Source organism: Bufo gargarizans, chromosome 3, assembly GCF_014858855.1.
Source record: "Bufo gargarizans isolate SCDJY-AF-19 chromosome 3, ASM1485885v1, whole genome shotgun sequence".
Lineage (NCBI taxonomy): Eukaryota > Metazoa > Chordata > Amphibia > Anura > Bufonidae > Bufo > Bufo gargarizans.
In genome coordinates this window covers 546,122,469-546,194,557 of record NC_058082.1, presented here as the reverse complement: position 1 = coordinate 546,194,557, position 72,089 = coordinate 546,122,469, and the positions used below count along the sequence as shown (strand labels likewise).

Here is a 72,089-nt window from a genome sequence, read left to right as displayed (position 1 = left end):
AGTGACTACAACTCCCGTCATTCAGATTGCGATTTTCTTCTGCATGAGAACAGCGCAGGAGTGTTGGGAAAATAACGCAAAAGCCAAATTTACAAATCATCTCACCTGAGGCCAATTTCTAATGATCTTCTTTGGTCCAGATGACACGCTCCATGTGATGGCTGGATTTTCTGCCTTCTTTAATGTCTTCTACATATTTTCTTCACCATTTTCTTAATTCCATTTCTGTGTCTTTTCAGCTAATTGAACTGAAAAGCTCCATGTTTTTTTATGTGACCTTGTGAACACCCATACCTACAACTGAATCTAACAGACTGTTTATATGAAATATTCCACCTGTCCAGTGACAGTGATCCATGAAGCACCCAAAAAGGGAACAGGTGTTTAATAGTCCTTTTCATTTAGATACATTAGGTGCCATGGAGCTTTGGCATCAGTCTAACGGTCTGCTATGTCCTTACACCCTCCCCCATTATCTTAAACAAACATCAATTTTCCTCATATTCGTTCACATTTTCAGAGATTAGATCTGATTAGATGTGGGTGAATAAATGTTCTATACACATAATTCCTTTAACAACCTAGCACAACCATCACCCATCTCCTCTCCTTGTCCCTAGACAGTGGCTTCATGTGTATGAGAACCACTCCAGTCTGTTCTTCCCTTTGATGAGGAACCATATACTTTTCCTATCCACAGTCTTTTTATTTCAGTCTTTTACCGCCATATTTCAGGATTACTGGGTTTCCTGCTATAAGAACATGCCAGCCTGTATATATTTTAAACTGTCATATTTTCTCCTTTTGTTGGAGAGGATTTCCTGGTAACATTTCAAGACACAACTGAAAGATCAGCCATATTCCTTTGCATAATTGTCTTTTCTATGATCACGATATGTCACCCTCCCCTTGGGATATTCGGCCCCCCTTGTCCCCATCTTACCCCCTCTTCCTTGCGTCTGAACTTCCCCCAAACTTTTATGGCAGAACCATGTGGTTGATTTTAGAGATGAGCAAATCAGTTTGTAACAAACCGGATTCATTAGGAACTTCTCCAAATTTTGCCTGTCAACTTTTCAGATTTGCTTCTGATTAATTCAGTAAAACAGCGCCCAGCACCATTTTATAGCAAATATCAGCATGAAGGAGGAAGAAGAAGGGTGCTGACATGACCTTGAGAGGAAGTAGGAAGAGGGGCTTGCCCTGATATGCTCACAGGCAGACGGCCTGGATGACCTAATCAGTGCTGTAGCAGGCAGGGAGGTGCGCTTCCAGAATGAGGAGAATGTCCTTCTACATTCGGCTATGAATCAGTGTGGATGAATGTAGCAGTGTCTGACAAAGAACAATCTTAAGGACAGTATACAGTCACAATTAATGGAAAGGCTAGAAAGAAGAATTATGAAGAACGGAGAAAGGCAGGGAAAGCTTTTAGCCAGGGTGTGAAGAAGGGAGGAGCTGATGCTGGGTGTATATCCTAGCACAACTGCAGCTGCTACAGAACCTCAAAAGCAGCTACCTGCAAGATAATTTATTTTTTCCCATTTTAACAGAAATAAAAAAAAAATCTTGTTTCTTTTTTTGTGTGGGATGAATAAGTGCAATACAACTCTAATATGCAAAAAGAGGTAATTGAATGGCACCATAATGTGCATAATCAAGCAACCAGTTCCCATAGTTCACTCCTGGACTTGGAGTGTACATGCAGTGGACTGGTGCTCCACCATTTGAAAAATATACAACTCTACAACATGTGTTTTACCATCTAGAGTATAGATACCATTTGAATGTTTTTTTTTTTTTTTTTTGGTGGGGGGATACCAAAATAGTTTCTTGTGCAATGTGTGTTTTACAATACAGAGGTTATCGTTTTAAATCTATGAGTGAAAAGTAAAATACTAAGCTCTGTGAAAGGGCATCTCCACAGTGTTCAGTGTTTTTTTCTGTTTTGTGAAGTGTAGCAATGCTACTGTGCGAGGTACTTCTTATAATATAGAGGATAGCGTTTGAAATCTGAGTGATAATGTGAAATGCTAATCCGAAATCAGTGTCAGTGGATCTCCAGACAGTTCAAGTTTTTTTTCCCTTTATAATAAAGAGGGTAGCATTTGAAATCTCTGAGTAATAATTTGAAATAAAAGTCACTGAAAGAGTGCCTATAATTCCTTAAAAATAGGGAGAAGTAATATCAGGGCTATAGTTAGGAGTCACATATAGTGAATAGGGTTGAGTGAATCGAAGTATCCGAAGTGGACTTCCAAATTTCAGGGAAAATTTTATTCGCTGTAGAGCTGAATTCCCTTGATCTTCAGTGGTAATCGATCAATTTTCCCTGAAATGGCGTAAAAAACAAAACAAAACATAACTCAACTGAACAATAAGAGGCTGAACGATCATCTTGGTTGATAAATCCAGGCAAAATCTTGTGCGTGGTGATGTATGACATCACCGCTCCAGCCAGCATGATGACGTCATCAAGCACAGTGTAAAATTTCACGGAGAATCTTCAATCCAGATGGATGGGGCGGCCTCTTCACGCTCAAATGGATGAGGTGAGTATATATATTTTTTTAAAGAGAAAGATTATATAAAATAAGCCAGTGCATTATAGGCTAAATCTAAAACCATGGATACAATAAATAAGGGATTAGATTTGAGCGGACACCAGGATGTTCTGGTTTGACGGGTTCGGCCGAACTTCACAAGAAAGTTCGAGTTCGTGACCCAAACCCGAACCCCATTAAAGTCAATGGCGACCCGAACTTTTGAGCACTAAAATGGCTGTAAAATGTTATGGAAAGGGCTAAAGGGCTGCAAATGGCATCAAGATGTGGTTAAGAGCATGGCAAGTGCTCTGCAAACAAATGTGAATAGGGAAATTACTTTAAATAACATAAAATACGTAAAAATAAACAATAATAATCTTGATCTAGGAGGACAAGGTCCATATGGAGTAGGAGGTTGAGGAGGCGGTGGATGTAGGGGTGTAGGTGGAAGCTGCGGTGGAGGAGGAGGTAGCCTAAAATGCTTTTTGGTTTTAAATTTATTTTTATTTTTTTAAATTAGGGTACACCCCAAAACATTGGGAAATATAACCTATGATAACCCCCTCCAGTTGTGCTAAACACACGTTCAGAAAATACACTGGCTGCAGGGCAGGCCAGAACCTCCAAGGCGTAAAGGGCAAGCTCAGGACATGTGCCCAATTTGGAGACCCAGAAGTTAAAGGGGGCAGACCCAACATTCAGAACGTGTAGGAGTGCACACATACTGCTCCACCATGTTGGTGAAATGCTGCCTCCTACTAAGACGTTCCTTATCAGCTGGTGGTGCTGGTTGTTGTGGCGTGCTGACAAAGCTTTTCCACATTTCGGCCATGCTAACCCTGCCTCCTGAGGTGCTGGCGGTGCCACAGCTGCGTTGGTGACCTCTTCCTCCTCTTCTGTCTTCACCTTGTGCTTCCACTGTGCCCTCGCTGTCATGCCACCAGCAGCGCGTCTACCAGCATGAGCTTGTACTCGCGCATCTTACGATCACGCTCCAGTAAGGGAATTAAGGGCGGTACGTTGTCCTTGTAACGGGGATCCAGCACCATGGCCACCCAGTAATCAGCACAAGTCAGAATGTAGGCAACTCGGCGGTCGTTGCGGAGACAATGTAGCATGTAATCGCTCATGTGTGCCAGGCTGTCCAGAGGCAACGAAAAGCTGTCCTCTGTGGGAAGTGTATCGTCTGTGTCCTCTGTATCCCCCAGCCACGCACCAATGATGGCTATGAGCTGGTCTGGGTGCCACCCTGCTTTGTACAAGGTTCCTCCACCTCCTCCACCTTGTCGTCATCTTCCAGAACTGTGCCCTGACTGGACAATTGTGTACATGGAGTTTGTGGGTGCAGGAACCCACCCTCGGAGCCACTTGTGAATGACTGGCCGGAAACCGTATGAAATGATCCCTCTTCCTTCTCCTGTGCCACATCCTCTTCCATCATTGCCAGCAGCGTTTTTTCAAGTAGGCATAGAAGTGGGATAGTTACGCTAAGAACAGCGTTATCGGCACTGGCCATGATGCTGGAGTACTCGAAACAGCGCAACAAGGAACACAGGTCTCGCATGGAGGCCCAGTCATTGGTGGTGAAGTGGTGCTTTTCTGCAGAGCGACTTACCTGTGCGTGCTGTAGCTGAAACTCCACTATCGCCTGCTGCTGCTCACACAGTCTGGCCAGCATGTGCAAGGTGGATTTCTACCTTGTGGGCACGTCACATATGAGGCTGTGAGCGGGAAGGCCTAAGTTACGCTGCAGCGTTGACAGGCGAGTAGCAGCAGGGTGAGAACGTCAAAAGTGCGCACAGACGGTCCGCATTTTATGCAGTAGCTCTGACATATCAGGGTAATTTTTAAGGAACCTCTGCACCACAAAATTCAGCACATGCGCCAGGCAAGGGATGTGCCTCAAACCAGCTAGTCCCAGAGCTGCTACGAGATTTTGCCCATTATCGCACACCACCAGGCTGGGCTTGAGGCTCACTGGCACCAACCACTCATCGGTCTGTTGTTCAAGGCCTGTCCACAGCTCCTGCGCGGTGTGGGGTTTGTCCCTAAACAAATAGGTTTTAAAACTGCCTGCTGTCGTTTACCCCTGGCTGTGCTGAAGTTGGTGGTTAAGGTGTTACGCTGACCGGATGAGGAGCCAGTAGAGGATAAGGAAGCAGAGTAGAAGGAGGAAGCAACAGGAGGCAAATTGAAGCGCCCTGCAATCCTCGATGGTGGAAGGACATGCGCCAAACTACTATCCGCCTTAGGCCCAGCCGCCACTGCATTTATCCAGTGTGCTCTTATGGTTATATAACGTCCCTGACCGTGCTTACTGGTCCACGTATCCGTAGTTAGCTGGACCTTGCCACAGATGGCGTTGCGCAGTGCACACCTGATTTTGTCTCCCACTTGGTTGTGCAGGGAAGGGATGGCATGCCTGGAAAAGTAGTAGAGGCTGGGCACGACATACTGTGGGACAGCCGCCACCATAAGGCTTTTAAAACTCTCCGTCTCCACCAGACGGAATTACAGCATTTCAAAGGACAGTAATTTTGAAATGCTGGTATTCAGGGCCAGGGATCGTGGGTGGGTAGGGGGGTATTTCCTCTTCCGCTCCATTGTTTGGAAGATGGAGAGCTGAACGCTTCCGTGGGACATTGTGGAGATGCTTGGTGACCCAGGAGGTGGTGTTGCTGCCAGATCCTCTGTTTGCGCGGTGGCAGGTGGCACTGTCACTCCAGAGGTGGATGAAGAGGCCGAGACTGCAGCAGAAGAGGAAGCAGGAGGAGCCAGAGACCTTTCATGGTTTTTGAGGTGTCTACTCCACTGCAGCTCGTGCTTTGCACTTAGTTGCCTAGTCATGCAGGTTGTGCTCAGGTTGAGAACGTTTATGCCTCGCTTCAGGCTCTGATTGCACAGCGTTCAAACCACTCGTGTCTTGTCATCAGCACACTGTCTGAAGAACTGCCACGCCAGGGAACTCCTTCAAGCTGGCTTTGGTGTGCTCGGTCCCTTGCTGCGGTGGGCAGTAGCAGGTGTACTGTCTAGGGGACGGCCACTCTGCTTTTGCACCCTGCTCATTCTTCTGCTGTGCTGGTGGCTCTGTGCGACCACCGCCTCTTCCTCCGAACTACACAGTTCACTCGCATGACCTTGATTCCATGTGGGGTCCGCCACATCATCTTCCATCCAGTCTTTACCCCTGCCCTCCTTGTCGGTCTGCACACTTTTGAAAGCCACAGTAGTTGGCACCAGTGTTTCGTCATCATCCAAGACATGCTGTGGTGGTCCTCCCATGCACTCATCCTGAAACATAAGTGGTTGGGCATCGGTGCACTCAATCTCTTCAACTTCTGGGGCAGGGCTAGGTGGATGGCCCTGGGAAACCCTGCTAGCAGAGTCATCAAAAAGCAGAAGAGACTGCTGCATGACTTGGGGCTCAGACTGCTTGGCTAATTTGCAAGGGGGTGAGCTGAAAGACTGATGGACATCGGCTGCAGGTGCCAACTCTGATCTTTCAGCAGGAGACCGGTGGGAGACAATGTAAAGGAACTGGAGGCACTGTCAGCAACCCAATCTACTATCACCTGTACTTGTTCTGGCCTCACCATTCGTAGAGCCGCATTAGGCCCAACCAAATACCGCTGAAGGTTCTGTCGCCTACTTGCACCTGAGGAAGGTGTTTCACTTGTGCGTGTAGCTGGCACAGATCAACCACATCCTCTCCCTGCAACAGGAGCTCAACCAGCAGCACCACGACCAGGGCCGCATCCCTTATTTGACGCTCTCCTCATATTTCTCAAATTTAGGATATTGCCCAAAATGGGTGTTTTTTTAATAGCAGAATAGAACAACAGTATCTAAAGGGTGTATCTCACAATGACAGATGCAGCGAAGGCTGCAAAATTGAGTTTTTTGCCCTAAATAGGTGGTTTTTTTAATAGCAGAATAGCACAGCAGTGTCTAAAGCATGTATCTCACACTGACAGATGCAGACAAGGCCGCAAGTTAAGTATTTTGCCCAAAAAGGGTGTTTTTTGAATAACAGAATATGACAGCAGTATATAACGCTTGAATTTCACGCGTACAGATGCAGCAAGGGCTGTAAAATTTAGTATTTTGCCCAAAAAGAGTGTTTTTTAAAACCCAGAAAATTATAGCTGTATTTCTAGCCTAAATTACATAGAAACATAGAATGTGTCGGCAGATAAGAACCATTTAGCCCATCTAGTCTCCCCAATATACTGAATGCTATGAATAGCCCTTGGCCCTATGCTTATCCCATGCATGCTTAAACTCATTCACTGCATTTGCAGCTACCACTTCTGCAGGAAGGCTATTTCATGCATTTTGTCACAAAGGGGTAGGATATAAGATACAATAAACACACAGAAAACCTCAAAACAAGCGTCTAGGCCAGAAGCTGGGCATAAAGGTCACCTCCTGACAATTCCCTACCAGCTCTCCCTGGACTTCTGTGCCCACGTTCAGACCCTAAAGGTGGGAATAAACGTGCCCCCGTGCCTAAGGCTGAAGATTCCCTAAAGTCCCTGAGATGGTGGAAAGGGGGAAAGAGGCAGCCTGCTTCCTCAGGTGCAGGAGGAGGCAGGTGTCTCTCTAACAGCCTAGACAGAACACAAAAAGGAAACCAAAACCAACTTATCTTGTAGCAGAGCAGAAACCGCAAATCCACCTTCCCTCAGAGCAAGATAAAAGCTATAACCCGCACAGGACACTGGGTAGGGGCGTAGTTTAAACTCACACAAATGCCAGTGCACCTGAAGGAAGGCGGATACAGCTCAGCTCCAAACCCAAAACAAACCAAAAAACTATACACGTGCTGCTAACATGGCAGAACTCCGCACATAACCAGAGCAGGGCATGACAGCATCCACTACTCTCTCAGTAAAGTAATACTTCCTGATATTACTTTTAAACCTTTGCCCCTCCAATTTAAAACTATGTTCTCTTGTAGCAGTTTTTCTTCTTTTAAATATTCTCTCCTCTTTTACCTGGTTGATTGCACACAGAGGCCCCAGATGGAGGGTATTGCAAGAAATGGGTGATTTTTAAAACCCAGAAAATTATAGAAGTATTTCAAGCTTGTTTTTAACAATCACAGATGCAGCAAGGGCTGCAATATTAAGTACTTTGCCCAAAAAGAGTGTTTTTTAAAACCCAGAAAATTATTGCTGTATTTCTAACTTAAATTGCACACTGACAAATGCTGCAAAGGCACCAGATGTAGAATATTGATAAAAAAAATTGGTGTTTTTTTAAACCCAGATTATTATTGCAGTATTTCTAGCTTGGATTTGAATGTCACAAAAGGACATATGCTGTGCTTGTGCACTGAGCTTGCATAAAATGGCCACCGCCGCCCACCTAACTAGACGGATAAAAAAATTTTTTCTGTGTCACTGGGCTCAGGGCAGGGTAAATAGATTATGCAACAACAAAATCTATGTAGATCTCTGAGTTAACAATCACTTCAGATTAAAGATTCTTTCCTATTCTCTCCCTACACTAGTAACAGCAGAGTGACGTGCAGCACTACGTGACTCCAGCTTATATAGAGGCTGGGTCACATGCTGCACTGGCCAATCACAGCCATGCCATTAGTAGGCATGGCTGTGATGGCTTCTAAGGGCACACGAGTTAAACGCTTGTTGATTGGCTGCTCTGCGGCTTTTCAAAAAGCGCCATAAAACAGCCGAACACCGAACCCAAACTTTTACTGAAATGTTTTGGTTCGGGGTCTTTACAGTTCGGGTTCGCTCAACCCTAGTTACATACAGAGAAGTATTCGTGCTGGTGAGGTCCTCTTCAGGCATGGGGTTTAGACTGCTCACATTGTACTGTCTATTTCCCATACCCCAGATGGACCTTTTCTGCGTGTTATCTACAGAGAAGTTTTCCTGCTGGTGAGGTCCTCTTCAGACATGGAGTTTAGCCTGCTCACAGTGAACTATTTCCCATACACCAGACGGACCTTTTCTATGTGTTTTCTACTGTGCGGTTTTTCTGCTGGTGAGGTCCTCTTCAGGCATGGGGTTTAGCCTGCTCAGTGTACTGTCTATTTCCCATACCCTAGAGCAGGGGTACTCAACTGGCGGACCGCGGTCCAAATACGGACCGCGGCCGCCAGTTGTCCGGACCCCGGCATCCTTCAGAGTGCTCCTCCTCTCCTGCCCACTGTACCGTGCAGGAGGAGGAGCTTACCGACGCACTTCCGCCTGTCCCAGAGCGCAGTGAGAGACGGCTTCCTTCACATGTAGCGCTCCTCCTCTCCTGCACACTCTGGTACGTGCAGGAGAAGGAGCTTACCGGCGCACTTCCTCCTTCCCAGGGGCGCAGTGAGAGACGGCTCCCTCCACATGCAGGCACCAGCGCTGTCATCCGGCACCTGCAGGTGGAGGGAGCTTTCTCTCTCAGTGCGCTCACAGGTCCCTCCTCCCCTGCAGCAGCGGCAGCACGTAATAGTGATGTCCGGTTCATGAATGAATCGTTCATTTGAATCGATTCAGTTCAGTGAACCGGAGGAGTCGATTCACTTGACTGATCCGATCCGTTTGAAACGGCTCAGCTCAGTCACTCAGACAATGCAGAGCCGCTCACCTCACGCTGGTAGCAGGGAGCCAGAGGGAGGGACGGGGAGGAGCGTAATATGATCTCAGAGTGGAAGCTGCTTCTGCCAGCCCCACCCCTCCCCGCCCACCAACCAATCACCGACCAGAGCTGAGAGGGCAAGGCAAGCACAGCACAGTAGCAGCTCTGAGTCGTCTGAGTCGCACAAGTGCAGGGAGTCTAAGAATAGAAAGGAATCGAATGAGTCACAAGTTAAAACAGGCATCCTCAAACTGCGGCCCTCCAGCTGTTGTAAAACTACAACTCCCACAATGCCCTGCTGTAGGCTGATACCTGTAGGCTGTTCTGGCCTGCTGGGAGTTGTAGTTTTGCAACAGCTGGAGGGCCGCAGTTTGAGGATGCCTGAGTTAAAAGAATCTAAAGATCCGACTTAGTTTGTGACTCATTCAATTCATTGAGTTAAAAGAGCAGCGAGTCAGAGGGTAGAACAGTTTACACTGAGGCTGTCTGGCTGCTTTTGTTGCAGCAGTGATAAGATTAAGGGACTGTGACTAGGCCTCTTTCACACTTGCGTTGTCCGGATCCGACGTGTACTCCATTTGCCACAATTACACGCCGGATCCGGAAAAACGCAAGTGTACTAAAAGCATTTGAAGACGGATCCGTCTTCAAAATGCGTTCAGTGTTACTATGGCAGCCAGGACGCTATTAAAGTCCTGGTTGCCATAGTAGGAGCGGGGAGCGGGGGAGCAGTATAGTTACCATCCGTGCGGCTCCCGGGGCGCTCCAGAATGACGTCAGAGCGCCCCATGTGTATGGATGACATGCCATGCGATCACCTCATCCATGCACGTGGGGCGCCCTGACGTCACTCTGGAGCGCCCCGGGAGCCGCACGGACGGTAAGTATGCTGCTCCCCCGCCCCCCGCTACACTTTACCATGGCTGCCAGGACTTTAGCCTCCCGGCAGCCATGGTAACCATTCACAAAAAGCTAAACGTCAGATCCGGCAATGCGCCGAAACGACGTTTAGCTTAAGGCCGGATCCGGATCAATGCCTTTGAATAAGCATTCATTCCGGATCCGGCCTTGCGGCAAGTGTTCAGGATTTTTGGCCGGAGCAAAAAGCGCAGCATGCTGCGGTATTTTCTCCGGCCCAAAAACGTTCCGGTCCGGAACTGAAGACATCCTGATGCATCCTGAACGGATTTCTCTCCATTCAGAATGCATTAGGATAAAACTGATCAGGATTCTTCTGGCATAGAGCCCCGACGACAGAACTCTATGCCGGAAGACAAGAACGCAGGTGTGAAAGAGCCCTTACTGTAATACTGTGTTATCAATTCAGCACATAGCTTTCCCTGTGCATTCACATTTCACTTCACTTGGTTCATTGTACTACTGTCAGTAAGGGAGCTTCAAGCTCCAAAGGACACTTACGTGCTGCTGGAGAGGGGAGGGACATCACCACTGCCACCAATGAAATAAATGTCCCATTTGGGAAGGAAGGGGGGCAGGGAGAGGGCTACAGAGAGGCGGGAACACGTCACTGACTGCAGGAAAGGACTCCAGTCAGTGTCGTGTTCCCATCTCTCCTGGGCCATCTTCTTTAAAATTAAAGGTAACCTGATGAAATAAAGTGATAAAGCCCCAGCAAACCATGATAGTTTTGTTCCGCATCCAATTCCCATTATTGGGGCATTGGATGCGGACCCCTTAGTTTCAATGGAGTGGAAAAAGACAGACAGTGTGCTGTCTGCATCTCTTGTGGCCCCATTGTAATTAAGGGGCCGCATCCAATCCCCCAATAATGGGAATTGGATGTGGAACAAAACTATCATATGTCTGTTCTGTGGCTTGGGTTGCCACCTGGCCAGTAGTTCACCAGCAAAGCTGGTATTTTAGTTCTCTTACCGGTGCCAGAATTTTCCTGTAAGGACTGTTAAGCTACTTTCACACTTGCGGCAGGACGGATCAGTCAGGCTGTTCACCCTGTCAGATCCGTCCTGCCGCTATTTCGCCGGACTGCCACTCCCCATTGACTATAGCGGGAGTGGAGCTACAGCGCAGCATGGCAGTGCACGGCGTGAGGCCGCCAGATGAAAAAGTCGGACATGTAGTACTTTTAGTCTGGCGGCCTCTCACCGTGCTGCGCCGTAGCTCTGCCCCATCCCCATTATAGTCGATGGGCACAGAGCAGCGGCACGGCGAAGTAGTGGCAAGATGGATCTGACGGGGTGAGCAGCCTGTCGGATCCGTCCTGCTGCAAGTGTGAAAGTACCCTTACTAATGAGCGCTTCCATTATGGAACACCCATTAGTACAGCCTTTACCTCCACTGCTTCTTGTGCTAGTAAAAAATAAAATAAAATATACGGTACCTCCACCTCCATTTGCTGTGGAGAACACTCGCTGCTGACTAAAAGCTCAGGACAGGACCTACAAGACGTCATCACGTTGGAGCACCGGTCCTGAGCTTGCAGTCAGCAGCGAATGTTCACCGCAGCCAGGTGAATGCTAATTATTATTATTATATTTTTTTTTGCAAAAGCAGAGAAGGGGGGCACTAATGGGGGCATTACTCTTACTGGGGGCATTATTCTTACTGGGGCACTAATGTGGCCATTACTAATTCTGGGACTTTCCCGGGGCACTCCACTGTAACGTCAGAGTGCCCCACGCGCATGGATCACATGATCGCATGGCATCTTTACTGTTGTCGTTCGGCTCGGACCTTCACCTGACTGCAGACCCAGGTATGTGGACCTTTAATAAAACTAGTTGAGTACCCCTGCCCTAGAGGGACCTTTTCTATGTGTTATCTGCAGAGAGGTTCTCCTGCTGGTGAGGTCCTCTTCAGGCATGGAGTTTAGCCTGCTCACAGTGAACTGTCTATTTCCCATACCCTAGAGGGACCTTTTCTATGTATTAACCTCTTAAGCACACAGTATTATTTCATCTTAAGGACCAGGCTATTTTTTTGCAATTCTGACCAGTGTCACTTTATGTGTGAATAACTTTAAAACGCTTTGTCTTATCCAGGCCATTCTGACATGTTTTTTTTTCGTCACATATTGTACTTCACGACACTGGTAAAATGGAGTAAAAAAAAAATATCATTTTTATTTATAAAAAAATACCAAATTTACCAAACATTTTGAAAAAATTTGCAAATTTCCAAGATTCAATTTCTCTACATCTATAATACATAGTAATACCTACAAAAATAGTTATTACTTTACATTCCCCATATGCCTACTTTATGTTTGAATCATTTTGGGAATGACATTTTTTTGGGGGGGACGTTACAAGGCTTAGAAGTTTAGAAGCAAATCTTGAAGTGTTTCAGAAATTTTCAAAAACCCACATTTTAAAGGACCAGTTCAGGTCTGAAGTCACTTTGTGAGGCTTACATAATAGAAACCACCCAAAAACGACCCCATTCTAGAAACTACACCCTTCAAGGTATTTTACAAACGTTGTTAACCCTTTGGGTGTTCCACAAGAGTTAATGGCAAATGGAGATAAAATTTCAGAATTTCAATTTGTTAGGCAAATTTTCCATTTTAATCCATTTTTTACAACTACAAAGCAAGGGTTAACAGACAAACAAAACGCTATATTTATTGCCCTGATTCTGTATTTTGTAGAAATACCCCATATGTGGCCGTAAACTACTGTACAGGCACACGGTAGGGCATAGAGGGAAAGGTGCGCCGTGTGGTTTTTGGAAGGCAGATTTTGCTGGACTGGTTTATTTACACCATATCCCATTTAAAGCCCCCCTGATGCACCCCTAGAGTCGAAACTCCATAAAAGTGACCCCATCTAAGAAACTACACCCCTCATGGTTTTCTAAACTGATTTTACAAACTTTGTTAACCCTTTAGGTGTTGCACAAGAGTTATTGGCAAATGGAGATTAAATTTGACAATAAAATTTTTTGGGCAAATGTTCCATATTAATCAATTTTTTCCAGTAACAAAGCAACGGTTAACAGTCAAACAAAACTCTATATTTATTGCCCTGATTCTGTAGTTTGCATAAACACCCCATATGTGGCCGTAAACTACTGTAAGGGCACACGGTAGGGCGTAGAGGGAAAGGTGCGCGATGTGGTATTTGGAAGGCAGATTTTGCTGTACTGGTTTATTTACACCATGTCCCATTTGAAGCCCCCTGATGCACCCCTAGAGTAGAAACTCCCTAAAAGTGACCCCATTTTGGAAACTACTGGATAAAGTGGCAGTTTTGTTGGCACTATTTTTAGGGTACATATGATTTTTGGTTGCTCTATAAACATTTTTGTGAGGCAAGGTTACCAAAAATAGAAATTCTGAAATTTCATCTCCATTTGCCATAAACTGTTGAGGAACACCTAAAGGGTTAATAAAGTTTGTAAAATCAGTTTTGAATACCTTGAGGGGTGTAGTTTCTTAGATGGGGTCATTTTTAGGGAGTTTCTACTCTAGGGGTGCATCAGGGGGGCTTCAAATGGGACATGGTGCCAAAAAAAAGGCCATCAAAATCTGCCTTCCAGAAACCACACGGTGTTCCATTCCTTCTGCGCCCTGCCGTTTAGTCATAGAGCAGTTTATGACCACATATGAGGTGTTTCTGTAAACTGCAGAATCAGGGTAATAAATATTACGTTTTGTTTGGCTGTTAACGCTTGCTTTGCTACTGGAAAAAAACGGATTACAATGGAAAATTTGGCACCTTTTTTATTTTATTTTTTTGACCGTGTTCATCCGAGGGGTTAGGTCATGGGGTATTTATATAGAGCAGAGTCTTACAGACGTGGCAATACCCAATATGTCTACTTTTTTAAAAATGTATTTATGTTTTACACTATATTATCCTTTTATAAACAAAAAAATAAACATTTTAGTATCTCCATAGTCTAAGGCCTATTGCACACGACCGTATGGCTTTTTCAGTGTTTTGCGGTCCGTTTTTCATGGATTCGTTGTTCCGTTTTTTGTTTCCGTTGTGTTTCCGTTTCTGTTCCGTTTTTCCGTTCCGTTCTTCCGTATGGCATATACAGTATACAGTAATTACATAGATAAAATTGGGCTGGGCATAACATTTTCAATAGATGGTTCAGGAAAAAACGGAACGGAAACGGAAGACAGACGGATGCATTTCCGTATGTGTTCAGTTTTGTTTGCGGATCCATTGACTTGAATGGAGCCACGGACTGTGATTTGCGGGCAATAATAGGACATGTTCTATGTTAAAACGGAACGGAAAAATGGAAATCCGGAAACGGAATGCATACGGAGTACATTCCGTTTTTTTTGCGGAACCATTGAAATGAATGGTTCCGTTTACGGACCGTATACGGAACGCAAAAAACGGCCAGTAAACGGGAAAAAAAAACGGCCGTGTGCAATAGGCCTAAGAGTCAGGTTTATTTTTTTCGTTTTCAGCCGATTATCTTAGGTAGGGGCTCATTTTTTGTGGGATGAGAGGACGGTTTTATTGGCACTATTTTGGGGGGCATATGACTTCTTGATCGCTTGCTATTACACTTTTTGTGATGTAACAAGACAAAAAAATACATTTTTTTTGCACCGTTTTTCTTGCACCGTTTTTTTTACCGTGTTTATCTGAGGGGTTAGGTCATGGGGTATTTTTATAGAGCAGATTCTTACAGACGTGGCGATACCTAATATGTCTCCTTTTTTTATTTATTTTAGTTTTACAAAATAATATTTTTGAAAACAAAAAAATTTTGTTTTAGTGTCTCAAGTCTGAGAACCATAGTTTTTTTTCCGATTGTCAGTGGCTAAATGGAATTAAAATTGGGGAAGAGGATTATACATTTAGTACTCCATGGAAGTGTGGTACTCCCTGAAGCAACCGTCAATGCAGAGGCCCGGATGATCGCGGCACGTGTTACACTGAGTGGTGGTGTCCTTCCGTATCCCCCTCCTGTGACACACTCTGCACTTTTTTGGGGGACCGTCCTTTCCTTTCAGTATGGGGGACCACACTTGGAAAGTGTTGGCCAGGGACAATCCGGGCACCTCCAGTTCCCGAGGTACTCCGGCCCGCTCTTTCCCGGTCAGAAAAGATCAGGGCCTTGAGGACTGCCCAATAGAACTGGAGGAATTTCCCTGTGTTGCCAGCGCTCTGGGACAGCACAAAAGAGTTGTACAAGGCAACCTGTACCAAGTAGGCCGCAAATTTTTTGTACCATGCCTGGGTTTTGCGCATGGCGTTATATGGCTTGAGAACTTGATCAGAGAGATCAACTCCTCCCATATACTGATTGTAGTCAACGATACAATCGGGCTTGAGGACCGTTGCCGCGGTACCTTGCACAGGGACAGAGGTGATGTCGTTACCGTGAATTGTGGACAGTACAAGGACATCCCTCTTGTCCTTATATCTGATGAGCAACAGGTTTCCACTGGTAAGGGCACGGGTCTCACCCCTGGGGATAGGTACCTGGAGGGGGGATAGGGAGGCCGCGTTGATTTTTCCGCATGGTCCCACAAGCGGACGTGGATCTGGCGGCTAGGGACTGGAACAAGGGGATACTAGTATAAAAGTTATCCACTTACAGGTGGTAACCTTTATCTAGCAGTGGGTGCATAAGGTCCCACACAAGTTTCCCGCTAACACCCAGAGTGGGGGACATTCTGGGGGTTCAATACGGGAATCTCGCCCCTCATACACACGAAACCTGTAAGTGTACCCTGAGGTACTCTTACAAAGTTTGTACAGCTTCACGCCATACCTCGCCTGCTTAGAGGGAACATTCTGGTGGAAAATGAGTCTCCCCTTAAAAGCAATGAGAGACTCATCAACCGCGACCTCCCTTACAGGTACACAGGCCTCCAAACATTTGGTCCCAAAGTGATCGATGACCGGCCTGATTTTGTACAGGCGGTCATAGGCAGGATCACCTTGGGGGGGGAATGCTGCATTATCTGCATAATGCAAGCATTTCCAGATGGCCTCAAACTGGGTACGTGTCATGGCCGTACTGTAAAAATCAGGAATCGCAGGCTCAAAATGCTCTGGGTAAACCATGCAAGTTCACCGGTAGGGGACTCCGGTGGACTTATCTGGTGGGCCTGAAAACTAGTATGAGCCCCAGAGCTGCTCGTACTAGTGTGGGCCACAGGGTCCCTGGCATGGCGGTCCCCTTGGTCCGCCTGGTGGCGTCTCTGCCACGGATGACAAAAGGAAAGTAGGGTCATCCTCGTCCTCACTGGGACTTTTGGAGTCAGAGGCCAGCTGGGCGTATGCCTCCTCTGCCGAGAACGTCTGGCAGGCCATAGGGGAGTGTGTGCGCGTGAAAATCTTTATTTGGTGTGCGTGTGTGTGGGGGCACGGGTGTTCACGGACTTAGGTGTTCATACCTAAAACTAACAGAAAAAAAAAACTAAATTAAAAAAGGCCCAAAAATGTGATAAAAAATGCTTGCGCCCCAAAAAATGAGTGTGTGTGTGGGGGGGGGGGGCAAGCTGCAGCACCCCTGGGGGGTCTAGGGTCACACTGCAGTGGACCCCAGACACCCGATTAGGGGGATGCAACAGTTGAAACTTTTTTATTTTTTTCCACTAAACTTTCCCTGAATAACCCTGTCTAACCTAACCTTTCCCTAAATACCTTTTAGTGCCAGATGGCACTGTGGAAGGTCAGAAGGGGGTGCTGGGCAGATATGGGGTTGCTGGCTCTGGAGATCAATGCAGGCTCCTCTCTCCTCGCTCCCAGACACAGAAAGGAGGAGGAGACGAGCGCTGCAATAATTTAAACCACCCACCCCTGCAGCCAGTCAGATGCAATCCTGAGAGGTGATGTCAGGAAATACACAGGGCGTACAGGTACGCCCTGTGTCCTTAAGTAGCAGGACATCAGGGCGGTTTAGCCTGCTCACAGTGTACTGTCTATTTCCCATACACCAGACGGACCTTTTCTATGTAAAATGAAGTGGCTTTTATTTTTTTTTAAATGGCCTTTCAAAATGTATTCCTTTATGAGGCGCAGGTCCTAAATGGGTGTTGCCTACATTTCCAATACAGAAGAGATCAGGGAGGACATAACTGGCTGTGTGATGGTGATAGCGGCAGTGGCGAGTTGTCATCAGCGGCAATACAGTTTGGAACATGATGCGGGCAAAGCAGAAGATGTCTCGCTGTGTAGAGGTGGAAGCAGCAGTGGTGCGTCAACATAAATGGCTGCACAGTATGGAACATCATGGACAAGGCTGGATTTGAATATCAAATAATGTCTGGCTGTGTAGTGAGAATAGTAGAGGCACTAGTGCTAGTAGGAACTGGTGGCAGCACAGTATGGAACATGACAGACAAGGTGCAGGAGATGTCTGGCTGTGGTGCTAGTAGTTGGTTGCAGCAGTGACAGTGTGGAACATGACAGACAAGGTGCAGGAGATGTCTGGCTGTGTGGTGGTAGTAGTTAGTGGCAGTACAGTATGGAACATGATGGACAAGGTGCAGGAGATGTCTGGCTGTGTGGTGGTAGTAGTTAGTGGCAGTACAGTATGGAACATGATGGACAAGGTGCAGAAGATGTCTGGCTGTGTGGTGCTTGTACTTAGTGGCAGTACAGTATGGAACATGACAGACAAGGTGCAGGAGATGTTTGGCTGTGTGGTGCTTGTAGTTGGTGGCAGCAGCAGTGGCAGTACAGTATGGACCATGATGGACAAGGTGCAGGAGATGTCTGGCCTTGCAGCTGTAGTAGCACTTGGTTGCAGCAGTGACAGTGTGGAACATGATGGACAAGGTGCAGGAGATGTCTGGCTGTGTGGTGCTTGTAGTTGGTGGCAGCAGCAGTGGCAGTACAGTATGGACCATGATGGACAAGGTGCAGGAGATGTCTGGCTGTGGTGCTAGTAGTTGGTTGCAGCAGTGACAGTATGGAACATGACGGACAAGGTGCAGGAGATGTCTGGCTGTGTGGTGCTTGTAGTTGGTGGCAGCAGCAGTGGCAGTACAGTATGGAACATGACGGACAAGGTGCAGGAGATGTCTGGCTGTGTGGTGCTTGTACTTAGTGGCAGTACAGTATGGAACATGACGGACAAGGTGCAGGAGATGTCTGGCTGTGTGGTGCTTGTACTTAGTGGCAGTACAGTATGGAACATGACGGACAAGGTGCAGGAGATGTCTGGCTGTGTGGTGCTTGTACTTAGTGGCAGTACAGTATGGAACATGACGGACAAGGTGCAGGAGATGTCTGGCTGTGTGGTGCTTGTACTTAGTGGCAGTACAGTATGGAACATGACGGACAAGGTGCAGGAGATGTCTGGCCTTGCAGCTGTAGTAGCAGTTGATTGCAGCAGTGACAGTGTGGAACATGACGGACAAGGTGCAGGAGATGTCTGGCTGTGTGGTGCTAGTAGTTAGTGGCAGTACAGTATGGAACATGACGGACAAGGTGCAGGAGATGTCTGGCCTTGCAGCTGTAGTAGCAGTTGATTGCAGCAGTGACAGTGTGGAACATGATGGACAAGGTGCAGGAGATGATGTCTGGCTATGGTGGGTTTGCAGTGGCAGCAGGAGCGGACATGTTACTAATGGATGAACCTAGAAATGTCATTTTCTTTTGTCAAACATTTGCTAACCAAATCTGTCTATGATGCAAGAAGTGGACCTTTTTTTTTTAAATACACACATAAATGGTGTTTGTTCACAGCCTGAGGCAAGAAATTGAATTACCACTGAAAATACAATTTTGAAATGTAAGTTTTCTAAAAATACTAACCAAAATAGCGTGTGATGATTACCTGCTGTAAAAAATGCACAAATAAATTTGAAAAAGCCAATTTTGTCTGCACTGCAGTAAATACAGGGCGCGCAGTCACTAAACGTGTCAGATTTCTTTTGCGCAGATAGATTGTGTGGGAATTTATAGAATTCTATGGGCTGCAAAACAGATCGGTCCCGTTTCCGTTATGCAGAGGAGTCCTCTCCTGCATAACGGAAACGGGGCAGATACGTTTTGCAGCCCATAGAATTCTATTATGACGGAATGAATAACGGAATGTCTCTAAAGGTATTCCATTAAGCATTCCGTCATAGAATTCCATTATTGTCCGTGGTAACGGAATCCAGAACGCAATTTTGCTTTTACCACCAAACGAAGCGTGAACGTATTTCATAACATGAAATTCACTCATCTCTATTTACAGCTTTCCCTATGAGAAAAAAACTGACCTGTTCCCTTCATTCTCCGGGTCAGTACGGTTACAGCGATACTACACCCCTCAAGGTACTCAAAACTGATTTTACAAACTTTGTTAACCCTTTAGGTGTTCCACAAGAATTAATGGAAAATAGAGATACAATTTCAAAATTTCACTTTTTTGTCAGATTTTCCATTTTAATAATTTTTTCCAGTTACAAAGCAAGGGTTAACAGCCAAACAAAACTCAATATTTATGGCCCTGATTCTGTAGTTTACTGAAACACCCCATATGTGGTCGTAAACTGCTGTACAGGCACGCGGCAGGGCGCAGAAGGAAAGGAATGCCATACAGGTTTTTAAACACCATGTCCCATTTGAAGCCCCCCTGATGCACCCCTAGAGTAGAAACTCCCAAAAAGTGACCCCATTTTAGAAACTACAGGATAAGGTGGCAGTTTTGTTGGTACTATTTTAGGGTACATATGATTTTTGGTTGCTCTATATTACACTTTTTGTGAGGCAAGGTAACAAGAAATTGCTGTTTGGCACCACATTCATCTGACAGGTTAGATCATGTGGTATTTTTATAGAGCAGGTTGTCACGGACGCGGCGATACCTAATATGTATACAATATTTTTATTTATGTAAGTTTTACACAATGATTTCATTTTTGAAACAAAAAAATAAAAATAATAATCATGTTTTAGTGTCTCCATAGTCTGAGGCCTCATGCACACTGCCGTGTTTCACGGCCGTGTGCGGGCCGTGGAACCGCGGCCTGGATCCCTCCTGAGAGCAGGAGCGCACGGCGTCACTGGTTGCTATGACGCCGTGCGCTCCCTGCTGCCGCCGCAATACAGTGATACACTGGTATGATCTATACCAGTGTATTACTGTACTGTGCCGGCAGCAGGGAGCGCACGGCGTCATAGCAACCAGTGACGCCGTGCGCTCCTGCTCTCAGGAGGGATCCAGGCCGCGGTTCCACGGCCCGCATACGGCCGTGAAACACGGCAGTGTGCATGAGGCCTGAGAGCCATAGTTTTTGGGCAATTATCTTGGGTAGGGTATGATTTTTGCGAGATGAGATGACGGTTTGATTGGCACTATTTTGGGGTGTGTATGACTTTTTGATCACTTGCTATTACACTTTTTGTGATGTAAGGTGACAAAAAAATGGCTTTTTTTTTACACAGTTTTTATTTTTTTACGGTATTCGCCTGAGGGATTAGGTCATGTGATATTTTTATATAGAGTAGGCTATTACAGACGCAGCGATACCTAATAAGTAAATAAATAAAAAGTAGACATAAGTTTTACACATTAACAGCTTTTTTAAACAAAAAAAAAAATATATGTTTTAGTGCAGTTGTAGTTTTACAACAGCTGGAGGGCCGCAGTTTGAGGATGCCTGTTTTAGTGTCTGAATATTCTGAGCCATATTTTTTTTTTTTTTTGGGCAATTGTCTTAGTTAGAGGCTCATTTTTTGTGGGATAAGGTGACAGATTGGTACTATTTTGGTGGGCATACGCCTTTTTGATCACTTGCTGTTGTACTTTCAGTGATGTAAGGTGACAAAAATGTTTTTGTTTATTTAGCACAGTTTTTATTTTTTATGATTTTCATCTGAGGGGTTAGGTCATGTGATATATTTATAGAGCCGGTCGATACGGACGCGGCGATACCTAATATGCCTACTTTTATTTATTTTCCTATTTTTTAATCAATTTTTTTAAACTTTTTTCCAAACTTAATTTTTTGGGGAGAGAACTTTTTTTTAAACTTTATTTTTCACTTCATTTTTTGTTTCCCTTTGGGAATTCATCTTTTGGGCGTCTAATCCCCTTTACAATGCATTCCAATACTTCTGCACCTCCGATCACGGCCGCAACCACCCATCAACGCTGCAAACCCGCGCATTGTCCCAGGGTGCCTGCTCAATGATTTGAGCAGGCACCTTGTTCCGATCACCGTACCGGTACGTCATATGTCCCCAAGACGTTAAATACCTACCCACAGAGGTATATTTATGTTGGGTGGTCAGGAAGGGGTTAAGTCCCCTTGTAGCAGTAAATGCGGCTCCTCACAGATCAGCAGGGCGGTGCAATGTGCGCGTCTGTTAGGCCATTGTTGGCGTCGAGGGAAGTGAGCTTTGGATGCTTCATTCAAAACTTTGGAATAATACTGTTATCCGTCTCCGTACAGTATTAGAATGTATGGGCTCCGAGGAGCCGAAGTAAGTTATTCACGAAGTCGCGCGAGACTTCATTGAATAACTTCGGTAGTTGATTTCTAAAGTGGAAAACCACTTTAAAACTTGAAACCGAACCCGGCTTCGGTCCCGTCTAGGACCTCTGAACCGAAGCCGAGTTCAGTTTAAAGTTTTAGGCCCCTTTCACACGGGCGAGTATTCAGTGCGGATGCGATGCGCGAGTTGAACGCATTGCACCCGCACTGAATCCCGACCCATTCATTTCTATGGGGCTGTTCACATGAGCGGTGATTTTCACGCATCTATTGTGCGTTGCGTGAAAATTGCAGCATGTTCTATATTCTGCGTTTTTCACGTGAATGGGGTTGCGTGAAAATCGCAAGCAAGTGCGGATGTGGTGCGATTTTCACACACGGTTGCTAGGAGACCCGATCATTATTATTTTCCCTTATAACATGGTTATAAGTGATAATAATAGCATTCTGAATACAGAACGCATAGTACAATAGCGCTGGAGGGGTTAAAAATAAAAAATAAAAATTTGACTCACCATAGTCCACTTGATCGCGTAGCCGGCATCTCCTTCTGTCTTCATCTGAGCTTTGTGCAGGAACAAGGACCTTTGGGGACGTCACAGTCATCACATGATCTTTTACCATGGTGATGGATCATGTGATGACCAGAGTGACGTCACCACAGGTCCTGTTCCTCCACACAGCTAAGATGAAGACAGAAGGAGATGTCGGCTACGCGAGCAAGTGGACTAAGGGGAGTTAAATTTTATTTTATTTTTTTAACCCCTCCAGCGCTATTTTACTTCAGAATGCTATTATTTTCCCTTATAACCATGTTATAATGGAAAATAATACAATCTACAGAACACCGATCCCAAGCCCGAACTTCTGTGAAGAAGTTCGGGTTTGGGTACCAAACATGCGCGATTTTTCTCACGCGAGTGCAAAACGCATGACAATGTTTTGCGCTCGCGTGGAAAAATTGCATGTGTTCCTGTAACGCACCCGCACATTTTCCTGCAACGCCCGTGTGAAAGAGGCCTAACAGTGTTTTTCCACTTTAAAAATCAACTACCTGAGTTATTCAATGAAGTCTCGCGCGACTTCGTGAATAACTTACTTCGGCTCCTCGGAGCCCATACATTCTAATACTGTACGAGACGGATTGTCGTACAGTATTACTCCGAAGTTTTGAATGAAGTGACTTTGGATGAAGCATCTGAAGCTTCACTCAACACTGACCATTCTAGACGCCTGCGCCCGTCTCTGTGCACAGCTACAAGCGCCGAGAACAAAGAACTGCAATAAACAACAAAATAATACAAAAATACAGAAATGAACAAAAATATATAGAATAATTTTTTTGGGGGTTCAACAATAAGTTTTTATTAAAAACAGTAAAACCTGCGGCTTTCACTTTGACTTTTACAGTAGAAAATATATAAGAATAAATATCGGGTGCAGAGAAGATGGAAACTTTATCTATTCAGTAAAACATGTGACATACAACGTGGCCCCCCAGATAGCAGCCCGCAAACAAAATCACACAGCGCCCCCCCCCCCCCCCCCGAATACATAATTACACAGCGCCCCCCCCCCCCAAATACATAATTACACAGCGCCCCCTCCCGGAATACATAATTACACAGCGCCCCCCCCTGGAATACATAATTACACAGTGCCCCCCCCCCCAAATACATAATTACACAGTGCCCCCCCCCCCCCCCCCCGGAATACATAATTACACAGTGCCCCCCCCCCTGGAATACATAATTACACAGTGCCCCCCCCCCCCTGGACCCTGGAATACATAATTACACAGTGCCCCCCCCCCCTGGAATACATAATTACACAGTGCCCCCCCCCCCCTGGAATACATAATTACACAGTGCCCCCCCCCCCGGAATACATAATTACACACACAATATTACACTGCCCCCCCCCTGCACACAATATTACACTGCCCCCCCCCCACACACACTATTACACTGCCCCCCCTGCCCACAATATTACACTGCCCCCCCTGCACACAATATTACACTGCCCCCCCTGCACACAATATTACACTGCCCCCCCTGCACACAATATTACACTGCCCCCCCTGCACACAATATTACACTGCCCCCCCTGCACACAATATTACACTGCCCCCCCCCTTGCACACAATATTACACTGCCCCCCCCCCTTGCACACAATATTACACTGCCCCCCCTGCACACAATATTACACTGCCCCCCCTGCACACAATATTACACTGCCCCCCCCCTTGCACACAATATTACACTGCCCCCCCCCTTGCACACAATATTACACTGCCCCCCCCCTTGCACACAATATTACACTGCCCCCCCCCTTGCACACAATATTACACTGCCCCCCCCTGCACACAATATTACACTGCCCCCCCTGCACACAATATTACACTGCCCCCCCTGCACACAATATTACACTGCCCCCCCCTTGCACACAATATTACACTGCCCCCCCTGCACACAATATTACACTGCCCCCCCTGCACACAATATTACACTGCCCCCCCTGCACACAATATTACACTGCCCCCCTGCACACAATATTACACTGCCCCCCCTGCACACAATATTACACTGCCCCCCTGCACACAATATTACACTGCCCCCCCTGCACACAATATTACACTGCCCCCCCCTGCACACAATATTACACTGCCCCCCCCCCTGCACACAATATTACACTGCCCCCCCCTGCACACAATATTACACTGCCCCCCCCCTTGCACACAATATTACACTGCCCCCCCCCTGCACACAATATTACACTGCCCCCCCCCCTGCACACAATATTACACTGCCCCCCCCCTGCACACAATATTACACTGCCCCCCCTGCACACAATATTACACTGCCCCCCCCCCCCCCTTGCACACAATATTACACTGCCCCCCCTGCACACAATATTACACTGCCCCCCCTGCACACAATATTACACTGGCCCCCCTGCACACAATATTACACTGCCCCCCCCCCCTGCACACAATATTACACTGCCGCCCCCCCTGCATACAGTCTCACACAGAATCCCCCAGCACACAGTTCTCGCACACACGTACCCTCCGCTCTGACAGACACAGACTCCCCCTCCCCCTCTATCAGTGAGCAGCAGCCATCCGTCACCTGCTCTGTAAACAGCCGGAGCTCTCCAGCTTCCGACCCTTCTTCTCGCGCTGCAGAATCAGAGTCACGTGACCCAGTGACGTCAGGAGGTCAGCTTCCTGAATGGAGTTTAGCAGCCACCCTTCATCATCTATGACTAGCAGGCAGCGTGACTCCAGGACATGCGCAGTAGTACAGCAGGCTCGCGCTGTCCGGCAGATACCACCTGGTGACGCAGGGACCCGATCCCCCCTCAGATTCCTTCCTGTTAGGACTGTTAACTGGATGGCTATGGTTGAGAAGGTGAAGAACTACGAGAAGATCTTGTACAAACAGAGAGGAGCCTACTTAAAATGGAGTGGTCTGTGGGGAGAGTGGGTTACGGTTTAATTCATTAATTTTTTCCTTTTTTTTTTTTTTTTTTTTTTTTTTTTTCCCCTGCAAGGTTGGGAGGGAGGGGGGTGGTTGGGGCGGGTTGGGGATGATTTCAACATTTAAGATATTATAAATGTCGTGTCGATATGTATTTTTGTATCATAAATAAAATATGGAGATTGAAAAAAAAAAAAAAAAAAAAAAAATAAGGACTTTCCTGTAAGTACTGAGGTGATACAGAAGTGTCTCTCATCTGACAGACGGTCGGATTCGCTCATGGTTCATGTTTATTTATGTACCTTAAGACATATCACATGACCTATGGTGTCGGTTAGTGGTGGGTCAAGGCCCATAGGGTGTGCACTCATTGTGGGGGCACTGGTGCCACCTGTCACTCTGCTGGAAAAAGACTCGTTGCGGTCAAAACGTTGCATTCTTGGTGAATAAATTAGGAATGTCATTGAAGACTCGGAGCGCTGCAGGATTTCTCCCAAATCATGTTCTACACTAGGAGTCGGTGACCGCCGCTCTCTGGACACGTCCCTTCAGCCGCTTTTCAATCCAATTACAGACTATCCTTCCAAGCCTATAGCCCAGGGGTGCACAACTGACGGACTGCGGAGGCCAGCTGTCCGGACCCCTGCACAGTGGAGGGCGCTCCGCCCCGGGTGTCAGAGCCTAGAAGCAATGAGCGCTTCCATCAATACAGATGGAAGCGCTTATTGCTGGAGCGCAGGAAGCTGCAGTCCTGTCACTCACCGCTCAGCTCCCCGCGCTCCTCCCCTCCTTCAGGCCAGCCGCGCCCTGAATGGTGAAGCAGGAGGACTTCTCCCCGCTCCACCATTCAGCCTGCAGGCAGGGATCGCGCTGCCGGCCGGTGTGGGTGGAGCCTGCAGCCTGGTAATCTGCTCCGCCCACACAGTACTGCAGAGCGATCTGTGTCTGCAGGGCAGAGAGGACTGTGAGCTTCAGGAACGGGACAAGGTGAGTAGTTACTGTGTGTTTGTTTTGTTTTTTAATACAGAAGGGCCACAATGGGCATTTCTACTCTGGAGAGGGCACAATGGACATTTCTACTCTGAAGGGGGCACAATGGGCATTGCTAAAGTGAAGGGGGCACTGGGCATTTCTACTATGGATAGGGCACAATGGGCATTTATACTTTGGAGAGGGCACAATGGACATTTCTACTCTGAAGGGGGCACAATGGGCATTGCTAAAGTGAAGGGGGCAATGGGCATTTCTACTGTGAAGGGGGAACAATGGGCATTTGTACTATGGCCGGGCACAATGGGCATTGCTAATGTGAAGGGGACACAATGGGCATTTCTACTATGGAGGGGGCACAATGGGCATTTCTACTATGGAGGGGGCACAATGGGCATTTCTACTCTGGAGTGGGCACAGTGCACAGAAATCATTACTACTCTGAAGGGGGCACAGAGGGCATTATTACTGTGAAGGGGGAAAAATGGCCATTACTACTATTAAGGGGGCACAATGGGGATTATTACTGTGAAGGGGGTACAATGAACATTACTACTATTAAGGGGACACAATGGGCATTATTACTGTGAAGGAGGCACAATGGGGAATATTACTATGAAGGAGGCACAATGGGGATTATTACTTCGAACGGGGCACAAAGAGGGCATTACAACTGTGAAAGGGGCACAGATAGGGCATTACTACTATGAGGGGGCACTTAGAGTATTCATACTCTGTGGGGAGGAACTAAGGAGGCATCACAATGTGTGAGAGGCACTAAGGAGCATCTGTCACGGCTGTGTCATTGTCTGGTGTAGTGGACCATGGCACTTTTGCCGTGCATGCAAGTTGCCGGTGGCTGTTTGGACACTTCCCCTTTTAGTTTTGTGTCCCTTCCCATTCTGGTGTGTTCGGGGTTAAGTTGTGTGCTTGGTGGAGCTGGGTGTGGCCTCTTGGCTCTTCTTATACTGTCTTGTGAGCCTGAGGGCAGATGGTTGTCTGCCTTTTATGGCCTCATGCACATGACCGTAGTTATGGTCCGCATCCAAGCCGCAGTTTTTGCGGCTCCGATGCGGACCCATTCACTTCAATGGGGCTGCAAAAGATGCGGACAGCACTCCGTGTTCTGTCCGCATCCGTTGCTCCGTTCCGAGGCCCCGCAAAAAAAAATATAGCAAGTCCTATTCTTGTCCGTTTTGCGGACAAGAAAAGGCATGTCTACAATGGGCAGCCCATTCTGTTCTGCAAATTGCGGAAGGCACACGGGCGGCTTCAGTTTTTCGTGGATCCGCGGTTTGCGGACCGCAAAAAACGTCACGGTCGTGTGCATGAGGCCTATATGTGTAGGAGCTTTGCTCCTCTCTGGATGTGTCATCTTTCCAGTGTATCCAGGGCATCCTAGTTGGACAGGGCTTTTCCAGGGCATCCTAGTTGGACATAGTTTGTCATCCTTTGTCTCCTTTCCCACCTGTTATGTTGTTTGGTGTGGTTTATGTTAGGGTTTTGTTGTTTATGTCTAGTCTGGTGTTCCATGTCTGGTTGGTGTAGTGTTTGTGATCAGCATGGATCATTTACATTTTCCCCTGTGTGTTGTTCCTCCGTGAGGGGGTCCCAGGGGTTCCCCGGAGGGGGAACTTAAAGACTATGAACAGCCCTGCCTGGCACTACCATGCATCTGGTGTCCTCATGGGGTCCGGGTAGTTTTGGAGTTGTGATTCCATCTTTGCTGCGGCAGGTAAGTGTTGGTTGTTCTGGTGTGCCGTTGTTACACTGGGTGCTTACCTGCCGTTCAGTTGCTGCTCTATGTCTTTTTTATCCCTTTTGTTGCTGGGCTGTTGGAGACTCCGGTTCCTCAGTGTTGTGGAGGAATCGGTTGTTTCCACCTTCTGACACTATATTACAGGGACCGATAGGGTCTGTAGGGCCCAAGTTCAAGAGTATGAGCCCCCTCAAGAGGGCGGCTCATCCAGTCAGGAGGTCATGGATAGGTTGAGGGAAGCCTAGGTGGTGACCTGCTCCCTTTTTCCTTGCATCCAGGCTTAGTATCTTTCTTGTTTATCAACAATATACAGTGGGGGTTGGGGTTTCCCCCTCCTCCCACCGTGACAGCATCATAATGTGTGTGGGCACCAAGGGATCACCCTGCTGTGAGGGTGCACTTAGGGGTATCATACTCTGTGGAGTACTAAAAGGATATCATACCGTCAAAGGGGTATTATTATTGTTAGGGGGCACTGAAAGGAAATTCTAACTGTTTGGTCAGCAGAAAGGAGATTAGGTGGGCTTGAAGGTGTGGATTATTGTAAAAAAAATTATAATAATGCAGCGCTACATGCCAATGGTGTCGGACCTTCATCCTACAGCAGACTCGGGTATGTGGACCTTTACAAAAAGTATTTGAATACCCCTGCTATAGACCTTACTCCTTACTTTACCTATTAACCGTCTGTGAGGGACAGTATCAAAAGCCTTTGCAAAGTCCAGAAACACTACATCCACAGCCACTCCTCTGTCCAGGCTTCTACTCACCTCACTACATCCACAGCTACCCCTCTGTCCAGGCTTCTACTCACCTCACTGCATCCACAGCCACCCCTCTGTCCAGGCTTCTTCTTACCTCACTATATCCACAGCCGCCCTGTGTCCAGGCTTCTACTCACCTCCCTAAATCCAAAACTCCCCCTCTGTCCAGGCTTCTACTTACCTCACTACTTCCACAGCCGCCTTTCTGTTCAGGTTTTTTCTTACCTCACTAGATCCACAGACGCCCCTCTGTCCAGGCGTCTACTCGCCTCACTACATCCACACCACCCCTCTGTCTAGGCTTCTACTCTCCTCACTACACACACAGCCGCCCGCCCTCTGTTCAGGCTACTACTTACCTCACTACATCCACAGTTGCCCTCTGTCTAGGCTTCTACTCACCTCACTACATCCACAGCCGCCCCTCTGTCCGGATTTGAACTTACCTCACTACATCCACAGCCGCCCCTCTGTCCAGGCTTCTACTCCCCCCACTGCATCCACAGCCACCCATCTATCCAGGCTTCTACTTACTTCACTACATCCACAGCTGCTCCTCTGCCCAGGCTTCTACTCTCCTCACTACATACACAACCGCCCTCCCTCTGTCCAGGCTACTACTTACCTCACTACATTCATAGCTGCCCTCTGTCTAGGCTTCTACTCACCTCACTACATACACAGCCATATAGTTCCTTAAGATTCCTTTAAACATTTTTCCCACAACAGAAGTTAAACGAACTGGTCTATAATTACCTGTGGAGGACCTAGATCCTTTTTTGAATATGGGCCCCACATTTGCCTTGCGCCAATCATTTGGCACTATACCAGTCCCTAGAGAATCCTTAAAAATTATAAACAGGGGCACAGCAATGACTGAACTGAGCTCTTTGAGAACTCTTTGGTGTAATCTATCTGGCCCCGGAGCCTTGTTCATATTTACCTTATCTAACTTAGCTCGAACCATATCTACAGTTAGCCAGTTGAGTGTATTACAAGATGTACTGACAGCCCTGGCACTACCGATATCAGCTCATTTCTCTTCTTTTGTATATACAGAGCTAAAAAACCTGTTTAGTAACTCTGCCTTTTCTTCATCTTCAGTGACTATCCCCCCCTTCACCATTTAGGGTTCTACCTACTCAGACCTTGGTTTTTTTTTTTTTTACATTTATATATTTAAATAATTTTGGGGATTTGTTTTTCTCTCTTTTGCTACCTGCTGTTCGTTTTGTATATTTGAAGATTTTATCTCCATTTTACAGATTTTATTATACCTTTTGTTATACCCTTTTTATTATACCTTCAAACGCTATAGCTGACCCCTCAGATTTGTATTTTTTAAATGCCCTTTTTTGTCATTTATTTCCCATTTTTACAGTAGCTATAAGCCATGGGGGGGGGGGGGGGGGGTAATTTTAGCTATTTATACTTGTTACCTACAGGAATAAATTTTGCAGTGTAATTGCTCAACGTGAGCATTCACACGACCGTGGTTGTTTTGCGGTCCGTAAATCACAATTCCGTGTGTTCCGTATGGCTTCAGTTATCTTTTTGTTTCCATTCTGTAAGTCCGTGAAATTAGGACGTGGTGCTTCCGTGTGTCATCCGTTTTTCACGATCTGCCAAAAAAAACGGAAGTTTGAAAATTGACAAATTTAAATATCCAAGAGTTTAAAGCGAAGGGGGGTTTGTCTTGTAAAAATGAGGGGGTAATATACGTGCTGGAGTGCCCATGTGGCCTCCAGTACATGGGGAGAGCCCTCAGAAAACTGGAAGTTAGGATTCAGGAGCATATACGGAATATTAAAAAAGGTTTGACTACACATAGTGTTTCAATGCACTTTAAAGAGCACCATGAAAAAAATCTGAGGGGTATAAAATTTATGGGAGTGGAATTGGTGAGGTCCCACTGGCGAGGTGGGGATCCGGGTATGCAGATAAATAAAAGAGAGATTGAATAGATATATAAACTGAACACCCTTCAACCTAGAGGGATGAATATTGAATTCGATCTCAAGCCCTGCGTAGTGTGAACATATTGAATCATTGGCATTGTAGTGCGTCTGAAAAAGAAGGTGTGGAGGAATTAACTAAATAGTATGGGGAGGAGATTGATATGGACATGTGATATTTTTATGAATGAAAAGTGGTTGTGAGTATGTCATCGATTGATACTAACATGTGTTTTAAATACAAGCCCCAGTGTGGGAAATTATTATGAAAAGTAATTTTAAAAGTTGGTAATCATTTTATCTAGACTTTGAAATCAGAAATGGAAATGTGATTGTATCTGTAACATGAGAATTTGTATAGAATTAGTATTTTGTGTGCAATTTGTAATCATCAGGTGTGTAGTATGGGGGGAGGGGGTTAAATAACCTCCTACCCTAGGTGTGTTAGATTCTCACCCCTGACGAAGCTATATGCGAAACCCGGGTTGGGCTGTGCGGAAGACTACCGTTTTAATGATATGTTGAAAATTTATATCGTGTCTGTGAGTATAATAAAACCAGTGAGTTTTAATTGTGCCTGAGGTACTCTCACTATTGTGCGATTCATGACATCTTGCAGAGGAGCTTACGGCAATCCAGCATAGAGGTGTTGGCGCTTTGAGCCGGATAAAGGCAATATGCTGAGCTTTTCATCTTACGTGGAAACGTATTGCGATTCAACATAAAGGTGCCTATGTCTTGAGCCAGATAAAGGGAATACCTGCATTTGAGGATAATGCTCTGTGTGAATGAGGAGCAGCGCGGTCCCACTATCCTGACATTTTGTAATTGTGAAGAACCCACTTCACCTTGGGAGACCAGCAGCGCAAGTACCATTGAAACCTCGTGACTTATTTTGTTTTATTGGTGTACCTCACAGTTTTTCTCCTCCCTCACCACAATTTATTACGACTTAAGTTTCTCAATTATAGTTGTGAATATGACCCTATGTTGCTTCTCTCATAGTTCATGTTTTTCTCAACATAAGTATGATTATTGTGTTTATAGTTATTTTCTGTGGGCTGTATCAGTGGAATTCCCTTATCTCTCTAGGAAAAGTTTGAGCTTGTGCAAACCCCACTGTCCGTCATGGGCCCCTTGAAGGTGATATCTTTTAATGTCAATGGCTTGAATATACCCCAAAAAAGGAGTCAAGTTTTTCACATGCTCAAGAGGGAGAGGGCGGACCTGCTGTTTTTTCAAGAAACTAATTTCCGACACAACCATATTCCTGCTCTATTCTCTAAACATTACCGAAATTGGTTTCATAGTATCTATCGGAATTAGTGCTGACGTACCCTTTCAAATGCAGGTGCAATCCATAGACCCAGAAGGTTATTATATATTTTTAAAAGGAATGCTCTTTGGCAGCAAAGTGACTCTCGCTGGCGTTTACTCTCCTAACTCTAATCAAATCCCCTGGCTAGTCTGGATACTGCAATCTTTACACGCGTTTAGAGAGGGTATACTAATCTTGGGTGGAGATTTTAATTTGGTTCTAGACCACCCTATGGATTCCACTTCGATAATCCCTAAATACTCTACCAAACAACTCTGCAAACTTAGGAATGCTTTGTCCGCTCATCAAATTTCAGACAGCTTCAGACTGATGCATCCCAGAGATAAGGACTTTACCTTTTATTCAGCTGTCCATGGTACCTATCAACAGCTGGATTACCTGTTTATTTCAAACCATGCTCTGGAGAGAGTGAATTCCTCTAGTATTGGCCTAATCACAATCTCAGATCATGCACCTGTATCTCTGGTGACCTAGTTCAAGGGCATTCCACCAAAAGTTTGGATTTGGAGGCTAAATTAAACTCTCTTAGAGAATGAACAGGATAGAGGCAGACTGGAGGAAAAACTGAATACATTCTTTGAACTAAATAACTCCCCACAAGTAGAATTCACAGCTAAAACAATATCCCGTCAGAGGGAAAATATTTACGGGCGGTATATATATATATCATATAGTCACAGAGTACCCCCTATTAAAACGTAGCCTTTAATAAATTAAGTATAATATAACCCCACAAAAAACACACAAAAGAAAAAAAGAAGAATAACAATGCATAAGAGGATTAGCATTGGATATACTGTGGACTGGGTGTTCCTGAATATCTCCAAGATGCTGGAGGAGACCGTTATCAGGGTAGGGTTATAGCATTGGATTTGGGACCTGTCCCTAATGCCGACCCTTTTCTTGATAGTCCCTGCCTAAAAAATGGAATGGCCGCCCAGATAGGGGCGATCCCTTATTATAGGTACACAAAAATTATAAATGCTCAGTACACATAGTTGTTGTAGTAGATATTAAATCAATGCTGAGTACACAGTAGTAGATATTGAATATATGCTGAGTACACAGTATAAGATATTAAATAAATGCTGAGTACACAATGTCGTTATTCTAAATACCAAAAATAATGATGCTCAGTACACACGGTTATCTTTATGGATGTCAAATAACTGCTGAGTACACAATATCATTAATGCGATAGAAGATGCAACTATCGACCGCTAGATGCCAAGTACACTGTTCGCCAGTTTATGATACAATGATATAGGTGCCTAAGCTTGTTGCAATTGGCAACACCACACTTTTAGAGCCCTAGATCCCAACGCGGTTCGCCCACAACAATAACCTGGGCTCATGAGGGGACACCTAATGCAGTGTCCTAGTAGGCATGAAATATAAATAAAAAACAATTGCCCCACTGATGACACTGATAAAGTTGTCATTTACAGCAGACAATCATTAATGACAGTAATAGATTTGTCATTTCCAGCAGACAATTTTTGCAGTAAACCATTATATCTAGTCCGAAATATGGACCAGAGCAAACCCCTCCACAACAGGATTGGTGAAAAAGATTCCCATAAGTTTAAGGGAGATGTGGTGCATTGAAGATACTGCACCAGATTGATATATTAATGGTACTTGCGTGCCCCGGAATAGATAATCAGGGTGATCACATGGAGTGACTAATGTGTGTGGTTACCACACTGGTCGGGCCGCATCGCTGATGGTCTGTAGGGGGAAAAGAATCAAAATCACAGTAGCGTTACTACCAACCTTAGTGTCCAATTATCTAAATAGCCCATACTGCTATGAACCCACCTGCGCCAATGCCCCACTAGGTTGAAAATGAGGTCACAGGTGACGGTTCATATTGCGATTTAAATACTTTGCCTGATAATGGGAGGGGAGGGCCCATTGGCGCGCTTTGTTGCGCCAGACAACCTAGTGAGGCATTGCCGCAGGTGGGTTCATAGCAGTATGGGCTATTTAGATCATTGGACACTAAGGTTGGTAGTAACGCTACTGTGATTTTAGATTTTTTTTTCCCCAATACAAACTATCAGCGATGCGGACGGACCAGTGTGGTAACCACACATTAGTCACTCCATGTGATCACCCTGATTATCTATTCCGGGGCACGCAAGTACCATTAATATATCAATCTGGTGCAGTATCTTCAATGCACCACATCTCCCTTAAACTTATGGGAATCTTTTTCACCAATCCTGTTGTGGAGGGGTTTTGCTCCGGTCCATATGTTGGACTAGATATAATGGTTTACTGCAAAAATTGTCTGCTGTAAATGACAAATCTATTACTGTCATTAATGATTGTCTGCTGTAAATGACAACTTTATCAGTGTCATCAGTGGGGCAATTGTTTTTTATTTATATTTCATGCCTACTAGGACACTGCATTAGGTGTCCCCTGATGAGCCCAGGTTATTGTTGTGGGCGAAACGCGTTGGGTCTAGGGGCCTAAAAGTGTGGTGCTGCCAATTGCAACAAGCTTAGGCACCTATATCATTGTATCATAAACTGGAGAACAGTGTACTTGGCATCTAGAGGTCGAAAGTTGCATCTTCTATCACATTAATGATATTGTGTACTCAACAGTTACTTGACATCCATAAAGATAAGTGTGTACTGAGCATCATTATTTTTGGTATTTAGAAGAACGACATTGTGTACTCAGCATTTATTCAATATCTACTACTGTGTACTCAGCATTTATTTAATATCTACTACAACAACTGTGTACTGAGCATTTATTATTTTTGTGTACCTAGATTAGGCCACAATACATCAATATTGGGCACCCCATATGGCTCTGCCTGTGTCACCAGTCCTAAGGGTCAGTCTAGGGCATACAGGAGATTCCTGAATACGGGCTCGCCCCTAACGGGGAGGCCATTCCGTTTTTTAGGCAGGGACTATCAAGAAAAGGGTCGGCATTAGGGACAGGTCCCAAATCAAATGCTATAACCCTACCCTGATAACGGTCTCCTCCAGCATCTTGGAGATATTCAGGAACACCCGGTCCACAGTATATCCAATGCTAATCCTCTTATGCATTGTTATTCTTCTTTTTTTTCTTTTGTGTGTTTTTTGTGGGGTTATTTTATACTTAATTTATTAAGGCTAAGTTTTAATAGGTAATCCCCACAAGTAGATCAACCTAATTTGTGGGAATCCCACAAGGCCTTCATTAGAGAGGTACTAAATAGATTTAGTGTCTTGGGTACGTAAACAAAGAACCGCCAAGAATGACTCTATCATATCACAGGCTCTCTACCCTATAAAACGTCAATAAACTCTCCCCTTTGTACACCACATACACAGATATTGTTAAATTACGTACACAACTGAAAGACCTACTAAATATTAAATCAGCCGAAGCTCTCAGAACGGTTAAATACAAGTTTTACTTACATAGAGATAAAGGTTGAAAACTCCTTTCAGAAATGTTAAAGGGCCAAAGAGAAAAATAATTAATCTCTAATATCAAATCTAACCAGGGACACAACCTCACTAACACTCCCTCTATAGCAGAGGAATTTGCCAGCTTTTACTCCTCTTTATAAAACTTATAAGTGGGAGATCCCACCCACCTCAAAAGCAAAATAGACTCCTTTCTAACCTCTGCCCGGGTTCCTAAGCTATCTGATCTAGATAAGAACCACTTACTATCCCCAGTTACGGAAGAAGACGTTTTAGAAACCCCAATCAAGTATCCCTGCCGGGAAATGCCCTGGACCTGATGGTCTACCTATCACTTACTATAAACAATTTTGGAAATCCTTAATCCCACATTTTGTCAACTTATGTAACTCTCTATTAAAAAGGTAGCTCTCTTCCCTCACAATCTTTGATGGCCCATATAACTGTTATCCCAAAGGAGGGAAAACATCCTACTAAATGTAGTAGTTACAGACCCATGTCTTTACTTATCGTAGATGTTAAGATCTGGGCCAAAATCCTAAGTCATCGTATTGCTACCCCGACTAATTGGCAAGGAACATGTGGGCTTTGTGAAAGGGAGAGAGGGGAAACACTACGTTAGCAGAGTCATACATGCCATCTATTATGCCAAAAAACATAAAATCCCCTTGATCCTCCTGGGTACTGATGCCGAAAAAGCTTTCAACAGAGTTAATTGGGCTTTTATGGAAAGTGCATTGCAGCATTTTGGTTTCCCTCCTATATTTATATCAGCTATATTCTCTCTATATAGTCTACCTTCTAAGGTACTAGTTAATGGTTTTCTCTCTTCCTCTTTTTATATTACAAAGGGAATGAGACAAGGTTGCCCTCTTTCTCTGACGCTTTTTATCCTGACCCTAGAAATGTTCCTCAGCAGAATCAGGTCATCCGAAGTGATTAAAGGGGTATTCCCATCTTGCTATTTCATCGTCACCTGCAGCCAGCTATCCTGTTCACTTCCTGGTTTCCTTCTGCTAAGTTTGGGCGGCTTAGGCAGTTTGAGTGAAAGCCATCCACGCCTCCTTATAACATCACTCTGAGAACTCCATGCTTCGTGCTCCTTCATGTGCATTGTCATTGACTGCTTTTCCATGTGCCCCTCAAATGTACAATGTCCTCCTATTCCCTATATGTGGACCCTTTGTTCTATACACTCCATATTTGTCTTCCTTTTGATTCTCTTTTATTATCATATATTGTTATAATGTTATATTGTTGGTGGATTTTGTGGTGCATATAGTATTTTAATTAAAAATAATACTCACCTCTTTTGAACTTGCCTCCTTCTCCGGCACATCCTCACACTCATCTGTAGTTTCAGCCGTCTTCGGGCGGCCGTGCATGCGCGGATGTGTGTTTCTTGGTGCCGCTGCTAAAGTTGAGCTGCGCATGAGCGGCTCTGTTTTGGCCACGGCACTGGGGAATGGGCGTCTGCGCATGTGCGGCCGCCCTGCACCATGCTCGTTCGCGATGACATGAAGAGGCCGGGCACTAGAGGTAGCTAGTTCTTCTGCGCAAGCGCGACCCATGGATGCGGCAGCCAAGAGGTGGCCGTATCCATGGGATACCAAACATCTACAATGAGGTAGGAGGCAACAAATTTTAGGGGGAACGCTTGGAAGTTTTTAATAAGATAGTTTTACAAAAATGCTCAATGGGACATATTTATTAACTTAAACTATGATCACTGAGAAGGGAATACCCCTTTAAGGGTTTAAAAGTGTCAGGTCATCCAAAGTGACTAAGGGTTTTTATGAAAGAGATGTATATATTGCATATATGAAGACTTCTATCCGCATTCACAAACTCTTAGAATTTTTTTATGCAGATTGCTTATGGACCACTGGCAGCCATTTATGTTTCTATGTTCTTTTGAGTTCTACCTGTATCATTATATTCTATGGATGATAAGTGCTCTCTGATGACTATATTCACCATTACTGTACAATGAAAGCTCAGAGTATATGTCTTTGTTTTTCCTAGCCTGTAAGTCTGCTGCCTTCAATCTGTATTTCAGTCTTGCTATACTTTTTTTTTAAGTTTGAGGCACAGTGGTGTCAGCTTTAAGATTCTCTTTGGTTTGTCAAATTTTGGCAAATGGCTCACAGTATTAATATATTTGACACAAGTGCAATATGGTGTACGGATATGTCTGTAAAAGTACAGCAGAAGAATTGACTGGCTTGGAGAAGTGAAATTTTTGCAACTTTTTTTAAATATCGATCAACATAAATAATGCATAAAATTATTCTAATCTGTAATACTGACCTACCTTTTACTCCACTTCTGAAAGTGGGAACGTTAACTGTCTTAAAATTTGATCAACTGGAGTAAAAGATTTGATAAATGTCCCTCATATTGCTTGTACAATTTTAAGATGTTTTCTCTGATAGAAAAAAAACACTTTAATAACTAGAAGAGGAAGACTCCAGTTTCTATGCACTTGGAGACTCCTAACTGGCACATTGTACCAACACGGTAAGGTACTAAATAAAATCTAGTGACAAGTTTTGTGTAATCAGTTGACACTTAGTTTTTCAAACTTTGACAGATTTTAATTTATATAATTATGGTTAACTTCAGGTTACTGAAATATCTTTTACACTTTTGTACTATTTGTGTGTTAATATGAAAAGAGAATCTCTTGTCTTATAAAATAATTTCTTTTCGCAGGGGAAGACTAATTTTACCTCTTATGAAGTAGAAGATAATCAATCACAGATTGTCAGTAGTAGAACTGGAAATAAACCTGGCGAGATGTCTGCGACTTCTGATTGTGGGAAACATATTGAAAACAAATCTTATGTGCACACTAAAATTCATAAAGATAAAAGACCATTTCCATTTTTAGAATGTGAGAAAACTTTTAATACGAAATCACATATTGTTGAACATCAGAGAAATCACACAGGAGAGAAGCTGTTTTCATGTCCAGAATGTGGGAAGAGTTTTAAGCGTAAGAATCATTTTATGATCCATCTGAAAAATCACAAAAGAGAGAAGCCAAATTGCTGTTCAGAATGTGGAAAAACATTTGCTCACAAATCAAATCTTGTTCAACATCTCAGAATCCACACAGGAGAGAAGCCATTTTCATGTACAGAATGTGAGAAGTGTTTTAATCAAAAAACAATGCTTGTTGAACATCTCAGAATTCATACAGGAGAGAAGCCATTTTCATGTACAGAATGCTGGAAGTGTTTTGCTGATAAATCAAATCTTTTGAGACACCAAAGAACTCACACAGGAGAGAAGCCGTTTTCATGCCCGGAATGTGGAAAATGTTTTAATCAGAAATCAAATCTTGATATACATCAGAGAACTCACACAGAAGAGAAACCATATTCATGTACTGAATGTGCGAAATGTTTTATAGCTAAATCAAATCTTGTTAATCATCAAAGAATTCACACGGAAGAGAAGACATTTTCATGCCTGGAATGTGGGATTTTTTTTTATCAGAAATCAAATCTTGATATGCATCAGAGAACTCATACAGGAGAGAAGCCACATTCATGTCCTGAATGTGGGAAATGCTTTAGTGAGAAATCAAATTTAAATAAACATCAGAGAATTCACACAGGGGAGAGGCCATTTTCATGCCCGGAATGTGGGAAATGTTTTCATCAACAGTCACATCTTGATATACATCAGAGAACTCACACGGGAGAGAAACCAAATTCGTGTCCTGAATGTGGGAAGTGTTTTACTCAGAAATCAAATTTAATTATACATCAGAGAATTCATACAGGAGAGAAGCCACATTCTTGTATTGAATGTGGGAAATGTTTTAGAACTGAATCACATCTAGCTAAACATCACAGAATTCACATAGGGGAGAAGCCATTTTCATGTCCTGAATGTGGGAAATGTTTTAGTCAGAAATCAAATCTTGCAAGACATCAGAGAACTCACACAGGAGAGAAACCAAATTCGTGTCCTGAATGTGGGAAGTGTTTTACTCAGAAATCTGATTTAATTATACATCAGAGAATTCATACAGGAGAGAAGCCACATTCTTGTATTGAATGTGCGAAATGTTTTAGAACTAAATCAAATCTTGCTAGACATCAGAGAACTCACACAGGAGAGAATCCATGATCATATACAGAATGTGGGAAATGTTTTAACCGTAAAACAAATCTGGTGAATAATCTAATGAATTCATGGGGGAGAATCACTGTTTCTAATGTCTAAAAAAAGCCATATATCAAATGTCACCTAGGTGACAATCCATTAAAATGTTCAGATTATAGGAGATATAGCAAATTTGAAGCACCATAGTAGGATCTATTACCTCATGCCCTGTTTCTGATATGTAATTCTCTAAAGATTGGAACAACTTACATTTTTGCATAGTACATGTTGCAGGGCAACCAATTAGAAGCCAGCAATTTCGCTGTAAGGGCTCTAAAGACATAGTGAATCAGAGGCATTGGGTTTCCTATCTCGATGTCATGGACGCTACTGACTGTTGCCTATTAGAGGTCAAATGACCAGGAAAAGAGTTATCTCTGATCCCGGTCATTATGACGGAGTGTAAGTTTCATAGCCAATGTCTGCTATGTATGGAGGAGCTCGTATGTATGGGCCCGACCAGTAAATTCCCCTTAAGAAAATAATGTACATTCATGTTATTTGCACTAAAGGGTTCATTTATTAAGCCAGATATGCCTGTTTTTTTGTCTATAAAAAGCCGCAAATGGCGTTTTTTTGCGATTTTTTTTAATTTTTATTTATTTATCTTTTTACTAATATTTGCGACTTCTGTGCCTTATCACCAATTCCTCATGAGTTCCATTTTCTACATCAGAACGTCAGATTAGAATGGAATTATGGCTCTGTTATGTGTTACAACCTTTCAAAATTTTGCAAAAAAGTTTTATCTCCCGCCAGCTCCTACCCTGATCTAAAACAGTGTTGTTGGATGTTTGTACGGTGACAATACCTTTATTACAATATCCATGCACAGGCTGCAGAAAACATGCAAATCTCAGATGTTAATACATTTATGTCCAAGTGCTACATGTTAGCCATAACTTTTTTTCATTTTTTTTTTCACATAGCTGTATGAGGGCTTGTTTTTTTTATAGGACAAGTTTTAATTTGTAATGCTACTATTTAATGTGTCCCAAATGAGGTGGAATTAGAAAGAAATACAATTCTGTAACAGATTTACAGGTTTTGTCCCTACAGCATTCCCTGTAAGGCAAACCTGACTTGTGTCCTTCAGTCTTTGGCTCAGTATATTAATATACCACATTTTTTATAGTTTTATACATCTATTTTTTTACATTGCCATATCCTGACCTCAGTAAATTTTGTTATATTTATGTCTGTGTGGGTTGCTCATTTTTTTATAGAATGATCTTTAGTTTTTACAGATACCATTTTAGAGTGTGTGTGACTTTTTTATTAGGTAAGTGAAGCGATGAGAAAATGATGAAACCGTCATTTCGATTTTTTATTTTCATAGTGTGGGCTTTTTCGGATGCTTTTATTGAATAGAATTTGATTGAAAAGTCACACTCCAAAAAGGTATCAATAAAACACACCGATCGTCTCACATAAATGACACCCCAAGCAGCTCAGTAGACAAAATTGTAAAAAATAAAATAAAAAAGTTAATAGGGTCAGAATATGGTTTTACAATTTTTTTTTTCCAGTATGAAAACACAAAAAAACTTATAGATTTGGAATATTTGTAATAAAACCTACCTAGAGAATGAAGGTCACAGGTCAGTTTTACCACATGCCATTTGGAATATTTTTACGACTTCCCATATGTTGTATACCATATTAAATGGTGGCATTAGAAAGTACAACGAGTCCCATGAAAAACAAGCTCTGATACGGCTATGTGAACGGAAAAATAAAAAAAAGTTATGGGTCTGTGAAGGAAGGGAAGAAAATGAAGATGCAAAAATGAAAAAACTCTAAAGACATGAACAATTCCTCATCTGAATTATTAAATATAAATTTTAAATATACTTATTGAAAATAATCCCACTTATTTTCAAAAGTTCCCATATTCACACATAAGTTGTTTAGAATCACCCAGAGTTGCGGGTACTACATTAACCTTTAATATACATTTCCGTAGCCCCTAAGGTGCAATCTTCAATCTTCTCAAAATACATTTATTACATAACAAATGCCTTCTATAAAGAAATCCTCTAATTTATAAGGAGAAGGAGATATAACAAAGAGGAGAGAAAAGAGCACAAAAAACAACTGTGATTTAAAACTTCATCAAGTGTGTATTATTTCTCCTCAAATACTACTTTGTGTACAGTATACCTGTCACCGCCAGACATCTGAGAAGCTCTGACAGACGTTCTTCAGAACCTCCTCCTTGAGGTTCCTTTTGTTTTGCTTTAGTTTTCTCATCTCGTTAGCCTCTCTCAGCTGTCATGTAGTTGCACTGATTGCATCCCTTTAAATCCCTTCCCATACTGCATCACTTTGTGGTTTATACAACTTCCTGGAGTGTGTGCATGCTGGATGCTACTACTGAGTCTTCTACAGATAAGTTTTGTTCATTCATTTGTGTTTTCCTGTTTGCTGGATCCCAGGTGACCCTGACTCCCTCCGTATCAAGTGTAGGGAGCCGGTGGTCGTGTCCCCTCACTATTATAGGGTGTTCAGGTGTTATACAGTCGAGGAACGAGGATATGCGATCATCTACCATTGAGATTTTTGCATAGGCTGAGCAGTTGGGGAGAGAGCCTGGTCTGTTGCAGGGCTCTCCCTTTTGGTTCCTTAGTTTTGGATCCAGTCAGTCGGATCTTAAATTTTGTGTCTTCTAGTTTTCTGTACACCTTTCGTGACAATACCCCCCCCCCCCAAATCTTATGTGTAAAAAAATAAAAAAAGTGATCAATGGGATATATTACTAATATATCATGTATATTAGTAGTATAACTAATATCTATTATTCATTCCAGTATTTCTCCTAGTGTATATTATTATACCTTCCATTAAAAAAAAAAGTATTTTCCCCTCCCCAACCCATTTAGGTATACCTTAAATATCGGATTGTAACCACCATAATCACAGATATCCTCCAAAAAAACATTCTTAGCCTCCTCTTTCACATTAAAAGAAATAACAGAACCATCTTTCTTAAAAAGTATTGGAGTTGAGAGCAAATGTAATATTTTTCTCAACCAAAAATGAGCACAGATCAGAAAATGCTCTTCTCTTTGAAACCAAAATTTAATAGTCTGAAAAGATCAAGTTTTTTTGTCCTCAATCAGCATCTCCTTAGATTGTAATAAATCTGCCCTTCCCAACATTTCCACCTCTCTGAATAACAGAATAGACCTTCTGACAAGCATATTGTAATATATGTTCCTATTGTGCAGGTTCATATGCTTAAGTGTCAACCTTGATTGCTTATATTATACATCTAGTTTGCTGCAATTGTATATAAAAAACGCACATGCGTTTTTTACTCCATGGGTTTCTATTATGTGGATTTATATGTTGTTATATGCTTTTATATGTTTTTATTATTAAGAATTCGATTGCTTACATTGCACATCCAGTCTGTTACAATTTTGAACAAAAATGCACCAAAAATGTATATATGAGTTTTCCATTCCACTGCCACTACTCCATGCCACAATTTCAGATGGATTATTTTCCCATCATCCCATGTCCAAAATGGAGTATTTAAATACTGAATTTCCTGCTTGCTAAACACCGCCACTGAAGAAGGGGAGGTACCCCGAAACGCGTATGGTACATTTGGACGGAATAGCAAGCAACTAATGATTCTGGTCTATGCCATCAGCGGCTTTTAATGGTACAAAACGACCATCTATTATCAATTCAAGACCCAATTGATATTGGGTGGCCCAATATTATTGTGAAGGCTTGGAACTCAAACTGCAGGGAAAGGGCATCTTCATGTGCATTAAGGTCTAGTTAATCCACATTCATAATTGAATGCTGTACAAACATCTGTCTCTGTACAACATTCAAATGTATGGGCTTTGGCAAGGTGAAATTCGTTATCTAAATCACAGAAAAAAATGCACCAAACGGATATGCCACTGACTATACCAGCTAGTCATACAAGCAGACAGGGGTCGAGTTGAGGGGGAACGGCGTTCCTGCACTTTTTTCACAGCAGGAACGCCGTTCCCGTTCTGGGCCGGCGCTTCCATAAGGCAGACCAAGCGGCTGCCTTAGAACGCACTCTGCACAGAGAAAGGGGTGGGCGGAAAAACTAACTTTTTTTTTTTTAATCACTTGTCAGCAGCGCTGCCGGGCGCCCTCCCCTCCCCAGCCAGTGTTCACTCTGTCTAAGCCGCAGATAGGAGCAGGAGGCTGCTGATTGGCCAGTATCAGCTAGCTGCCCTGCTATTGGTCCATCCTTTCACACCCTCTTCTCTCTGGAGCTGAACACAGCAGGAGGCAGGCATTCTCACAGTGGGTCATGTGACCATGAAGGAGCATGTGACCAGTGACATCACAGACCTCCTAACAAATCCATTCTAGCATCTACCCAGCATGTATGGCAGGACTCTGCTGAGCAAAGACCATGTGCCCAGGTGAGGTGACCACAGAAGTGCCCTGGCATCTGTCTGCTGCTGGAAGCTCAATGTGGAGCTTTATGAATGTAAAAACTAATAGCCAAGAGGCTAAAGAAACCCTGCTTGTCTGCTTCTGACCCCAATCTTAACACACAACCTTAATTTGATTGCAATTTACCCTAACACCTAAAGGGATTTTTTTTAAAGCCTGCTGTTTCTCTAGATGACCTTATGCTGATAGTAGTATTAATAGAGTCTCAAAGGTCTGTAAAAATAGAGTACCTGCTTTTATAGACCCTTGAGACTCTATTAACACTACTATAAACACAAGGTCACCTAGAAAAAGAGCAAGTAAAAAAAAAAAAAAATCCCTTTAGGTGTTAAAACATAACTTATTTGATTGCTTGAACACCTAAAGGAAAACAAATTAAAAACCTGCTGTTTCTCAAGATGACCTTATGTCGATAGCAGTGGTAATAGAGCTGAAGGGTCTATAGAAGCAGTTACCCTATTTTTACAGACTTTTGAGGCTTTATTAACACTACTGTCAACATAAGGTCATCTAGAGACACAGCAGGTTTTTTAAATGATTTTTCCTTTAGGTGTTACAGCAATCAAATGAAAGTTATGTTATAACACCTAAAGGAAAAACATAATTAAAAAAAGATGCTGTTTCTCTAAATGACCTGATGTTGATAGTAGTGTTAATAGAGTCTCAAAGGTTTGTAAAAATAGTGTACCTGCTTCTATAGACCTTTGAGACTCTATTACCACTACTTTTAGTATAAGATCATCTGGAGAAACATCAGGTTTTTTAAATTATTATTTTTTCTTTAGGTGTTAGAGCAATCAAATGGAGGGGGAGAAATGTGACATGGGTGAGGATGGGGTTACATGATGGGCCTGAGACAATGTCTGTAGTCTGTCTGTGCCATGGACGGGGAGAAATATGACATGGAGGGCTGATGGCTGACATGGGGGTCTGATCTGAGCCATTGGGGCTGTGCCTGCGAGCTGAGGTCTAATTAACATTGCGGGTCTGACCTGAGGTGGAATGAAAAATATTGTTTCCTATTATCCTCCTCTAAAACCTAGGTGCGTCTTATGGGCCAGTGCATCTTATAGGGTAAAAATACGGTACTTGCTTGCTCCTCCTCCCAACCTCCCCTGCCCTTTGCGTACGCCGCACGCCGTGACGTCACACGGAGTCATTTGGGTGAGTTCCCACACTTTTTTTCCCAGGACTTGACCCCTGCAAGCAGATATTAAAAGCTGAGACTTTTGCCAATATATTCCTGTCAGGAACACATCGGAGGCCATCATGCACCACGTCACGGCTCTCAGCATGGCAAGGGTCCAACCACTACACTAGCTATGGTGTGAACACTGTCTGAAGGTGATGAAATCCAGCTCACAGCCAAGCTTCCACACAACCGCATAGCAGGACAGCTAATGCAATGTGAACAAAGCCAGACTGTAAGCCACACCCATATCAGACCGTGTGATGGAGGTTACCAGGTGCAAAAGAATGTTTAAATGCCAGGTAAAGGCACATACACTACATATAAAACAAGACAAAAACACAGAAATATAGTGGCAAATCTGGGGGAGCTGCTCAAACCCCTAACACTGTAGCGTCTTTCTCATTGGGAGAGCAGTCCCACCGCATGTGGACTGCAGCAAACGACCATCCCCAGCAAAAAATGCGTACAATGGAGGATGTCGGCGCGGTCCACATGCACCACAAAGGCATCCTACACAAAACAGAGCATTGTCCGGATGAAAATATAATTATATAAATCACATAAAAAAATGCACCAAACGGATATGCCACTGACTATACTAGCTAGTCAAGCAGATATTAAAAGCTGAGACTTTTGCCAATATATTCCTGTCAGGAACACATCAGAGCCCATCATGCACCATGTCACGGTCTCTCAGCATGGCAAGGGTCCTACCACTACACTAGCTATGGTGTGAACACGGTCTGAAGGTGATGAAATCCAGCTCACAGCCAAGCTTCCACACAACCGCATAGCAGGACAACTAATGCCATGTGAATAAAGCAAGACTGTAAGCCAGACCCATGGGATGGTCGTTTGCTGCGGTCCACATGCGGTGGGACCGCTCCCCCAATGAGAAACACGCTACAGTGTTTGAGGTTTGAAATTCGTTATCACTTCGGTGAATAACTTCGAACTTTGATTTTTACACTTAAAAACCATTTTAAAACTTGAATCCGAAGTTGGCTTTGGTAACGAGGTACCAACCAGTACATAAGGCAACTTCATAATCAAGTTTTAAAATGTTTTTAAAGTTTAAAAATCGAAAGCCAAAGTTACGAATTTCACCTTGTTGGAGCCCATACATTTGAATGTTGTATGGAGACGGATCTCCATACAGCATTCAAATTAAGTTTTGACCGATCTACCCAGGCTCACTACGCTCAACACTACTGAAGCGACTTTGGTCCTAAACTTGCTTCGCTCAACCCTAATTACAGGCAATTGTAGTTTACCGCTGTCTATATCACTGTGTAGGGTACCAAGATTGATAGCTTATTCCTTCGGTTAGCTTTAGAGTTACTGTGAGTCAGTATTATAGGTCAATATAATGGTCCCATGACAGAGTGGGGAGGGGGCAGCAGTGGCAGTAACTGTGACAAAAGTGGCCCCATGACAGAGTGGGGAGGGGGGCAGTAGCAGTCAGAAGAACATATAACAAAAAAAAAATCCTGTATTTTGTGCATCCATAAAGCCTCTTTCAGATGGAAAAATTATAAAATGTAATGGAATTATTTGCATCTCATCTGTGTGTTGGACCCACTCCTGCTTTTTAGTTTACAAATTCTTTCAAATACTGATGCAAAACACTGGTCAAACACTGACTAAAAGAACGTATTAGCTACAATGAATTTGGGTTGAGTTGGTGGAGTGATTTGTGTGGTTCATTCAAAAAACCAGCTGCCGTGTTGAATCCATCAAGAAAGTTTGGCCCATCTGGTTTTAATCCTAATACATGTTGAAAGCAAAATACCATAAGTTAATAGTATGGAGGGATCTACATGGGCTAAAATTTTATTAAACTGCACCGTGACATAGAATTTGTTTCTAGAATAATGAATTTGAGTTGAGTACTTGGTAAGATTTGTGTAGTTCGTTTTGGTTTAGAACATATTAGCTACAATAAATTTGGATTGAGTGGGTGGAGAGATTTGTGTGGTTTATTCTGGCAATAATACAGCTGCCATGTTTGATCCATCCACCAAGTTTGGCTTATCCGTTGTGGCTGTCAGAGTGACACCCAATAACATTTTCCATAAAAGAACGTGATAGCTCGGAATGATGAATTTTGGTGAAGTTGGTAGAGTAATTGTCTGGTAATATCTGCCCTTAGGGAGTTAAATAAGACCACTCTCTAACACTAAATTACAGTAACTGCTTGGCTAACAGAAGTGCCTAAATATCAATGTGGACACGCCAGAAACAATAGAATGAGCCAGGTGTAACACCCCAATTATCAGGGCCTAATAGAATTGCTTATCTATTAATCGATGTGGACACAACACAAACAATACAATGAGACAGATGAATCACCTAAATTTGTGAATCAGGGCCTAATAGAACTGCTTATCTATTAATCAATGTGTCATAGTTAATCTATGTATAACTGAACAGATCAAGTATGAGTGGCACAGCAGATGAACAAGATGCACAGGGTGATCACACTGTCCCTGCAGTCTCCCTATGCTTCCCCTACAGTGTTTAAAAACTCTCCCTTCAATCTCCCTACATTGTCCCTGCACTGTTCCTCTCCAAGATTCTACAATTAAAAGCTTTGTTAAACACTGTCCCTAGTACTTGTCACGAGTCTACCTAAAATGTCGTAGACCGGGCAGGATGAGGACTTTTTATAGGGCTGTGACATCACAGGGGTTGGCTATCTGCTGATTGGCTGGCTGCACAGCATTATGGGTCATACCACACCCCCAAGCTTCTTTTACTTTGTAACATGTGAGGCTGTTATTTTAGGGAAAAATTATTGATTTCCATAAAGTTCAAGGAAACTCTGCTTTGTAGCAAATCAAATTAATCCCGAAATTCAGATCAAAGTCAATTTGTTTCACTTTGATTCGCTCAACACTGTTGATGACCTATCCAGAGCGTAGGCCATCAATACAAATTACAGGACAACTCTTTTAATTGGATAAAATAACACATTATTATTTATTTCTATAATAACTGTAGACTAATAGGTATGAAGATTGGGGCACCACCACACAATAGGTTTGAAGTTTGGATCACACCATTTGGATCAGATCTGCATTAATACTTTTACATCTAGTTGAAGAATACTCCTTAGCAGCAACTTACAAGTATCATGTATATTATAGAGCAAAACGAATGTAGTAAGTCTGGATGCCTTATCCCTGAATATTCTAGGAATCATTTGCAGAACATTCAGCCTTCTATTTCCTGGGAGAGCAGAAGTGACATTTTTTGTCCATGTCTCTGTATTGTTTTCCATCATATAGCCCATATTTCTCTTCTCGAATCAAAAATAAAAGTTTGTCTATAATGTTTTCTCGATTTAAAATAATCAATGTATCACATAACCCATGTTCTTCAAATTCAAAGAGGTCCACATCTGATTGTAAACGAATGTTGTACCTGTAGATATCATAAGAAACACATCATCCAACACAAATTAATCTGTGAAAATGACTTGAACCCTGATGTCACTAATACTATGCCCTGTTTCTTCCAAAAATCAGCAGACTGTGATAAACCAGCTTCATATCTATCATTTTCCACACAAAAAATAAGGCTACTTTCACACTAGCATTTTGGCTTTCCGTTTCTGAGATCCGTTCAGGGCTCTCAGAAGAGGTCCAAACTGGATCAGTTTTACCCTAATGCATTCTGAATGGAAATGGATCCACTCAGAATGCCTCAGTTTGCCTCCGGTTTAGTCACCATTCCGCTCTGGAGGCGGACACCAAAATGCTGCCTGCAGCGTTTTTCTGTCCGCTATGTGGTGCGGAGCAAGATCAGTTTTTTATTGTGTCAGAGAACACGGATCCGTCCCCATTGACTTACATTGTGCGTAAGGAGGGATCCGTTTTCTCTGACACAATAGAAAACAGATCCGTCCCCCATTGACTTTCAATGGTGTTCATGACGAATGCATGTGGTTATATTATTGAAATGGAAGCGTTTTTTGCAGATCCATGACGGATCTGCAAAAAACGCTAATGTGAAAGTAGTCTGAGATGAAGCCTGTTAACTTTATCAAATTCTTTAACATTGTTCCTGTCAAACGAGCATCAAAATAATTTCTATCTGTGATTCCATTCATTGATAATTACATTACACGTGTCCTTTTTTATTTGACAAACTGGGGGTCATTTATCAATAATGGCGTAATTTGCACCCCAAAAATACTAACGTTACAAATCAAAAGTGGTTATTTGTTTCGTCTCATATACCAAAAGATGCATGCCACTTGTTAAATGTGACTTTTTTAAATATCAACTTGATTATCCGCCTATGTGACTGTCCCTCCTGTAAGTGAGGTGAGAAAATCGGATAGACTTGCTGCACGTGAGGCTATCTGACAGGTCTCTCTGTGTTCTTCTCTGTATGTTGTTGTTTGGCAGGATCTCACCTCTCCTCAGGTGCCGCTGGTTGTCAGTGATGAGGCTCTATTTAGCTCCGCATCACACTTCTAACCATGCGGTTGATACTTTTTCTTTGGAGCAGCTTGAGCTTGGTTGTATTGGATCTCCAGCTTCTCCATTCTCCTCTAAGCTAAGTACTTGGTTTCTTCCCTGTTTGTTATTCTTTGGTGTGTGTTGTTTCTAGGCCTCAGGGAGACGCGGGTTCCTCCATCTGGGGAGGAACCAACAGTCTCGTCTCCTGCTCCCTATTCTAGGGCTTGTCAGCTTTAGCAGGGTACAGGTATCCGGCGTATGAGCATTTCCACCTTCAGGATCTGCTCATACTGGCAGGAGTTTGGGAGATGCCTAGGGATTGCTAGGAGGTCACCATCCCTCTTCCTTAGCTTTAGAGGCCTAAATTGTTGTATTTACGCTGTTGAGTTTTTTGGGCGTTTTCCCCTCCCCATACCAGTGACATTATCAACCGCCCCCGCCCCCCAAAAAAAGTTATCCTTTGTTTTGTCAGTGCAGCTATGGATACTGTTTCTGCACTGGTTGATTGTATGCAGGGGCTGTCTTTGGAGGTGGCTGACCTCTGCACGGCCGTGTTGCACAGTTTCTGAGACCACAGGTGGTGGTTTCTGGCAGTGAGAACCAGGCCTGCCCTGAACCGAAGGTTGCTCTCCCGGATAGGTTTTCTGGGGAAGTGACAACTTTGTTCGGTTCAGGGAATCGTGCAAATTATATTTCAGACTATTTCCTAATTCCTCTGAGGACGAGAGTCAGAGAGTGGGGATTATTATTTCATTGTTGAAAGGGGACGCTCAGTCATGGGCTTTCCCTTTGCTGACCAGTTCACCATCCCTCCAGTCGGTAGATACATTTTTCAGTGCTCTGGGACTTATCTACGATGACCCAGATCGGGTTTCCTTGGCCGAATCTAAGTTGCGTGGCTTGCGGCAGGGAGAGCGTTTTGCTGAGTCCTATTGCTCTGAATTTAGGAGGTGGGCAACTGATACGGAGTGGAATGACCCAGCTCTTCGTAGTCAGTTTTGTCAAGGACTGTCTGAAAATCTGAAGGGCGCATTGGCATTTCACGCTAATCCAGAGTCATGGGAGGCGGCCATGTCTCTTGCTGTGTGTATTGATAGATGCCTGAGGGAGAGATCTAAAGTTCCCCTCACCAGGGGCGTATTATAATACGAGGAAGCAGTCTCTTCTGACACGCTGGGTAAAGACACTCAAGCTCGTGTCTGGTGATGAGCCAATGCAATTGGGTCAGGTCACACCTGGGCCAGGTGTAAAAGACTTTAGGCTTAAGAAAAGACTTTGCTTTTACTGTGGTAAAGGAAGACATTATTGTTAATGTATGTCCTTATGTTAAACATCAAGGTGAAAAGGGAAAAAAAATGTGTCTAATCCTCTTCTCACTTTTGGTAGTGTGGATTGGGAAGTTGAGAATGTACAGTGGATATAAAAAATCTACACACCCCTGTTAAAATGTCAGGTTTCTGTGCTGTAAAAAAAAATTAGACAAAGATAAATCATTTCAGAACTTTTTCCACCTTTAATGTGACCTATAAACTGTACTACTCCATTGAAAAACAAACTGAAATCTTTTAGGTGGAGGGAAGAAAACAAAAATAATGTGGTTGCATAATTGCACACCCTCTTATAACTGGGGATGTAGATGTGTTCAGAATTAAGCAATCACATTCAAAAAATCCTGTTAAATAGGAGTCAGCATACACCTGTCATCATGTAAAGTGCCTCTGATTAACCCGAAATAAAGTTCAGCTGCTCTAGTTGGTCTTTGCTGAAATTTTCTTGGTCGCATCCCACAGCAAAAGCCATGGTCCACAGAGAGCTTCCAAAGCATCAGAGGGATCTCATTGTTAAAAGGTATCAGTCAGGAGAACGGTACAAGAGAATTTCCAAGGCAATATCTTGGCAAAAGACAACTTTTCCCATTTTTTTATGCAAAGTTGGCATTTGACCGAGATATTTCTCTCACCCAGCATGGGTATATGTAAAATGACACCCCAAAACACATTGCCCAACTTCTCCTGAGTACGGCGATACCACATGTGTGACACTTTTTTGCAGCCTAGGTGGGCAGAGGGGCCCACATTCCAAAGAGCACCTTTAGGATTTCACAGGGCATTTTTTACACATTTTGATTTCAAACTACTTCTCACACATTAGGGCCCCTAAAATAACTACCCCACAAGTGACCCCATTTTGGAAAGAAGACACCCCAAGGTATTTCATGATGGGCATAGTGAGTTCATGGAAGTTTTTATTTTTTGTCACAAGTTAGTGGAATATGAGACTTTGTAAGGAAAAATAATAATAAAAAAATCATCATGTTCCGCTAACTTGTGACAAAAAATAAAAAGTTCCATGAACTCACTATGCCCATCAGCGAATACCTTAGGGTGTCTACTTTGCGAAATGGGGTCATTTGTGGGGTTTTTCTACTGTCTGGGCATTGTAGAACCTCAGGAAACATGACAGGTGCTCAGAAAGTCAGAGCTGCTTTAAAAAGCGGAAATTCACATTTTTGTACCATAGTTTTTAAACGCTATAACTTTTACCCAAACCATTTTTTTTTTTACCTAAACTTTTTTTTATCACAGACATGTAGAACAATAAATTTAGAGAAAAATTTATATATAGATGTATTATTTTTTTTTTTAACTTTACAACTGAAAGTGAAAAATGTCATTTTTTTTCAAAAATTTCTGTAAATTTCGATTAATAACAAAAAAGTTAAAATGTCAGCAGCAATGAAATACCACCAAATGAAAGCTCTATTAGTGAGAAGAAAAGGAGGTAAAATTCATTTGGGTGGTAAGTTGTATGACCGAGCAATAAACCGTGAAAGTAGTGTAGTGCAGAATTGTAAAAAGTGGTCTAGTCATTAAGGGGGTTTAAGCTAGGGGAGCTGAGATGGTTAATCATGACATAAAAAACTCAAAACTGAGCAGTTACCCATATACTCCTCCCCCACAAATACGTGGGGGTTGAGGTGTCACATGAGTATCTAAGGCCTCTTTCACACTTGCGTTGTCCGGATCCGGCGTGTACTCCACTTGCCGGAATTACACGCCGGATCCGGAAAAACGCAAGTGTACTGAAAGCATTTGAAGACGGATCCGTCTTCAAAATGCGTTCAGTGTTACTATGGCAGCCAGGACGCTATTAAAGTCCTGGTTGTCATAGTAGGAGCGGGGAGCGGGGGAGCGGTATACTTACAGTCCGCGTGGCTCCCGGGGCGCTCCAGAATGACGTCAGAGCGCCCAGTGCGCATGGATGACGTGCCATGTGATCACGTGATCCATGCAATTGGGGCGCCCTGATGTCACTTTGGAGCGCCCCGGGAGCCGCACGGACGGTAAGTATGCTGCTCCCCCGCTCCCCACTACACTTTACCATGGCTGCCAGGACTTTAGCGTCCCGGCAGCCATGGTAACCATTGAGAAAAAGCTAAATGTCGGATCCGGCAATGCGCCGAAACAACGTTTAGCTTAAGGCCGGATCCGGATCAATGCCTTTCAATGGGCATTAATTCCGGATCCGGCCTTGCGGCAAGTCTTCAGGGTTTTTGGCCGGAGCAAAAAGCGCAGCACGCTGCAGTATTTTCTCCGGCCAAAAAACGTTCCGTTCCGGAACTGAAGACATCCTGATGCATCCTGAACGGATTTCACTCCATTCAGAATGCATTAGGATAAAACTGATCAGGATTCTTCCGGCATAGAGCCCCGACGACGGAACTCTATGCCGGAAGAAAAGAACGCAGGTGTGAAAGAGCCCTAACTGCTTAGTAGGATTTAAAACAAACATTGTGTTAAAACAGCTTGTGCACGTATTGCTAAAATTTAAGTATAACAAAAAACAACAGCTTATATATTACAACATGGTATACAAAAAAAAAAAAAACACTTAGTTATACTGTAGGATCAAATCTTGTCTCTTGTTTAAACCTGCTGGTATCCGGGTATTGAGCTGGAACATCCAGAAAGTCTCTCTGTTGAGAAGCTTTCTGAGATGGTCCCCACCCCGTAAGGGAGCTGTAACCCTTTCAATGCCAAACACCCTCCAAGCTGAAGAGTTGCCTTCATGTTCTAGGGCAAAATGCAGACCGACAGCGAAGATGTTTCTTGTTTTAAAATGCGGTATGATTGCATTCACTTTCTGGATCTATCCCTCAGGGGTGACGCTGACATGTCTGGCATTCATATTTCCTCTTATAGGAAGGATACAGCGGGCAATACAATTTTGCTGGCAACTTCGTGCCATCCCTCACATGTTGTGCGTAATATCCCTAGGGGAGAGATGATCCGAACCAGGCGTAACTGCACTGATGTTTGTACATTTAAAAGGGAGTCCAACAAAGTCAGAGGGAGATTAAAGCAAAGGCTCTATCCCCCAGAACTGTTGACTGGTCAGAGGAATTTGGTGCCATCACTGGACAGAGAGGCTCTGATTTTTCCAAATAGTAAACAACAACAAAAACAGAATGGAGGGGATCTGTCTGATGATCGTGCCATTATGTTCTCGACTGTTTACAGTGTAGAGTACAAAGACATCTGCCACATAATTAAAAAACATCTCCCGGTTCTGAGTTTTGACAAGGATTGGTCCAAGTTCACAAAGGGCAGTATTAAATGTGTTGCGCGACGTGCGCCAACACTGGGAAATCTACTCAGCCCTAGCCTTTATGTTGAGGATGCTGGGTTGCAACCAACCTGGCTTTCCAACAAAGGGAGTTTTAAGTGCGGGCATACTAGATGCATTTGTTGTGGGCATATGGAGAGAAGCAGCACTTTTACATCCACTGTAAATGGGAGACAATTTGCAATCAAGACTTATTTGAATTTCAACACTAAATTCACCATTTATTTAAATCATATGTAAAATCTACTTACTCCAATATGTGGGTTGCACAACAAATGCATTAAAACCTAAGATTAGAAAACACATATCCGACATACCGCATTTTAGAACAAGAGACATCTCCGCTGTCAGTCTGCATTTTGCCCTAGAACATGAAGGCGACTCTTCAGCTTTGAGGGTGCTTGGCATTGAAAGGGTTACAGCTCCCTTACTAAGCAGTTAAATACCCATGCGACACCTCAACCCCCACGGATTGGTGGGGGAGGAGGATATGGGTAACTGCTCAGTTTGGGGTTTTTCATGTCAGTATTAAGGACTGACATACGAAGGTCCAAAAAGTTTTGACTATACCCTTGCTGCCTATGAGGATTGGAAAGTTTTTACCGCAAATAAGTGTCTCCTGTTGTTCAAGAGCCGGATTTTTCGCTTCATTTTATTGGTTTGCCACTACGGCCGTGTCCAGGCTGGTTGCCGTGCTCACTACAGGTGCAACAGGTGAGAGCTGCTCAACCCTTTCATTTACTCATTCTTAAAAAGAAGGAACGCACCGGTGAGCTCAGCAACACCAAAAGACCCGGGAGACCACGGAAAACAACTCTGGTGGATGACCGAATAATTCTTTCCCTGGTGAAGAAAACACCATTCAACTAGATCACGAACACTCTCCAGGAGGTAGGTGTATATGTGTCAAAGTCAACAATCAAGAGAAGACTTCACCAGAGTGAATACAGAGGGTTCACCACAAGATGTAAACCATTGGTGAGCCTCAAAAACAGGAAGGCCAGATTAGAGTTTGCCAAACGACATCTAAAAAAGCCTTCACAGTTCTGGAACAACATTCTATGGACAGATGAGACCAAGATCAACTTGTACCAGAGTGATGGGAAGAGAAGAGTATGGAGAAGGAAAGGAACTGCTCATGATCCTAAGCATACCACCTCATCAGTGAAGCATGGTGGTGGCAGTGTCATGGCGTGGGCATGTATGGCTGCCAATGGAACTGGTTCTCTTGTATTTATTGATTATGTGACTGCTGACAAAAGCAGCAGGATGAATTCTGAAGTGTTTTGGGCAATATTATCTGCTCATATTCAGCCAAATGCTTCAGAACTCGCTGGACGGCGCTTCACAGTGCAGATGGACAATGACCTAAAGCATACTGCAAAAGCAACCAAAGAGTTTTTTAAGGGAAAGAAGTGGAATGTTATGCAATGGCCAAGTCAATCACCTAACCTGAATCCGATTGAGCATGCATTTCACTTGCTGAAGACAAAACTGAAGGGAAAATGCCCCAAGAACAAGCAGGAACTGAAGACAGTTGCAGTAGAGGCCTGGCAGAGCATCACCAGGGATGAAACCAGCGTCTGGTGATGTCTATGCGTTCCAGACTTCAGGCTGTAATTGACTGCAAAGGATTTGCAACCAAGTATTAAAAAGTGAAAGTTTGATTTATGATTATTATTTTGTCCCATTACTTTTGATTCCGTAACAAGTGGGAGGCACATATGCAAACTGTTGTAATTCCTACACCGTTCACCTGATTTGGATGTAAATGCCCTCAAAAGTCAAAGCTGACAGTCTGCAGGTAAAGCACATCTAGTTTGTTTCATTTCAAATCCATGGTGGTGGTGTATAGAGCCAAAAATGTTAGAATTGTGTCTATGTCCCAATATTTATGGACCTGACTGTATAAGGCTGAATGTTCTGCACATGATTCCTATATTCAGGGATAAAGCATCCAGACTTACTACAATAGTTTTGCTCTATAATATACTGTACATGATACTCATAAGCTGCTGCTAAGGAGTATTCTTCAACTAGATGTAAAGGTATTAATGCAGATCTGATCCAAATGGTGTGATTCAAACTTATTGTGTGGTGGTGCCCCAAGCTTCATACCTATCAGTCTACAGTTATTATAGAAATAAATAATTATGTGTTATTTTATCCAATTAAAAGAGTTGGCCTGTAATTTGCATTGATGGCCTACGCTCTGGATAGGTCATCAACAGTGTTGAGCAAATCAATGTGAAACAAATTGACTTCGATCTGAATTTCAGGAATAATTTGACTTGCTACAAAGTCAAATTTCCAGAAATGAGTCATTTTTCCCCTAAAATAACAGTTGTAATGTTTGTGGTGTGTCCACATTGAATAATAGATAAGCAATTCTATTAGGCCCCGATTCGCAAATTAGGGTGATACAGCTGACTCATTCTATTGTTTCTGGCGTGTCCACATTGATACTTAGGCACTTCTGTTAGCCAAGCAGTTACTGTAATTTAGTGTTAGAGAGTGTTATTATTTAACTCCCTATGGGCAGATATTACCAGACAATCACTCCAACAACTTCACCCAAATTAATTATTCCTAGCTACCACGTTCTGTTATGGAAAATTTTATTCGGTGTCACTCTGACAGCCACGAAGGATGGGCCAAACTTGGTGGATGGATCAAACATGGCAGCTGTATCATTGCCAGAATGAACCACACAAATCTCTCCACCCACTCAATCCAAATTCATCGTAGCTATTATTTTCTTTTACCAAAAGGACCTACACAAATCTCACCAAGGACTCAACTCAAGTTCATTATTCTTTTAACAAATTCTATGTCAATGTGCAGTTTAATAACATTTTAGCCCATGTGGATCCCAGGAGTTGGTCCAACACACAGATGAGACGCAAATAATTCCATTACATTTTATCACTGTTTTGGACCAACTCCTGCTTTTGGGTTATAATAACTGATCAAATACTGATATGAAATACTGACCATCTGAAAGAGGCTTTATGGATGCTCAAAATACAGGATTTTTGTTGTTTTATGTTTTTCTGACAGATCGGAACATACAGTGATGTTAACATAGAAACATAGTATGTGTCGGCAGATAAGAACCATTTGGCCCATCTAGTCTGCCCAATATATTAAATACTATGGATAGCCCCTGGCCCTATCTTATATGAAGGATGGCATGCATCCACTACTCTCTCAGTAAAGTAATTCTTCCTGATATTACTTTTAAACCTTTGACCCTCTAATTTAAAACTATGTCCTCTTGTAGCAGTTGTTCTTCTTTTAAATATTCTCCCCTCTTTTACCTTGTTGATTCCCTTTATGTATTTAAAAGTTTCTATCATATCCCCTCTGTCTCGTCTTTCTTCCAAGCTATACATGTTAAGTTCCTTTAATCTCTCCTGGTAAGTTTTATCCTGCAATCCATGTACCAGTTTAGTAGTCTTCTCTGAACTCTCTCCAAAGTATCACAGCCTTAATGCCACTGCTACTGCCCCCCCCCCCCACTTTGTCATGGGACCATTATATTGAACTATAATACTGACGCACAGTAATTCTAAAGCTAACAAGAAGGAATAAGCTATCAATCTTGGTGCCCTGCACAGTGATATAGACAACGATAAATTACAATTACCTATAATTAGGGTTGAGCGAAGAAAGTTTCGGACCAAAGTCGCTTCAGTAGTGTTGAGCATATCGAGCTTCGGATCATAGATTGGCAAACCTTATTTGAATGCTGTATGGAGATCCATCTCCGTACTGCATTCAAATGTATGGGCACTCAAATGTATCAAGTTTTAAAATGTTTTTCAAGTTTAAAAATCGAAGGCCATAGTTACGAATTTCACCTTATCGGTGAAATTCGTAACTATGGCCTTCGATTTTTAAACTTGAAAAACATTTTAAAACTTGATTATAAAGTTGGCTTATGTACCGGCTGGTGCCTCGGTACCGAAGCAGACTTCGGATTCAAGTTTTAAAATGGTTTTAAAGTGAGAAAATCAAAGTTCGAAGTTATTCACCGAAGTCTTGCCAGACTTCAGTGATAACGAATTTCACCTTGCCAGAGGCCATACATTTGAATGCTGTATGGAGACTGATCTTTGTACAGCATTAAGAAAAAACAGTAGTCGAGGCTCACCTGGTCCCGGTCTGAGATGGAGGCACGGAAATTCATCAGGAACTCAGCGATAATGGAATATAAGTAAAAAGAGGAGATCCAGCGTCCAAACGACCATGTAAATGCTTTAATGAAAAAACCTGCTAAAATCCAGACATGTACATCAGGTCTACGCGTTTCAGATCAACAAATTCAGATCCTTACTCATAACAAAACGATAGTGTGAGACACTGACCTTAAATAAGGGGCAGGTCAAACATGTCAGGTGGACACAATCAACCCATAGCCCCACCTTTAACACATAAAAAGATATGCTGAAAGGAAAAAGATGAAAATCTTCAAAAGATAACAAAAAAAATGTACCACGGTCAATAATGTAATATGAGGTCATGCCTACGATTAAGACCTGTTGGTACACAAGTACCCATAGTAAAGATCCAGTACAATTCTCTATTTAAAAGAACTCTCCTATGATCACCTCCACGTTTAGGAAATTTGACCCTTTCCACTCCCTGCACCACAAGGCTACTAGTATTACCTGCATGACAAGCCGCATAGTGTGAACTGACCGCAGAAACATTTCGGGTCAGCGCATGTGGGATGTCAGAAATATGACGATGAATTCTAGTCTTAAGGCTGTTAGAAGTGCAGCCTATGTACTGTAGGCGGCATGTCATGCAGGTGATGCGGTATACCACAAAGCTGGTATTACAACTGATATATTGTTTCAAAGTGAATGTTTTTTGATTAGATACAGAGACAGTTTGGCCAATGGAAAGGTGCCTGCAGCAAGTGCAGATGCGATGTCCGCACTTGTAGCCAGCTCTGCTGTGTCTGCAGATCATCCATGAACAAACTGGGGCTGATGAGTTGGCCCAAAGTTGGAGCTCGGCGAGCAATGCATTTGATGTCTGAACTGAGAACATTAGACCACTGCTCGTCCATGCGCAGCAGGGACAGATTTTTTCTGATTATGTCACGGATCTTGTTAAATTCTACACTGTAACTCGTGGAGAAAACTGGGGCTCTGTTCTTTCAGACCTCTCTATTAAAGTAGGGACAGCTGATAGCCGTGTTCTGTGGAAAAACTAAATCTATCCGTGGTTTGGATTTGACTACTGCCGCGGCCTGTGTCAAACTGCTATTGCTGTAACCACGGGCATCGAGGCGCTCAGCGGCCAGATTGAGCTCCTCCCTAAAGCCTGTGTCGCTGGAGCAGTTAGCAGAAAGTGCTATTACCCGCCGTCTCCTTGCGGTAAGTGCGGGTGACTATGTTGGAATCGGTAACATTGCCGTTCAAAGTCAAATCCAAAAACGCAATAGATGTGCAATTGAAGTTGAGAGTAAATGTCAGATTCAAAGTGTTGTTATTTAGGTACTCCTCAAACCGTGGTATGGCAGTGTGGTCACCTGACCAGATGAACGACAAATCGTCAATATAACGGCCATACCACCATAATGAGGGGGCCCAAAGGTTGTGATCTGAAAAGAGATAACAGGATTCCCACTATGCCATATAGATGTTAGCCATGGAGGGCGAGAATTTTGCCCCCATGGAAACACCGGTGCGTTGGAGGAAAAAGCGGTGGTTAAACATGAATACATTATGTTTAAGTAGAAAAAAGACAACATCACATATGTAATCTTGAAATTCTAAACTGAAATCAGCATAGGTATTCAGGAACCATCGTAAGGAGACTATGGCTGCATGGTGAGGGATGACCGTGTATAGGGATGTAACATCCGGAGTTATCCAGACATACTCCGGTTTCCAGGAAAATTGATGAAAGGACTGAAGTACAGTTCTACTGTCTAGAAGGACTATACACGGTCATCCCTCACCATGCAGCCATAGTCTCCTTATGATGGTTCCTGAATACTTATGCTGATTTCAGTTTAGAATTTCAAGACTACATATGTGATGTTGTCTTTTTTCTACTTAAACATAATGTATTCATGTTTAACCACCGCTTTTTCCTCCAACGCACCGGTGTTTCCATGGGGGCAAAATTCTCGCCCTCCATGGCTAACATCTATATGGCATAGTGGGAATCCTGTTATCTCTTTTCAGATCACAACCTTTGGGCCCCCTCCTTACGGTGGTATGGCCGTTATATTGATGATTTGTCGTTCATCTGGTCAGGTGACCACACTGCCATACCACGGTTTGAGGAGTACCTAAATAACAACACTTTGAATCTGACATTTACTGTTAAAGGGAACCTGTCACCATGATTTTGCGCATAGAGCTGGGGACATGGGCTGCTAGATGGCCACTAGCACATCCGCAGTACCCAGTCCCCATAGCTCTCTGCGCTTTTATTGTGTAAAAAAACGTTTTGATCCATATGCAAATTACCAGATATGAGTCCTGTATCTGGAGATGAGTCAAGCGGAAAGGAGCCCTGCACCGCCCCGCGTCCTCCGAATCTCCTCCTTGCTGGCTGACGTCACAGAGCTGGAGCGCCGAAATCTCGCGAAGCGCGAGCTAGCGCATGCATAGTTCGTTCCCTGTGCTGATGCCAGTACAGGGAATGAACATGATGCCGACACTGCGCATGCGCTAGCTCGCGCATCGCGAGATTTCGGCGCTCCAGCTCTGTGACGTCAGCCAGCAAGGAGGAGATTCGGAAGAACGCAGGGCGGTGCTGGGCTCCTTTCCGCTTGACTCCTCTCCAGATACAGGACTCATATCAGGTCATTTGCATATCAATCAAAAGTGTTTTTTAACACAATAAAAGCGCTATGGGGATTGGGTACTGCAGATGTGCTAGCGGCCATCTAGCAGCCCATGTCCCCAGCTCTATGCGCAAAATCCTGGTGACAGGTTCCCTTTAACTTCAATTGCACATCTATTGCGTTTTTGGATTTGACTTTGAACGGCAATGTTACCGATTCCAACATAGTCACCCGCACTTACCGTAAGGAGACGGCGGGTAATAGCACTTTGTTCGCGTCCTCCTGTCATCCTGCTCATGTTGTATCCAATATCCCCAAAGGCGAATTTACACGCCACAAACGTAACTGCTCCAGCGACACCGGCTTTAGGCAGGAGCTCAATCTGGCCGCTGAGCGCCTCGTTGCCCGTGGTTACAGCAATAGCAGTTTGACACAGGCCGCGGCAGTAGTCAAATCCAAACCACGGATAGATTTAGTTTTTCCACAGAACAGGGCTATCAGCTGTCCCTACTTTAATAGAGAGGTCTGAAAGAACAGAGCCCCAGTTTTCTCCACAAGTTACAGTGCAGAATTTAACAAGATCCGTGACATAATCAGAAATAATCTGTCCCTGCTGCGCACGGACGAGCAGTGGTCTAATGTTCTCAGTTCAGACATCAAATGCATTGCTCGCCAAGCTCCAACTTTGGGCCAACGCATCAGCCCCAGTTTGTTCATGGATGATCTGCAGACACAGCAGAGCTGGCTACAAGTGCAGACATCGCATCTGCACTTGCTGCAAGCACCTATCCATTGGCCAAACTGTTGTCTCTGTATCTAATAAAAAAACATTCACTTTGAAACAATATATCAGTTGTAATACCAGCTTTGTGGTATACCGCATCACCTGCATGACATGCCGCCTACAGTACATAGGCTGCACTTCTAACAGCCTTAAGACTAGAATTCATCGTCATATTTCTGACATCCCACATGCGCTGACCCGAAATGTTTCTGCGGTCAGTTCACACTATGCGGCTTGTCATGCAGGTGATACTAGTAGCCTTGTGGTTCAGGGAGTGGAAAGGGTCAAATTTCCTAAACGTGGAGGTGATCATAGGAGAGTTCTTTTAAATAGAGAATTGTACTGGATCTTTACTATAGGTACCTGTGTACCAACAGGTCTTAATCGTAGGCATGACCTCATATTACATTATTGACCGTGGTACATTTTTGTGTTTCCTTTGAAGATTTTCCTCTTTTTAGATTATGTTTTTATGTGTTAAAGGTGGGGCTATGGGTTGATTGTGTCCACCTGACATGTTTGACCTGCCCCTTATTTAAGGTCAGTGTCTCACACTATCGTTTTGCCATGAGTAAGGATCTGAATTTGTTGATCTGAAACGTGTAGACCTGATGTACATGTCTGGATTTTAGCACGTTTTTTCATTAAAGCATTTATATGGTCGTTTGGAAGCTGGATCTCCTCTTTTTATTTGTACAGCATTCAACTATGAATGTGGATTAACTAGACCTGCACTAGAGATGTCCTCTCCTTGCACTATCCCTGCAGTTTGAGTTCCAAGCCTTCACAATCAGATTGGGCCACCAAGTGGGATGCATATGATTAGCTAGAGTGGCCTGGGTATGCTAGATTTATTGCGATTCATAAGAAATTAATTAGGAACAAATCAAATTTCTTGAAGAACTTCGGCGAATCATCCACACCAAATTTTTCAAAACTTTGGTCTCTAGTCATGGGTTCTATGCAGCTGTGTAGCAATGCTGTGTTTGTTATGGGGTATATGCAACCACATGTGTATATGTGTGTGTATTCTGTGGATTCCACTATTGTTTACAAAATGCAAAGGGACCTCCATGTAAGGGTCCATTCACACGTCCGCAATTTCGTTCCACATTTTGCAGGACGGAATTGCAGACCCATTCATTTCTAGGGGGCAGCATGATGTGCTGCCCGGATACGGATTTGCAGACCCACACTTCCGGGTCGGCAACTCCGTTCCCGAAAAATATAGAACACGTCCTATTCTTTGTCTGCAATTGCGGACAAGATTAGGCATTTTCTATTAAGTGCCGGCGATGTCAGTGTTTTGCGGATCCGCAAAACACACATGGACGTGTGAATGGAGCCTTAGTTTGTCTTCAGTATTTTAGGTATTGGAAACAGGTGATGCTTTTGCATTATGACTAACTATTCCTAATTTCACTAAGTAGTTTTTGTTAGCATGGACATTTCTATATAGAGGTTGCAGCCATGGTCCTGGAACAATAACTCTGATTTTAAGTGGGTTCAGTTTTGATTACAGTCACCATCCTGGGACGGGCTATCTACTGATATACTATATAATAGTCACATGCTGTGATACTGTGATGCTGTACTACTATCTATACTGAAGAGACATGCCAACATCTAAATTATTTAGGAAAGCTGCCCCACAGGGGAGGATCATCTGGTGTAGTGAGAAGGTGAAGGATCAGCAGGGAAGAGCGCTAGGTGATCTGGGAGCAGGCCAAGATATTCAGTACAAGTTGCATTCTGGAAACTATATCAGGAACTCAAAATACACACAAAAATAAAGTATAGAATCAAAACAAATGTAATATGTCATATTGTTTTTATTATCTTGTATCAAACATTTGGCACCAGTGCCTATTTGTCATAAAATGTAAAAAAAACACCAACAAAATGCTGCAAACACAAATAATTAGATACAAAAAGTATGGATGAAACTACTTTAAGTGTTGTTTTATAGATTTTTAATGGAATTTTTTTGCACTTTTGCAGTTTTAATGATGGTTTTACACCTATACTTTTTATGCTGCTTCTTACAGCTGAAACTCTATGGGAAACACACCAGAACTAGGCCATCTTCCAGTAATGCGCCCTCTCTGTGTTGATGCTCTGGAGATGGAGGCGAAATAGATGAAGAAAAATCCTCCTTTAGATATTTCGGCTTTGGCTAAAGCGGTAATAAAAGGGCTGTTGCCTTCCTTACCAGAAATGGTGGAAAACTTTTTGCAAAAAAAGATTAAACAGGAAGTAGAAGAAAATAAGATACAATTAGACAAGATGGAGGAATTTAACATATGTTATTCTCTATGTGAGACGAACTGGAATCCTTAAATGTAAAGTTGCAGGAAGTCAATAAAACAAATAAGGAAATTAAAGGAAAAGTAGAGGATTTGAAAAATCGGACAAGGAGAAATAATGTAAGGGAGAAAAGGCGTTCCATAAATATATAAAAACTCCCTGAAGGATTTGGTCGCTGTTCAGAATCCCAAGAAATTGGGATTGGATAAAGTTCTTAAAATTGAGCAAGCTCATAAATCAAGCCCATTAGGAGATATCCACGACAGAAAACGGCCAAGAACAGCGATAGTGAGGTTGGTGGATTACAGAGATAAAGAATCACTATTAAAGGCATGCAGACGACCTAAAGAGTTGCCGATTGAGGACAAAAAACGTTATCTTTTCAGACTATAAAATTTTGGTCTCAAAGAGAAGAGCATTTTCTGATCTGTGCTCATTTATGGTTGAGAAAAATATTACATTTGCTCTCTAAACTCCGACACTACTGAATATGTTTAAGAAAAATGGTTCTGTTATTTCCTTTAACGTGAAAGAGGAGGCTAAGAATGTTTTTTGGAGGATATCTGTGATTATGGTGGTTACAATCCGATATTTAATGTATACCTAAATGGGTTGGGGAGGGGATAGGAAGTTATTTTTTATGGAAGGTATAATATACACTAGGAGATATACTGGAATGAATAATAGATATTAGTTATGCTACTAATACATGATATACAGTATTTTTTTGTTCTTTTCCTTTATCTCGCTCTCCGTTATATCTCCTTCTCCTTCTAAATTAGGGGATTTCTTTATAGAAGGCATTTGTTTATTAATAAATGTATTTTGAGACGATTAAAAATTGCACCTTGGGGGTTAGGAAAATGTATATTAAAGGTTAATGTAGTACCCGCAACTCTGGGTGATTCTAAACCACTTATGTGTGAATATGTAAACTTTTGAAAAGAAGTGATTATTTTCAATAAGTATTATATTTAATAATCCAGATTAGGAATTGTTCATGTCTTTAGAGAAACGTGTTAACTTACACTAATCACAATTTATGCTGTTGGTGGAGATTTAACCCGTAGAGGGCACGCGCCGTACATGTACGGCGCTGTGATAGGGCGGGTACAGGAGATGAGCCCGCACGATCCGCAGCAGGGGTCCGGCAGTCACTGATAGCCGGACCCCTGCTGCATGCGCCAGCATCGGTGAAATCACTGATGCCGGCGCATTGACCCTTGATGTGCCGCGGTCAGCACTGACTGCGGCACATGCAATGTCCTCACGGGCATCGGAGCTGCCATCGGGTCCCCGTGCTGCGCGGTGACCTGGTGGCATTGAAGGCAGCCCGATGCCTTCCTTAGGCATCGTGGCTGCCATCCGGGAGAGCCTGTGAGATCTAGCCCCCTGGATTGTCACAGGTAAGCAGGCTGTAAGTGTATTACACTGTGTAATACACTTACATCCAAATGCATGACAATGCAGAAGTATTGTCATGCATTGAAAAGGGGATCAGACCCCCAAAAGTTGAAGTCCCAGAGTGGGACAAAAAAAAGTAAAAAAAAGTAAAAAAAAAAAAGTAAGTTTTCCCAAAAAAATTAAAAGTTTCAAATAAAAAAAATAAAAATATCCTTTTGGCAAAATAAAGGGAAAAAAATTGTAAATATAGGGAAAAAAAAAAGAAAAGTACACATATTAGGTATCGCTGCATCCGTATTGATCGGCTCTATAAAACTAACACATGACATAACCCCTCAGGTAAACACCGTAAAAAAAAACAAAAAAAACCTGTGCTAAATAAACCATATTTTGGTCACCTAACATCACTAAATGTGCAATCTAAAATAGTACCAATTAAAAAAAAAGTGTCAAAAGCAATTTTTTTGTCACCTTACATCACAAAAAGTGTAATAGCAAGCGATCAAAAAGTCATATGCACCACAAAATAGTGCCAATCAAACCATCATCTCATCCCACAAAAATCATACCCTACCCAAGACAAACGCCCAAAAACTGAAAAAACTATGGCTCTCAGACTATGGAGACACTAAAACATAATTTTTTTGTTTAAAAAATGAATTTAGTGTGTAAAACTTACATAAATAAATAAAAAGTTGACATATTAGGTATCGCCGCATCTGTAATAACCGGCACTATAAAAATATCACATGACCTAACCCCTCAGGTGAATACCTTAAAAAAATGGCACCTTACATCACAAAAAGTGTAATGGCAAGCGATCAATAAGTCATATGCACCCCGTAATAGTACCAATCAAACAGTCATCTCATCCCCAAAAAAATGAGCCACTACATAAGACAGTCACCCAAAAAATAAATAAAACTACGGAGATAATAAAAAAAATATATTTTTTTTTTCCAAAAATGCTTTGCTATGTAAAACTGAAACAAACAACCACAAAAGTCATATTTGGTATTGTCGCGTCCATAACAACCTGCTCTATAAAAAAACTACATGATCTAACCTGTCAGATGAATGTTGTAAATAACCAAAACAGCCTATTTCTTGTTCATACCTTGCCTCACAAAAAGTGTAATATAGAGCAACCAAAAATCATATGTACACTAATATAGTACCAACAAAACTGCCACCTTATCCCGTAGTTTCCAAAATGGGGTCACTTTTTTGGAGTTTCTGGAGGGGTGCATCAGGGGGGGGGATCTAAATGGGACATGCTGTCAATAACTAGTCCAGCAAAATTTGCCTTCCAAAAACCATATGGTGTTCCTTTCCTTCTGCGCAATGTCATGTGCCCGTACAGCAGTTTGCGACCACATATGGGGTGTTTCTGTAAACTACAGAATCAGGGCCATAAATGGATTCAAATGGAAAATCTGCCAAAAAAGTGAAATTCTGAAATTTCATCTCTATTTTCCATTAATACTTGTGGAACACCTAAAGGGTTAACAACGTTTGTAAAATCTGTTTTATATACCTTGGGTGTAGTTTCTAAAATGGGGTCACTTTTTTGGGGTTTCCACTCTAGGGGTGCATCAGGGGGTCTTCAAATGTGACATGGCAGCTTAAAATTATCCTCGTGAAATCTGCTTTCCAAAAACCATATGGCGTTCCTTTCCTTCTGCGCAATACCATGTGCCCGTAAAGCAGTTTACGACCACATATGGGTGGTTTCTGTAAACTACAGAATCAGGGCCATAAATATTGAGTTTGGTTTGGCTGTTAACCCTTGCTTTGTAACTGGAAAAATGGAAATTTTGACATTTGATCTGTATTTTCCATTAATTCTTGTGGAACACCTAAAGGGTTAACAAAGTTTGTAAAATCAATTTTGAATACCTTGAGTGGTGTAGTTTCTAAAATGGGGTCATTTTTGGGTGGTTTCTATTATGTAAGATGTATTATGTAATTATTAAAGTGACTTCAGACCTGAACTGGTCCTTAAAAAGTGGGTTTTGGAAATTTTCTGAAAAACTTCAAGATTTGCTTCTAGACTTCTAAGCCTTCTAACGTCCCCAAAAAATAAAATGGTATTCACAAAATGATTCAAACATGAAGAAGACATATGGGGAATGTAAAGTAATAACTATTTTTGGAGGTATTACTATCTATTATAAAATCATATAAATATGGTAATTTTTCCATATTTGTGGTAAATTTAGAATTTTTTTAAATAAAAAAATAATAATTTTTACTTCATTTTACCACTGTCATGAAGTACAATATGTGACGAGAAAACAATCTCAGAATGGCCTGGATAAGTAAAAACTTTTTAAAGTTATCACCACATAAAGTGACACATGGATAAAAAAGTGACTGGCACTCATGAGCTGGCTGGCCATTAAATGCTGTTGATGTGATCCATATAGTGAGTGCCAGTCATTTTTTTTATCCATTTCTATTTATCTTGACTGATTGGGTGATCAGCACCCTTGCCACACAGAGGTAGGCTGGTGAGCTATCCGCGACAACCACTTTAACACTTTATAAAGTGACACATGTCAGATTTGCAAAAAGTGTCCTGGTCCTTAAGGTGAAAGATGGCAGGGTCCTGAAGGGGTTAAATTCCGTAGAGATTAACCCTTTGAGTAGTAGAGCTTTTTAATTTTTGCATCTTCATTTTCTTCCCTACCTTCACAGACCCATAACCTTTTTTTATTTTTCCGTTCACATAGCCGTATCAGAGCTTGTTTTTTCGTGGGACACGTTGCACTTTCTAATGCCACCATTTAATATGGTATACAACATATGGGAAGTCGTAAAAATATTTCAAATGGCATGTAGTAAAACTGACCTGTGCCCTTCATTCTCTAGGTAGGTTTTATATTATTATTATTACTACAAATATTCCAAATCTATAAGTTTTCTTGTGTTATCATACTGGGGGGAAAAAAAATGTAAAATTTAAAACAAATATTTTTTTCTTAACCATATTCTGACCCCGAGTAATTTATTTTTTTTTTTTTTTATTATAATTTTGTCTACTGAGCTGCTTGGGGTCTCATTTTTGTCAGACAATCTGTGTGTTTTATTGATACCTTTTAAGTGTGACTTTTCAATCAAATTCTATTCAATAAAAGCATCCGAAAAAGCCCACACTATGAAAATATAAAATCAAACTGACGGTTTCACCATTTTCTCATTGATTCACTTACCTAATAAAATATAATAAAGTCACACACACTCTAAAATGGTATCTGTAAATACTAAAAGGTCATCCTATAAAGAATGGGGCCACACAGACATAAATATAACACAATTTACAGGGGTCAGAATATGGCAATAAAAAAATAAAATAAAAATTATATATATATATACACACACACACACACACAAGAATATAAAAATGTGGCATCTTTGTAATCATACTGACCCAAAGAATGAAGGACACAAGTCAGTTTTGCCTTATAGGGAATGCCGTAGGGACAAAACCTGTAAAATAGTGACGGAATTGTATTTCTTTCTAATTCCACCTCATTTGGGACATTAAATAGTAGCATTACAAATTAAAACTTGTTCTACAAAAAACAAGCCCTCATGCAGCTATGTGAAATGAAATATTAAAAGTTATGGCTAACATGTAGCACTTGGACATAAATGTATTAATATTTGAGATTTTGCATGTTTTCTGCAGCCTGTGCATGGATATTGTAATAAAGGTATTGTCACAGTACAAACTATCAATTTGTCCAAACATCCAACAAAACAGTGTTTTAGATCAGGGTAGGAGCTGGCGGGAGATACAACTTTTTTGCAACATTTTGAAAGGTTGTAACACATAACAGAGCCATAATTCCATTCTAATCTGACATTCTGATCTACAACATGGAACTCATGAGGAATTGGCTATAAGGCACAAAAGTTGCAAATATTAGCAAAAACTCGCATAAAACGCCCTTTGCGACTTTTTTTCGACAAAAAAAAAAAAACAGGCACTATTTGGCTTAATAAATTAGTGCAAATAACATGACCGTACATTACTTTCCTAAGGGGAATTTAATGGTCGGGCCCATGATCTGAGCTCCTCCATACATAGCAGACACTGGCTATTAAACTGACACTCAGTCATAATGACAGGAATTAGAGATAACTCAGATTCTGGTCATTTGACCTCTAAGAGGCAACAGTCAGTAGCGTCCATGACATCCGGATAGTTAATCAGAGGCATTGGGTTTTCTCTGTCTTCAGAGCCCTACCGTGAAATTGATGGATTCTAATTGGTTGCCCTGCAACATGTACTATGCAAAAATTTGAATTGTTCCAATCTCTAGAGAATTACATATCAGAACAGGGCACGAGGTAATAGATCCTAGTATGGAGCTTCAAATTTGCAAAATCTCCTACAATCTGAACATTTCAATGGATTGTCACCTAGGTGACATTGATAATATGGCTTTTTTTCCCCGACATTAGAAACATATTGATTCTCCCCCATGAATTCTTAGATGATTCACCAGATTTATTTTACAGTTAAAACATTTCCCACATTGTCTCTTAAATTCTCTGATGTCTAGGCAAGATTTGATTTCTGACTAAACATTTTCCCACATTCAGGACACAAATTTGGCTTCTCTTTTGTGTGAGTTTTCTGGGGTGTATATCAAGAAGTGATTTCTCACATTCAGGGCATTAAAATGGCTTCTCCACTATGTGAATTCTGTGATGTTTAGCTAGATGTGATTCAGCTCTAAAACATTTCCCACATTCAGTACAAGAATGTGGCTTCTCTCCTGTGTGAATTCTCTGATGTATAATTAAACTTGATTTCTGAGTAAAACACTTCCCACATTCAGGACACGGAATTTGGTTTCTCTCCTGTGTGAGTTCTCTGATGTATATCAAGATGTGACTGCTGATTAAAACATTTCCCACATTCCGGGCAATGAAAACGGCTTCTCTCCTGTGTGAATTCTCTGATGTGTAGTAAGATTTGATTTAGCTCTAAAACATTTCCCACATTCAATACATGAATATGGCCTCTCCCCTGTATGAATTCTCTGATGTTTAGTTAAATTTGATTTCTCAGTAAAGCATTTCCCACATTCAGGACATGAATTTGGCTTCTCTCCTGTGTGAGTTCTCCAATGCATATCAAGATTTGATTTCTGATTAAAAAAAATCCCACATTCCGGGCATGAAAATGGCTTCTCTTCTGTGTGAATTCTTTGATGATTAACAAGATTTGATTTAACTATAAAACATTTTGCACATTCAGTACATGAATGTGGCTTCTCTTCTGTGTGAGTTCTCTGATGTATATCAAGATTTGATTTCTGATTAAAAGATTTTCCACATTCCGGGCATGAAAAAGGCTTCTCTCCTGTGTGAATTCTTTGATGTTTAACAAGATTTGATTTAGCTCTAAAACATTTCCCACATTCGGTACATGAATGTGGCTTCTCTCCTGTGTGAGTTCTTTGGTGTCTCAAAAGATTTGATTTATCAGCAAAACACTTCCGGCATTCTGTACATGAAAATGGCTTCTCTCCTGTATGAATTTTGAGATGTTCAACTGAGCTTTGCTTTTTGATTAAAACATTTCTCACATTCTGAACATGAAAATGGTTTCTCTCCTGTGTGAGTTCTTTGGTGTCTCACAAAACTTGTTTTGTCAGTAAAACACTTCTCACATTCAGGACATGAAAATGGCTTCTCTCCTGTGTGGATTCTGAGATGTTGAACAAGATTTGATTTTTGAGCAAATGTTTTTCCACATTCTGAACAGCAATTTGGCTTCTCTCCTTTGTGACTTTTCAGATGTATCATAAAATGATTCTTCCGCTTAAACCCCTTCCCACATTCTGGACATGGAAACAGCTTCTCTCCTGTGTGAATTCTCTGATGTTCAACAATATGTGATTTCGTATTAAAAGTTTTCTCACATTCTAAAAATGGAAATGGTATTTTATCTTTATGAATTTTAGTGTGCACATAAAGATAAGATTTGTTTTCAATATGTTTCCCACAATCGGAAGTCGCAGACATCTCACCAGGTTTATGTCCTACTATTGACAATCTGTGATTGATTATCTTCTACTTCATAAGAGGTAAAATTAGCCTCTCACCCAGTCTTCCTCTGCAAAAAAAAGAAATTATTTTATAAGACGAGAGATTCTCTTTTCATATTAACACACAAATAGTACAAAAGTGTAAAAGATATTTCGGTAACGTGAAGTCAACCATAATTACATAAAGATTGAAAAACGAGGTGTCAACTGATTAACCCTTTAAGGACCCATGACGTAGCTGCAGCTACGTCATGGGTCCGATCCCTAAACATGGCGCTGGCACCTTAGCGGCGGGGTCTCTGCTATTTTAAATAGCAGAGACCCGCGGCACATGTATGCGATCAGCCATAAGGCTGATCACATACATCTTACCTTTCAGATGCCGTGGTCAAATGTGACCACGACATCTGAGCAGACCTGAACCGGATATCGAACGTGAGATCGGGGGTCCTGTTACCTCGATCTAATTGACCGAAGCCTCAAGCCGGCTTCAGTCAATTAGATGTATATATCAATACAGG

General features: G+C 42.7%; 1 protein-coding gene across 1 annotated transcript; it reads left to right on the top strand.

The window, feature by feature from the left end:
- Positions 1-24,851: 24,851 nt before the first annotated feature.
- LOC122931769 (gastrula zinc finger protein XlCGF57.1-like) lies at positions 24,852-39,410 on the top strand. Its single transcript, XM_044285828.1, has 2 exons — positions 24,852-24,948; positions 37,983-39,410. Exons 1-2 carry the CDS (start codon positions 24,931-24,933, stop codon positions 39,408-39,410), a joined length of 1,446 nt encoding a protein of 481 aa, XP_044141763.1. The 5' UTR covers positions 24,852-24,930.
- The last annotated feature ends 32,679 nt before the right edge of the window (positions 39,411-72,089 follow it).